Below are 61,334 nucleotides of genomic sequence, written 5' to 3'. Positions count from 1 at the left end.
CAGCAAGAAACTTTCTTTGAAGGAGATAAGGGCTGATCTGCCTGGAGCCAGGGAATAATCCCTTTTTTCTTGGGTTACTATTTACTTTGGATATGTCAGTTTGGGCCCTTAAAGGTGTGGACAGCATAAAGTGGTAAGTTTTGAAATGATTTTTGCATTTTATGTTAGAGAAAGGTACTTTTCAGGAAGCTGTTATTTTCTTTCTCTCTCTCTCTCTTTCTTTCTTTCTTCTTTTTACCTTTTTGAGATGGAGTCTCGCTCTGTCGCCCAGGCTGGAGTGAAATGGGGCAATCTCAGCTCGCTGCAACCTCCACCTCCCAGGTTCAAGCAATTCTCCTGTTTCAACCTCCTGAGTAGCTGGGATTACAGGCACGTGCTGCCATGCTTGGCTACTTTTTTTGTGTTTTTAGTAGAGACAGAGTTTCATCATGTTGGCCAGGCTGGTCTCGAACTCCTGACCTCAAGCAATCTGCCCGCCTCAGCCTCCCAAAGTGCTGAAATTACAGGCATGAGCCACCACACCTGGCCTTATTATTTCTTTAATAATGAGCGAGGTCTCTCTGATTCAACACTGAAAGTTTGAATTAGATCATAGAAATCTTTGTTTAAATATGTATATACATACTTATGTATACATTATATATGTATGCCTATGTGTGTATATATATCTATAACATGTCTATTCTATATCTATTATGTACAGATATGTAAAAAGTATAGCTTTAATTGGGAAAATTTGCATTGGATGAAGCACTTTAAAATTCTTCTCTCATGCCCCAGTGCTGTCAAGTTTTGCCTAGAGCAATGTACTGACTCGAGTTCTGCTGAATCCTGCCTAGAGAAACCACTTGTCGTTTCAAAGTTGCATTAATATTTCCATGCACTTTTTGAATATTTCCTTTTGGAAAGAGTAACTCCACCTGCTTCTTTTTTCCACATGTGTACATCAAAGGTGAAGCTGGGACATGTCCTCTTTCCTCTTAACCCCCTAGCTCAGGACCTAGTAAATACAGGAAATGGGGAGTGAGTTTCTCAAGTGCCTGGCTGTGTCCGAGATGCGGTGGTGGAACAGCAAGAGGAGCCTTGCCAGCCTGCAGGACTTGGGTGCTGCTAAGCCCTCCAGTTACCACGACTACAGCACTTTCCAACGGGTGAGGAGTTTTGATAAATGTCTGGTACGCATTTCTGCAAACAAAGCCATTTATTTTAGGCCAAAGCATTTGTAGCAAAATGTAGATAATATATCTAGAATGTGTCAAATGGAATGTCATTACATATTTTCGGATTGATTTCTTAGGCTGCACATTTATAAAGTAAAAGCCTTGTTATCTTAGATTTCTTAGCTTTGCCATTAACTGCAAACAAGATGTATGGACTAACTGTGGAGGCTGTCTCAGCAACCTGAGCCCATCTGGGAGAAATATTTTAGGTCATCACTGAAGGGAATCAGTGCCCTGAGGGTCCTTTCTCAATGCTCTAAGTTCTTGGGACAGCAAAAATGTTTTTGTTGGGCCACAGTTGCCACTAAGTGGTATCTATTATGTGATGAGCCAGAGACCTGGAAAACTATCCCCAATTCCTCTCCCCTTCACCCAAAAGAAAATACTGGTTCCTGAAATTCTCATTAAAAATGGAATCTTTTTGGTTGGGTTGGCATGGCTCTTGGAGGAAAGGCCAATCAGGCCAGGAGCGGTGGCTCACACCTGTAATCCCAGCACTTTGGGAGGCCGAGGCATGCGGATCACCTGAGGTCAGAAGTTTGAGACCAGCCTGGCCAACCATGGCCAACATGGTGAAACCCCATCTCTTCTAAAAATACAAAAATTAGCCAGAAGCAGTGGCGGGCACCTGTAATCCCAGCTACTTGGGAGACTGAGGCAGGAGAATTGCTTGAACCTGGGAGGCAGAAGTTGCAGTGAGCCAAGATTGTGCTGCTGCACTCCAGACTGGGTGACAGAAGGAGACTCCATTTCAAAAAAAGAAAGAAAGAGAGAGAGAAAGAGAGAAAGAGAGAAAGAAAGAGAAAGAAAGAGAGAAATAAAGAAGAAAAAGAAAGAAAGAAAAAGAAAGAAAGAAAAAGAAAGGAAAGAAAGAAAGAAGAAAGAAGAAAGAGAAGAAAGAAAGAGAGAAGAAAATAAGCCAATCAACCCAGGAGGACCAGCCCAAAGCTTGTGCTTGGGATTAACTTTTAGTAGGATTTATCTGTTTAGGGACTGGCTGGCGCCGGTGGCCTAGGGATTGGGGCACCACACATGAGAGTCAAACTTTTGAAGGAAGACAGGAGGAAAAGAGAGAGAGGTGCTGGACAGTGTTGCCCTGGGAAGGCCTGGAGAACTATGGGTACCAAAGGGGCAGCCTCTAAGCATGGAGATCTAGCGTATGTTAGCCACTTACCTCTGCAGAGGGCCAGCTCTTATCTGCCTCCAAGTGATTTCTGACATATTTCCAAGTGCAAAATAAAACATTCTTCTTTGAGAATGTTAATGAATGTTCCTGTATGTGTCCTAGGTTTTTATAAGACAAGGATGTTTTGGACATGTCCAAGCCCCCAGAACTGGCTGCACCCTGTGTGCCCTTCTCTCAGTGCAGCGACTTCTGGGCTAAGAATGGCCCCTGCCAGAGCATACTGTGCTGGGCGGTCACGGGGGGCAGAAACCGCTGGCCTCTCTTTTGACAACCCACAGGAAACGTTTGCACCTCCAGCACGTTCCGCTCAAAGTGCTCCATGGTAGCAACACCTGCGTGTGGTGCAGAGCTGTGGCTACGCTGCTTTATAACTCATCTTTCTCTCTGACCTCTGGGAGTCCAGTGAAAGACAAAAACTCTACTGCTGTTTATGTTCGGTAAGCAAACTTAAACGTTTAGAATTCCTTATTTGAACTATATTTAGAATTCAAATAGTCATTAGCAGGAGGAAGCATTTGCTTCTTAGGGATATATATTAGTGAAAATGTAATGAAGTTTTTATTTATAACTTGCATTAGTTATAAGTTGCCAAACATAATCAATTTACCCTGTTGAGAAATTAGAGTTGAGAGACTAACATGTTAAAGAAGGACAAACTGGGACGGGTGATATGGCTTACACCTGTAATCCCAGCACTTTGGGAAACTGAAGAGGGAGGATTGCTTGAGGCCAGGAGTTCGATCCTCCCTGGCCCGGGAAACATAGCGCAACCCTGTCTCCATAAAAAAGGAAAAAAAAGGAAAAAAGAAATTAAAGGACAAGTTACTTACATCATTGTTCCTGGTAGAATGACAACACAGATAATTTAGTTAAAACCTATCTTTAACCTTTTTGTGTATGTGATTAATCTGTGAGTCTCTGATTATAGCTGGTTGAATATTTCCCCCAAAATCATTGGTTTTGAGCATTAATAATAGGCCTCTATGTCGATGACAATTGTTATGACTTTATTCATGTGCAATAAAGCTTTTATAATAGATTATACAATTAACTTTCTACAGTTGAAATAAGTGAAATATAAATGGTTTCAGAGGGATCCAGTTGGAATTAAGTTAAAGCACATTGACTTCTTCCAGTTTAGGACCATGTAATAGTTTTGAATGCATTTTTCATTATTTGAAACCTTTTTCTTCTAGCATGTAGTAATGGTGGGAGAACTAAATGACCCTGAAAATTCTGGAAATGAGGAGAAACAGACTAAAGCCACAGGCAGCAGATGAATGAAGAGAGAGAAGAGTGCTTTAGGTAAGCCTCTGGTTAGACCTAACTTTAATAAGCTCTACTTGAGAAAGGGGGCACATGGCCTCTCCTGGGGTACTATGGCTTCATTCATGTCACCCTAAAATTGCATGCTTCCTCTGAGCATAGTGGTCTTAATTAGGATGGGAGGTTAAACAAAATAAGCAAAATTAACAAAGCATTTGTCCTTTTATGTAGCAATGTTCTAGAAAAATCTTAATGGATTTCATTAATTTAAATGTCACAACACAATTAACTTTGTTTTTCCATCTCTGCTGAGTGTGGGTGCATCCTAATTTTTCTTATAGTTATAAAAAGTGTTGACTATTTCATATACACAATTAGTATTGAAATTACCAGAACTGTGGATAAAAATGTCATCTCTTGTTTATCTTCTCCCACGGTTACTTGTGAATTGTGGAGTGTGATGTGTAGAGCTGTTCTGGGAGGTGGAATACAGGTAGGACCCCTAGTCAAGAAGCCTGCCTCACAGAGAGGGCGCCTTACTCTACATTAAATGTTCACAGTCCTTTGCTCACTGTCTAATTGAGAAGAATATTAGTACATCAGGTGCTCAATCCCAAGTAAATTTAAAAATGGGAAGTCTTACAACACTTTTGGAAGATACGTGGATGAGGCTTTTAGGTGACTTGTTAGTCGTTTTTTTTTTTTCTTGAGACAGAGTCTCACTCTGTCACTCAGGCTGGTGTGCAGTGATGTGTTCTCGGCTCACTGCAACCTCCACTTCCCGGGTTCAAGTGATTCTCCTGCCCCAGCTCCTGAATATGGGACTACAGGTGCACGCCACCACGCCCGGCTAATTTGTATTTTCAGTAGAGATGGGGTTTCACTATGTTGACCAGGCTGGCCTCAAACTCCTGACCTCAAGTGATCCACCTGCCTGGGCCTTCCAAAGTAAATCAGCTTTATGCATTTAACTTTAATCAGCAATTAACTTTAAATTGTGCCTGGCTGGATTTGTTAGTCTTAACTCCAAAACTTTATTCCAATTTTCCCAGAGGCACTATGGGCCCAGAGCCAGCATGGGCTAGAAAGTGAAACTTTGTAGCCACAGGCAGAGAGAGTGGAGAATGTTTCTTTTTTATTAAAAGGAGAAGAAGGCCAGTAGTGGTGGCTCACCCCTGTAATCCTAGCACTTTGGGAGGCCAAGGCAGGTGGATCACTTGAGGTCAGGAGTTCAAGACTAGACTGGTCAACATGGTGAAACCCTGTCTCTACTAAAAATACAAAATTAGCTGGGCATGGTGGCGGGCACCTGCAATCCCAGCTACTCAGGAGGCTGAGGCAGGAGAATTGCTTGAACTCGGGAGGCAGAGGTTGCAGTGAGCCGAGATTATGCACGTTGTACTTCAGTTTGGATGACACAGCAAGACTCCATCTCAAAAAATAAATAAACAAAAATAAATTAAGCTAAATTAAAGTTCATGTCTGTAATCCCAGCACTTTGGGAGGCCGAGGTGGGCGGATCACAACATCAAGAGATCGAGACCATCCTGGCCAATATGGTGAAACCCCATCTTTACTAAAAATACAAAAATTAGCTGGGTGTGGTGGTGCACGCCTGTAGCTCCAGCTACTTGGGAGGCTGAGGCAGGAGAATCGCTTGAACCCGGAAGGCAGAGGTTATAGTGAGCCAAAATGGCACCACTACATTCCAGCCTGGCAACAGAGCGAGCCTCCATCTCAAAAAATAAAATAAAAATTAATGAAATTTTTTTAAAAAAATGAAAAGAAAAAGTAAAACAAAATCCCAAGTCCCATTTGTATGAACATTTATATGAAAATTTTATCCAACCACAAAAACACATTTTTGTGTTAAATACATTTTGTGATAAAGGAAACTGAATATGGACTAGTGCTCAGATGATATCAGAGAATCATTAATATTCTTAGGAGGGATAATAGAATTGTCGTTATGAAGGAAAATGTTCTTCTTTTTAGGAGATACGTGCTGAAGGGCTAAAGTGTTATGTCTACAGTTTATCTTCCACATATATTGAAAACTTACACAGAGAAAAAAAGCAAATGTGGTAAATATTAGAAGTTGTTGAATTTAGATACTGGGTGTATGGGTAGTCATTGAGCTAGTAATTAAAGGTCTGTGAATCAGTTGGAATTGCTTCTGGCTACAAATAAAACTCAACTGACAAAGGTTTCAATTTTAAGAACCTTCAACCTTGGCTAAACAAGAATTGCATCAGTTGTCCATTTAGTGTTGGTGCAGCCACTCAGTGATGCCATTGAGACCCCATATTGATCTATCCATCTGTCTTGTCATTTTCAGCAGATTGGCTTCTGACACTGCCAATTCATGATTGCATGACAGCTGCTGCAGCTGTAGGCACTGTCACACTCACAGACAGGATGTGGGTGGGGAAGAGCAAAAGCAAACTCTCCTCTTGCACTTGCACCATTTATCAGAAAGCAGAGTCTTTCCCTGAAGGCCCCAGGAGACTTCTACTTATACCTCAGTGGCCAGAATGGTCCTATGCCAATCCTAGCTACAGGGGAGTCTAGGGAAGGAAATCACCATATGGAATTTATATCTACTGTGATTCATCCCCTTGGGTTACAGGTGCACTGTCACCCTGAACAAAAGTGGTGTTCTGTTAACAAAAAAAAAAAAAAAAAAAAGGAGAAAATGGCAGCTGTTTGTCATTGGCTAAATAAATGCCCTTTTTCTCTGGAAGGGAAATTGTTCTGTTTCACTAGATAACAGAAATGATTTTTAAATGAAACTAAAACTCCTTCCACATGACATCAGATTGATGTTTAACAGAAAGATAAATGGTACCCGAAAGGAGCTTTTAGGTTTCTTGTTTTTCTTTAGCTCAGTAAAAATAGAAAGTTTTTAGCCATCCGTGGAAGCTATTTTTTGCTTAACTTTTGATTTTGGTAATACATTTCAATATACAGTTTGCTTCCAACAATTGTTTTCATTGTGATAGACATTGTGAGGCAGAACCCAATATATATTTCTACTCATCATATTATTAGCTACCATTTGTTGAGTGTCCCTTATATGTAAGGCATTATAATAGGTGGTTACATCTTCTCTCATTTATGTAAGAGGATATGCCCAGCTGTTACAAAAAGCCCTAGATCAAGTCTGAGTCATCAGACTTAATAAAGAAGAAGAAAACGGAAAGTTTTCAACAACCATTCTAATTTCTACTTCATTCCCAGCCTGTGTGAGGCCACTATAATAAGATACTCTTGACATCTGGGCTCTTAAAAATGGAAACCCATTTATTGGTTAAAACAAAGAACAGTCATAACTAGAATTTCCTTCTGTTCCCTTCCCTATCCCTTGGCCCAAGGGTAGGGTTTCTTTTAGAAAGGAAGCAAGACACTCATTATAGAGTCTTAGCTCAGTAATAGCCACCTAACCATCACTGGGGACCACAGTCATGTGTCCTGGAAAGGCATAGAAGGCATGACCTATGCCCAGAAGGTCTCTGAGTGTGCAGAAGTCCCTCACCTTCAGGCCATTTGGTGATGATTTAGCATGTGGTGTGGATGACTGAGGTCCACCTTCTAACTCTAGTTGACTGCCAACAGATGCTGTGAAGTGCTGTGTTGTTTTCTGGAGTCGTAGCAAAGAGAAGTATAGGCTGACAGCACTCTTGGGCTACCCCATGGCTCTTGGTCATTTGTTGTCTCAAGTAAGCCTAGTTGAAGAGAAGTTCAACAGAGCCAAAGCTGGCAGAAAGGACCAAGAGGCTATAGACTGGTGGGTTGAGGTGAAGGTAGTGGGTACACCATTGGGAAACTAGATACTGGTTTTGGAAGGAAGAAACCATTCAGAAGGAGAAGGGCCAGAGGTACATATGAACATCCAGGTCAGGAGATGAAAGTTAGATCAACGTCTGGCAAATTAGCAGAGAGTAGACATAGACAGAGAGCAGAGCAACACCTGGATGCAATTTGTAGAGTTTCCTACTGCATTTCCTTCACTTAACAAAGATTTTGTTTAGTGTGTACTATGTGCCAGAAACTGTTCTAGGTACCAGGAATATAGTAGTGAACAAAACAGACAAAGATCCCTGCCTCTCATTCTCCTTGTAGTTATAACTTGTTTTTTCCACTTACATTCTAATGAGGAAAACAAATTATAAACAAGATCTGCACATAAATTATAAGTAAATTATGTAGTATGTTAGTGGTAAATAATAAGCAGAAACAGAAAGCAGCAAAAGGAGATAAAGGAGTGTAAAGATACTGTGCTTACAACACAGTAGCCACTAGCCTTGTGTGGCTGATGATATTTAAATTAAAGTTAAAAATTCTGCTTCCATGTGATACAAGCCACATTTCCAGTGGCCATCCTATTGGACAGTGAAGATAAAGTTTCATCATGCAGAAAGTTCTGTTGGTCAGTGCTTTTATAAAGGGTGCAATATTTAGGTGGGGTGGGTAGTGAAGGTCCTACTGCAATATAACTTTTAAATAAAGACCCAATGGAGTTGATGGGGTTGATGGGCTGATGGGCTGACTCATGAGCCTGTCTAGAGGAAGAGTATTCCAGACAGAGGGAATGGCAAATGCAGAAGTTCAGGAGATGGGAGTGAAGTCCATGTGGCTGGAGCATAGTGGATGGGGTAGAGTAGTAAAAGAGGAGGTCAGAGAAGTGAATGGAGGGAACAGATCCTGAGGCCCTTGTGGGCCTTTGTAAGGACTTTGTATTTTACCCTAAGTGAGATGAGAACCATTAGAGGTTTTGTGCAGAGGAGTTTCATGATCTGATTTAGATTTTAATAGAACCCCTCTGGCTGCTATGATGAGGATAGATTTAAAGTGGGCCAAGGCAGAGGTAGGGGATAAGTGAGGGGATATTGCAATAACCCTGGAAAGAGGTGACGGTGTCTAGGCTGGTAGCAGTGGTGGTGGTGGTGAAAAGTAATCAGATTCAGGTTATTCTTTTGAAGGCTCAGGCAACATGATGCCTGCCTGGGGTGTAGGGTTTAAAAGAGAGAACAGACGAAGGTTTTCTGGTCTGAGCAATAGGAAGGGTGGAGTTTTCACTCACTAAGATGGGGAAGACTGGGGGTGGAACCAGTTTGAATAGAATAAGATCAGGAGTTCCTTTTTGGACATGTTAAATGTGATATGCCTGCTCAGCATCCCATGGATGTTCAGCAAGTGGTGGTTGCTGGACTTAGAAATTTGGGACTTGTCAGCCTTGTGGTATTTTAAATCATGAGGCTGGTGATATCCTTAAAGGAGTGGGTTTAAATAGAAAATAGAACACGTGGTTGGGCTCATGCCTGTAATCCCAGCACTCCAGGAGGCCGAGGCAGGTGGATTGCTTGAGTCCAGGAGCTTGAGACCAACCTGGGCAACATGGTGAAACCCTGTCTCTACTAAAAATAAAAATAAAAATAAAAAAATAGCCAGACATGGCAGTGCGTGCCTGCAATCCCAGCTACTCAGGAGGTTGAGGTGGGAGAATCACCTGAGCCCGGGAGCTCAAGGCTGCAGTGAGCTGAGATTGCACCACTGTACCTCAGCCTCAGCAACCAGAGTGAGATGCTGTCCAGAAAGGGAAGGGGAGGAGAGGGGAGAGGAGAGGGTCCAAGACCAGATAGGAGGTTGGTAAAGGAGGCAATAGAAGGAGCAGCCAGTGTTAGAAAAGCCAGGAGAAGGGGGTGCATGAAGCCTAGTGAGGCAGGGTTCACAAAGGAGGAAGGGAGCAAGGTGTCCCATGCAGACATGAGCACTCAGAACTGACAGCTGGATTGAACCCTGTGGTGGGTAATTGATGACCTTGTGAGGAGTAGATATGTTGAGAGATGGGGGTGAAAGTTGTTCACAGTGGGTTCAAGGGAGAGTTGAAGCAAGAACAAATGATCCTTTCAAGATATAAAGGTGAGTAGAGAGCTGGTGTAGTAGCCAAGAGAAGAACAGCAAGACCAAGAGAAAGTTGTTGTTGCTGTTTTTGTTTTTTTGTTTTTCAAATGATCCTTATTGAAATATTTTCCATTGTGCATCTTAACTAGTTGGGCATTCCACAGCACCACCGTTGATGTCATCTATGATGTCATGAGGGTGGCGGCCATCAACATTGCAGCCCACAGACTCGAGAGTCCCCAGTATCTCTTTAATGATTCCAGAGAGTTCTCTGGCTAAAGATCAGTGCCACATGTGTCGAGCAATGTTGACGATCTCATCAAAAGTGATATTTCCACTGTGTTTAATATTTTTCTGTTTCTGTCTCTTGGCGGTTCCTTGAGGGCTTTGATGATCAGGGCAGAGGCAGAAGGCACCACCTCAATCTGGGCCTGTCTGTTCTGAATGGTCAGTTTCACTGTAATCCTCAGATCCTTTCAGTCACTGGTTGCTTTAGCAATGTTATCACCAACCTTTTTTGGAAACAGACCCAGGGGGCCGATCTTGGGGGCCAACACAGACGTGGCACCCACTTCACCCCCGGTGCACCTCAGGTATATGACTTTGATCTCGTTGGGGTAAAACTTTGGCAGCATGGCAGAGGCGGCTAGATTCAGGATGACCGAAGAAAGTTGCACCTTGGCCTCCTCCCAGCTGAAAGCCGAAAGCCTTGTTGCTGTTTTTTGAAGAGATGCTTGGATTAACAACTTGTTTGTAGGACCTAGTAAAGAGAAAGTTTGAGGACACACGAGCAGAGGAGAAGAAAGACTGGAGGGAAGAGAGATATGGGGAGGAACTGGCATGTGCCAGGAGCCTGGAGACAGGAGGGGAGGCAGAGCCCAGGGCCTGGGTGCAGGCAGAGGAGCAGGTGTGGGGATGAGAACTCAAGCAAGTCCTCTCCCATGGTTTTTAGATCGTTAGTGATACAGGAAACACAGTCATCAGTGCAGAGTGAGTGTGGGAAAGTTTTTAGGAGAGAAGAGAGGTCTTTTAGGGAAGTGGGAATGTCAATGGACAAGAGAAATGCAGTCCAATGGCAGCCCAGCCCAAAGACCAACTTGGTGCTGAGACTTTGAAGGGAGACTAGTCAGTGAGGGGAGATCTTCTCCTGGCCAGACCCTCTCCCAAGGCTGGGTGAGATGGAAGATCCTGACACATTCCAGAGAATTCCTGATGTGGCAGGCTAGCTCCCAAGAAGCTCTTTCCACCAGCGATGGGCCAGTGGCGTTGGCTTGAGCAGACTGTGGTTCCAGCACTTTAATGCAGTTTCTGTCACTGGAGGATTTGTCCAGTGCTGGGATGTGGAGTGAGAGCAAAACCCTGATGCCTCAGGGATGGCTGAAGTGCTGAAGCACACAGGGTGCACCTGGGGAGAGGCCACAGTGTTGGTGACCTCTGCGGGTGTGAATGACCCCAGGCACTTGTTTCAGTGTTGGGGTGGGTGGCTGGGTAATGCTTCTGTGTCAGGGGTTGACGTGTCCAGCGTTGATGTCCTTCCTTAGTGCCATATGCCAACCTTCAGGTTCCAGAGGGCCTTTTGAGTGACCTGCCATGGTTTCTCCATGACTAGCTTCTGGGGTGATGGGGTGGCACCTCACCCTGTCTAAGTTGAAACTCATCACACTGGGTTGTATTTCATGGTCTATTGTCTGTTATCCCTGGGCTGTAAGTGTAAGAACCCTCTCCAACTTTCTTACCACTTTATCCCCAGTGCCTGGCAAAATACCTGAATACATGAATACATACAAGAGGGCAGGTAGGAAGGAAGGATGGGAGGAAGGAAAAGGGAAGGAAGGAAAAAAGAAGGGAAAGGAAAGAAAGAAAGGAAAGGAGGAGGGGAGGAAGGAAGGGACGAGGGGAGGAAGGAAGGAAGGGCAGACATGGAATCCCTGCCACTATAGTAGGGCTATTCCAATGAGGATTGCAATCATGGATCTGAATCAGTGGTAGCTTCCATAGAGGATGTAGCAATGAGGTAGGGTAGAAGGTAGTGAGTGCCATAAAGAGGGCTTTCAACAGGGCTCTCTAAAACCAGGAAGACACATGTGAGATTGTAGGGCATAACCAGGAAGACTGGGATGCCAGTGCCTGGCCAGATGGGGGTCTGATCCACTCTCCTAAATGACCTCTCTTCTCTCCTGAAAACTTTCCCACACTCACTCTGCACTGATGACTGTGTTTCCTGTGGCACTAAAGATCTAAATCAGAACCCCATTTCTGACCCCCATTCTGATGGGCATCAGAAAGGTGAAAATAAGGAGTGATGGTCCGGATGGGCAAGAGGAAGCAGGAAAGGAGTCCTGGCGAGTAGCTGAGACAGGCCCTGGCCCCCAGCTCTGTGGGGAAGGTGTGGGGTGGGTGTGTTGAAAGGTTGGAGAGGAGGCCCCCTGCAGCTGGGAATCCACACAAGGCTGTATTAGTCCGTTTTCACACTGCTAATAAAGACATACCTGAGACTGGGAAGAAAAAGAGGTTTAATTGGACTTACTGTTCCACATGACTGGGGAGGCCTCAGAATCACGGTGGGAGGTGAAAGGCACGTCTTACATGGTGGCAGCAAGAGAAAAATGAGGAAGAAGCAAAAGCAGAAACCCCTAATAAACCCATGAGATCTTGTGAGACTTATTCACTACCATGAGAATAGCATGGGAAAGACTGGCCCCTCCATGATTCAATTACCTCCCCCTGGGTCCCTACCACAACACGTGGAAATTCTGGGAGATACAATTCGAGATTCGGATGGGGACACAGCCAAATCATATCAGGGCACAGCAGCTTTGGTGATCCACCGCTCCTTCCTGCTCCTCCCAGGTAAAGGGGAGTCTCTCTTCAGACTTGCTTCATCCCTTCCCTTTCTTATCCCTCTCCGAGTTTTGCACCTTACACCCCAACCTCTGGATTTTGTCTGCAGTTATCCTTTCTTTTTTCAACAGGCCTCTGTACCCACTGTTCTCCCAACCTGGAGAGCTGTTTCCACCCCTGATCCTCACTTGCTAGTTCAGTTCCTTCTTGGTCCTCAGATTTTGCCCTGGGGCGACTTCCTGCCATTTCTATATTCTCCCATTGCATTCTGGGCTACTTCCCTTATGGCACATATGTCAACAGAAATGCCTTATTTCTCTATTTCTAGACTTAAGGAAAGGGAAAGAGATGGATATTTCCCCAGCGGTCCCTCAGTGACAAATGAATGAAGACAACTTTGTCAAAAGAAAACAAAATCCCTGAGTATCCCCTAACTTGGTGCTTGTATTTTTATCCAGCACTGGTGTACTCTCCAAAAGCAAATTCATGCTAAACAGCATTTTAGTCTTTCTGGTTAGCTGGCAAAATTTGCTCCAAATAAATATGTATATATATTTATTATTTAACAATGCTTATGGTTTAAATACATGTGTTTTAGGAGCAACTTTGATCTACCTCATGAGTCCAAGTTTTTTAATTTTGTAAGTTGTGCCTTATGAATATGGGTAAGAGAGGAATCAAAATGAAGTTAATGTTTTGTCTTTGGATGGTTAAGAGAACTGCAATATTAAGGACATTAGGATGTCTCAAAATATTAGATGCAAAAATGTGTATTTTTTAAAAATATGTGTGAATTATCAAATATAGAACAAATAGAGGAAGATGGCTGGGTCTGGTGGCTCATTCCTGTAATCCCAGCACTTTGGGAGGCCAAGGCGGGAGGATCACTTGAGGTCAGGAGTTCAAGACCAGCCTGGCCAACATGGTGAAACCCCGTCTCTATTTTTTCTTTTTTTTTTGTTTGAGATGGAGTCTCGCTCTGTTACCCAGGTTAGAGTGCAGTGGCACTATCTCAGCTCACTGCAACCTCTGCCTCAAGCAATTTTCCTGCCTCAGCCTCCGGAATAGCTGGGACTACAGGTGCGTGCCAACAAAGCTGGCTAATGTTTTACATTTTTAGTAGAGACGGGTTTCACCGTATTAGCCAGGATGGCCTCAGTGTCCTGACCTCATGATCCGCCTGCCTCAGCCTCTCAAAGTGCTGGGACTACAGGTGTGAGCCAGCACACCTGGCCAACCCCATCTCTATTAAAAATACAAAAATTAGCTGGGCATGGTGGCACATGCCTGTAATCCCAGTTATTTAGGAATCTGAGGCAGGAGAATCATTTGAACCCAGGAGGTGGAGGTTGCAGCAAGCTGAGATCGTGCCATTGCCCTCCAGCCTGGGCAACAGAGTACTCCATCTTAAAAAAAAAAAAAAAAAAAAAAAGGCAGGCGCATAAAAACATATGTGTTGGAATAAATGTAATAAATAATTATAAAGGCTGAGTGTGGTTGCTCACACTTGTAATCCCAACACTTTGGGAGGCTGAGGTGGGAGTATTGCTTGAGCCCAGGAGACCACCCTGGGCAACATAGTGAGACCCCATCTTTACAAATTAAAAAAAACTAGCTAGGCATCATGGTGCATGCCTGTAGTCCCGGCTACTTGGGAGACTGAGGTGGGAGGATGTCTTGAGCCTGGGAAGTTGAGGCTGCAGTGAGCTATGATTGTACCATTGCACTCAGCCTGGGAGACAGAGTGAGATCCAGTCTCAACATAATAATGATAATAATTTGTATATTATTTTATAAAATTTTTATTTTATTATTATTATTGTAGGAATACTTTGAAGCCTAAGATGGTGGCATCTTCCTTTAGAGATAATTTTAACTAGCTCCCACCAGATGCATAGTGGACACTAGTCATTTTGTAACACTTTAATCCATGTTCAAGGTTTGAGATTCCCTGCCCATTCGGATGAGGTAGAACTGGACTACAAGTCCACGTGAGCATCAGTTTACTTCAGGTTTACCCTTACTTACATTTAAGATGTAATTACATGGGATCTCAGCTTAAAATGGGAACTGGTTTATCTTAGTCCCCATCTTTGGTAGCATGGACTTGCATAGTCTGTCTTTCTGAGGACAACGAACCTGCTGTTGTATTTCACAGCTGTTGCTTCAGAATCAGCAGATGTCCTCAGGGCACTGTGGGCTTTGTTCTTGGAGGTCTCATGTTCTTCTAAGTGTTTGTCTGATATTTTTTCATTAGCTTGTTGACTCTTTGGAGCTTTTAAGATTTTAACATATATTCTCTCTAGCTTTTAAAATTTATAACTATATTGCATAAAAACAAAGTTATAGATGTACTGCATAAACGTATAATTTGACATTCTGTCTTGTAATCCTGCATATTACATGTCCCTGGGGATAAATGCATCTTTCTGGATTTTAACTTGGATCCATCTTTTAGGTCAATGATGAAAACATGCTTTGCCTGCACTACTACTTTGCAGGGAGACCAAATGTGGCACTTTGCCATGTCTATCTTCCTGATAGAATTATATGGACATAATCTGCTTTTATCGGCGGTGTTTGGCTTAGTGGTGGCTGGATATGTATTAATATTTGGGGTCTTAATTGGTGATTGGATTGAAAAGAAACCAAGAAATAAAGGTAATACTCTTACCTGTGACATACATATTTATGTGGTACATTATGACTTCACTGGCTTTTTTGGTTTATTTAGTGAAATAAAATTCATAAATTGCTATGAACTGAATAGCAAAAGAGCATAAGTTAAAAACTCTAGACAAAGTTATACAGCTTTGTGTCATCATTCTCTGATTCTACATGTAAGATGTTTTAGATTTTTGCTAAGTATAGGTTTTTAATATCAAATTCCTGAAAAATGCTTTCTTTTTAATATTTTGGCATTACTTATGCATAATATGCTTGTGTTGTTTTTATTAGAAGCAATTTATTTGTGTAAATGATTTTTTTTGGTACTGGGTGATCTGTCTAAACTATTCATTAATATCTGGAGACTTATTTGTTTAAATGTAGATCTACTTTTAGCTTTTGGCCATACTATCTCTTTAAGCTTCTTTGTCCAATAAGAATGTAGGCTATATAAATGTAGGCTTCTCTGAAGCCACACCATTGAAAAGACTAGCTGATTGAAAATCTGGTGTGTGGTCTTTAGGCTAAATTGGTAACTTCAGTTACAAACTAAGTCCAGAAGAATGTAATGTAGCACTAGAACATTTTAAGTTTCTTGACTTACCTAGAATCCAGCTTTTCATATATTTGAGAATCCGTCTCTCAAATATGTTTTCATTCACTTGCGAAGTCCAGCTTTTTTCTCTTTTGGTTGCAAAAGCTTTGTCTTTAGTGAGTTCAAGAGTCTGCTCTTTGCCTCTTAAGCCCGTGATCACTGATGGAAATGCTAACCCTGGTTGCACAGGGATTAGGTCAAATGCAACTACTCTGCATTTTTTTTATTCTATTTTATTTTTTTGAGACAGGGTCTCGATCTGTCGCCCAGGCTGGAGTGCAGTGGCACGATCTTGGCTCACTGCAACCTCCACTTTCCAGGTTCAAGTGATTCTTGTGCTTCAGCCTCACGAGTAGCTGGAATTACAGGTGTGTGCCACCGCGCCTGGCTAATTTTTGTATTTTTAGGAGAGACAGGGTTTCGCCATGTTGGCCAGGCTTGTCTGGAACTCCTGACCTCAAGTGATCGGCCCGCCTTGGCCTCCCAAAGTGCTGGGATTACAGTTGTGAGCCACCGCACCCAGTCTGCTCTGCATTAAATGATGATATAGCTGTGAGCTGCCTGTTAAAACCGAGAGTAAAGATTGGGCTGGGTGTTTCCATTCACAGTTGCTTATGCCTCGCTCTTCACGCAGAACGCCTCCGTCACCACCTGTTGCACTGTCCTGATGCTTGTGCTCCCCTTCAAGAGGCAGATGGAACAAATCTGGGGTGGCTGGCTCACTGTGAGTGTCTCCCATGTCCCTGTGTCACAGACACAGGGTGTCACAGTCACCCTGAATGTCCACCAGTTAATGTTTTCTTTGTGGCCCAGCTCACTGATTTTGGATCAGGCTAATCTTTCCTCAGTGTCCTCCTCTCCCCTAATTTGTGAGTCTGAGCTGAAATCCCACTGACATGAAGGCAATAGAACAGCAGAATCTGTGTCTGCAAGGTACAAATTAGCGTCGGCTCTGGCTCTGATGGGGTGGGAGGAAGAAAATGCTTAGCATTAACACAATAGCACTGGGCTCCAAACCTACATTGAATCTTTTTCTCTCTAAGGTCTTTGTGTTCATCTAGATGTTCCTTGAGCTGTCAGATAAATAACTGTATGCACTGCAGTGGGGCGGGAAAATCTATTCTCGGGTTCCAAACTTCCTTTCCCCTCCTTCAGTAGGTGGCCTGCTGTGCACTGGTGACCACCCTAGTGGCCTTGGCAAACCTGGCTGGCATGGCACTGACCATCACCATTCAGAGGGACTGGATCGTGAGCTGACGGGTGACAACAGAGGCCGGCTGGTTGGTGAGTGGTACCGCCCTGGGTACTGATCCTCTGATCAGCTGAGAAGTAGAGAGCTGACAAGGCAATCAGGGCTCTGAGAGAGGCTGACAACAGGCTTTAAGAACATGTTATTTGGAGTCAACGAGACCTGGGTTTGAGTTTGAATTCAGCTAAAACCAGCTGTGCCTCTTACTAGATGCATACTCCAGGGCAAGTTACGTGATTTTCCTCAACTGTAGAATGAGGGAAATAAAGTCACATACACACACACACACACACACACACACACACACACACACACAGCTCAGCTGTGGGAAGGATTCTATGAGATACAGGATTTGGAAAGCACTTAACACTGTATCTGCATGTAGGAATCACCTAAGACATGATTGGTACTGTATTATCTAAAGAATATATAGGCTGGGCGCGGTGGCTCACGCCTCTAATCCCAACGCTTTGGGAGGCCAAGACGGGCAGACCATGAGATCAGGAGATCAAGACCATCCTGGCCAACATGGTGAAACCCTGTCTCTACTAAAAATACAAAAATTAATGGGGCGTGGGCACGCACCTGTAGTCCCAGCCACGCGGGAGGCTGAGGCAAGAGAATTGCTTGAACTCAGGAGGTGGAGGTTGCAGTGAGCCGAGATCGCGCCACTGCACTCCAGCCTGGCCAACAGAGCAAGACTGTCTCAAAAAAAAAAAAAAAAAAGAAAAGAAAAAGAATATATAGACTGTATTTTTAGGAGAGAAGGCTCTAAAAATGTATCACAGAGGTACCTTGGCAATTTTAGGCCTAGAAAATAAGTAAATTAAAAGATTTATTGGCCAGGCTTGGTGGCTCATGGCTGTAATCCTGGAATTTTGGGAGGCCAAGGTGGGAGGATGGCTTGAAGCCAGGAGTTCAAGGCCAGCCTGGGCAACATAGGGATACACTGTCTCTACAAAAGAAAAAAGAAGGTCATGTGTGGTGGCTCACATCTGTAATCCGAGCACTTTGGGAGGCTGAGGCAGGCGGATCATCTGAGGTCAGGAGTTTGAGAATAGCCTGACCACATGCAGAAACCCCATTTCTACTAAGAATACAAAATTAGCCAGGTGTGGTGGCACATGCCTGTTATCCCAGCTACTCGGGAGGCTGAGGTAGGAGAATTGCTTGAACCTGGGAGGTAGAGGTTGTGGTGAGCCAAGATCGCACCATTGCACTCCAGCCTAGGCAACAAGAGCAAAACTCTATCTAAAAAAAAAATATATATATATATATATTTCTTAATTCGGGCCAGTGATAAGCTTCCACTTTCAAAAAAAAAAAAAAATCTTCAAGTGTAACTGTGAATTGTCATTGATAATAAAGGTAAAAAAATATTTTTTTTAAATAATGGAGCTAAACGAAAGAATCTGGCATTTTTGCTTTTTCTCCCATTTGCAAAACTTGGATCATTCACATTGAGATATATACACATTGCCAACTTAAAGCTGAAGATCTCATCCTACTCTCTATTTGTGTGGGTGGTACTCTGCTAGAAAAGGTGTGTGATCATGGATGGCCAAGATAAAGGAAGCTATTAAAGAGGAGTCTATAGAAATCATGCCTTGCAAAGACTAGGAACCCTTTATAATCATGTTTTCTTTTAAACTACACTTATTTGGATGTACTCTGGCTTAAATAACAGCACCTAAAATAAAACAGCTATGTGGATAAAAGCCAAGTAACATGGTGTCCTCTGTCTCTGGGTGAAGAAAGTCTTCCTATTCTTTGTTAATTAAATTAAAAAAAAAAAGATAAAGCACAGAATTTATTACAATTAAAAAAATAATATTGTAAATATATCCTTCGATGATGATGGAATAGTGAAGCTAATAAGCTTCATAGTCACACTGCTTGGGTTGGATTCTCAGCTCAGCCATGTGCCCTCTCTGTGACTTTGAACAAGTAAAATCACCTCTCTGTGCCCCAGTTTCCTAACTTGTAAAAAGGAAACACTATTGACCTGTAAGAGTTGTTGCGAGGATTGAGATGAATAGATGTAGAAAGCTTGGAACTATTGCCTGGCACAGAGTAAGTGTTCAACTAATTCTGTCCTCTACCCTCCTCTTGTCACCTTGCTCCCCTGACAAACATGTTGGTTATAATAATGGCGTTAATACTACTATAGTTGTTAAGATAATGGGTTGTGTTGGGAAAGAGTGCTGAGATGGGAGTTAAAATAATTAGCTACAAGTAACACAGTCTCTCTGTTTCTCAGTTTATTTATCTGTTAATTGTCCAAGTTCCAATAGAATTGATCTTGAAGGTCTTTTCCTGGTTGCAAATCCTACGGCTAATCTATAGTTAAATCCAAAGGGATCTTTCTTGTTTTCACCATAATTACATGGCTAGCAAATCTAGTAAATGCATGATGTTAAATTCACCAGAAGGAAGGACTCACCCACTAAGTTGCAATGTTTCCTTCCTCTCACTTACAGGGATAAATGCAACAGTCCAGCAGAAGGACCAGATCATCAATATATTTGCTCCCCTGTCTGTGGGTCAAGTGATGACATGTACATCTCATGTGATCAGTTGTCGTTTCATTCTTGGATGGAACGTTGTTTCACTTCTTGTAGTTTCTATTTCTGTCCAGGGTTTATCAGCTAGTTCACCGATTGGCTATAAAACCCCAGCAACACACAGAGGGGCACTTCCTAGAAAGGCAACAGGAGGCTGTGAACATTCAAGGTAATGCAAACTCAGAGGGAGTTCCTGTTCTTTTCCTCTCCTTTATGTCAGTGTTTTTTTTCCAGAACTCTTCTTTCCAGAACTCTTGAAAGTTCTGATCATAATCTGATCATAATCTCAATATTTTATCTGCAAATGTGCCTAGAAACAGTGACAAATGAGAGGGCTCCAGCTTTGCCATTGGTCATGCAGTTCATAGGGCTGATCTTATTGGTGGGGCAGGCAGGGCTGCCTTATACATAGGTTGTGCCCTGTCTGGGGACTCCATTCAGAGAGACTGACACCACCATGGGACTGTGCAGTATACAACGTGCACAACCTATCCCACAGTCCTGGGGGCAATTACTCTTCCAATCTCACTTACGAACATCCTCCCCAAAGATACTAGAGAGGCAACTGTGTCAGAGTATGGGCTGCTCTTTGGTCAAGACAATATGATGATTGGTCATTCCTGTTATCAACAGTATTTTTTTTTAAATCAGAAATTCCCAAACAGTATGGTGGCAATAAAAGAAAGGGGGCTTTGCCAGTAGATATGACCTCAATCTCCCAAAGAAAGAGCCAGCACTGCATACTGGCTGTGTTGCCCATCTGCCTGGTACGGCACAGTCCAGGAATTGCTTCTGCTCTCAGTTTCTTTTTCTGTACTTCCTATAATTCATTCTCTTTTCTCTCAAGTTATTTTGCAGTTAAAGTCCACCAGATCTCATTACACAAATAAAATATATGTATTTGCAGAGACAGATAAATAGAGATACATATTTAGATGAGGGATGAATAGATAGATATGTAAGCAGATAGGTGAATAGATAGAGTAAGCTGTATCCTTCCCCTCTGCGGCTATTACCTGTGTGACCATGCAAAGTTAGTTTATTCACATTCTGTCTTACTATCTGTAAATTAAGGACCACAAAAGAAGTGATATCATACGGATGTTATGACAATTAAATAAGATAGTTTATGTAAAGCCCAATTTTACTCCCTGGCATATAGTAAAACTTAAGTCAATGTTAGCTATTTTTTTTCATTGTTGTTGTCATTGTGATCTTTTAAAAAATTGTTCTGGCAATACATTCATTTCTGCAATTAAGAGCTTAATCCTTCCCACACTTCTTGGTCTAGAATGGATCTGGCCCACCTGCCCCTTTCTTCTTCCTCCACAGTTCTATTTGGTTCCTCTAGTCCTTTGCAGGATTTGTCTTAATTTGCACTAAATACCCCTCACAATGGTGTGTGTGTGTGTGTGTGTATATAAAATACATATATATAATATACATATATATATATTTTTTTGAGACGGAGTCTCGCTCTATCGCCCAGGCTGCAGTACAGTGGCGTGATCTCGGCTCACTGCAACCTCCGCCTCCTGGGTTCAAGTGATTCTCCTGCCTCAGCCTCCCGAGTAGCTGGGATTACAGGCATGTGCCACCATGCCCGGTAACTTTTGTATTTTTAGTAGAGACGTGGTTTCACTGTGTTGGTCAGGCTGATCTCGAACTCCTGACCTTGTGATCCACCCGCCTCGGCCTCCCAAAGTGCTGGGATTATAGGCATGAGTCACCACACTCGGCGGTTATATATTTTTAATCTGCTTATAATTGTTGTTTATTTTATCCTGGAAGACTGAAAAGTATTTAGCTTTTTTCACATAAGTGTCTGTTTCTTCAGAAAAATAACTAAAGGAAATATCTATCACTATTTCCTGGAGCTCATGACTGAGTTCCAAGCATGTAGCATTTTGTCTTCTACAAAATGTGTCCTCCTCTTCCTCCTTCTTTCAGTGCCATCTTCCTGGCTTGACTGTGTTTTAGTTTGGGTTCTCTCAAGAGTAATCCCAGAGACAAAGATTTGGGGTGAAAATTAATCTATTAATATTTGGAAGGTGATTCCAGGAGGCATGGTGAGGGAATGGGAAGTAAGACAGAGAAGGGAGAAAAGCCAATAAAAGGTGTGTTAATATATAGGTTACTGCTGATGGCCACTGGGCTCAATCCTTTTGGGGACCTTTTGAGAAACCGTGTAGGATACACCTCAGAACTGTCCCACCAAGGCCCAAGGAAACTAGGATGTTTATCGACCAACTCTTGTCTGTTTTTGGTTGAGAGTTGTTCTCAGGGCAACTTACAGCTCACCCCTCATGTTCCTGTGGCTGGAGAGGGATCTTCAGGCAAAGAGACACAGGTGCTTAGGGTAGGAGGCCATCAGTGTACACAGGAATTGTCCAACAAAGAAGCAGATAACACTGGGGATGGGTTGAGGGGAGATGAACAGGCACGGACTTAAAGCTTGTTTGGATTTTATTTTGGGTGAAATGGACTGTTGGGTAATCAGTGATGGATTCATCTACAAGCCCAGGACTTTGGAAAAGCCAAAGGACCACAAGTTTAACCTTGAAGAACAGACCACAACCTCAGGTTTTCCTTTTCACTTTCTCTGCATGTGCCATGAGGGATGGGAAGCCTACTGCAGGCAGACGGTCTTCTTAGCTGGCTTGGGCTTAGTCTTCCTCTACATGACAGTTCTGGGGTCTGGCTGTATCATCACTGGCTATGCCTACACCCAAGAGGTTGGAGACTCCCTGCTTAGCATCCTCATGGCCCTTTCAACTTTCTCTGGCCTGATGGGCACCATTCTCTTCACCCAACTTAGGGGGCACTATGGCTTAGTCACAACCGGAGTCATATCTAGCCAGTTCCATTTAGGTTGTCTAACGCTGTGCATGTTTTCTGTCTTTGCTCCTGGAAATCCTTTTGATCTGGCTGTTTTGTCACTTCCATTAAGCAAAAATCCTTCAAACCATGAGTTGTTGGTCCAGTGGATGGACGAACAGTCCAGAGGAGTGGCTTGGTTCACGTTTCTTTCAAAGGGATAAACATGTGTCTGGTTCTCTTTTAGCAACTCATGGTAAGACTTGGGACACTCAGAGTCCTGCTGTTTGAAGGCCAACAGGACCCTGAGCATTCTGAGTCTTCCATCTCCATTATCTTCCTCTTCTCAGTTGTGATCCTGGCAAGAATCGGTGAACAGCCGATCATATGTAGCAAGGGATTCTGCAGCTTGCGATGTTGCTAAGTGCAATCTTAGAAGCATTTGATGGCCTTACCACTGTACTATTGTGTCTTCATCATTCATTCATGCAGAGCCTGTTATGTGACCGGAACTGTGTTAGACAGTGGGGATACAAGAGTTATTTGATCACACAGAGTGTTAGCACTATGGAGTTTACAGTCTGACCAATAAGTAAGTAGTTAACAATAGTCAACAACACAGAGTGACAGGAGCTTTGATAGGGAAGAGCAAAGCATTGGGGACACCTGGGAGGGATACCAAATGTGGCCTTGTGGGTTAGGGAAGCCTTCCTAGAAAGAGGCACAATTAAGAAATCCCTAAAGAGCAAGTTAGGCAGGTGACGGGGCAGACTGTTCCAGGCAAGCCAGAGGCAGTGGTGCAAAGGTGAACACTGGGAGATGCGGGGAAGTGAAAATAGTTATTTCCTGGGTGTCAAGCATGTAAATGCTACAGATGATGTCTACATTAAAGAACTATATTGACCTGAGTCCTTTTTCTGCAGAACTGGGATAAGGAGAGAGGAAAGAGAGCAGCTTGCGGGGGGAATGGCAAGTCTTTCCTTAGCTGCCTTGGGGAGGGTAGCGCAATTCTTCCCCAAGAACAGTGTGTCTAGCCTTGAGAGTCTACAAGGTACTTGGGTTAGGAGGCCATCAGTGTACACAGGAATTGTCCAACAAAGCAGATGAGACTGGGGATGGGTTGAGGGGAGATGGACAGGCACTGACTTGAAGCTTATCTGGATTTTAAACCTTGTACCTCCTAACCCTACCTTGCGTTAAAGCTTGTACCGCCTACCCCAAGTACCTGTCTTTGCTCCCGGTCTGCTCCAAATACTTGTTGTCTGAACTCTGCCATCAAGTATGTGTCGTTCATACTTGGCAGCAAGGACATATCTGGTTTTGCAAGTGCGTATATTAAAAACAAATATTTAAAAAATGTTGGTCATTTGATGCCTGCCAACTCCAAAAGTGACATGTTTGGGATCAATGGTGATGGTGATAGAAACCACTTAATAGCACACTGGCCCTAGTGATTAGACCTGCAGATTCCCAACCTGTGAAGAGACTGGGCCATGCTGTTTGACATGGAATCCCCACAATCAGGTTTCTGCCAAGAAAACATCATTTCTTTGAGCCTTTTCCTTCCTCCTCAATTCAAAGTCACCACCTGCAAAGCCCCTCTCTGAGGCCACAGCTCAGAGCCAGGGATTCCTCACCCCCAGGCTAGAAACAGGGTGGGGAGAGTGGAAACTGTGGCGGTGAGTGGTGGAAGTTGTAGATCAAAAACCCCCTCATTCACCAGCCCTTCCCACACCTCTTCCATGCACCACATTCTCTATCCCAGGCACTGAGTTGAAGCAAGGTCCCTGCCCTCCTAGAACTCAGAGCCGCACCTTCTAATCTCTGAGGCCACAGTGGGGTGGGACCATGGGGTTTGGGAAGGTGTTCCTGACTTCTGCTGTGGCGACCCAGAACCCCTTGGTCTACAGAAGCTTTGAAATACTGGGAGAGAGGAAATAAGAATGTTGTAGCCTCAATTAATGAGGTTAGAAAACCATGAGCTAGCCTGGGAGTCTCCTTCCTTTGATGGAATATGCATGTATGAGAAAAAAACTGTGCTCCTAATTCCAAATGATTTAAAAACCTATTCTTTCATGTAGAGATTATCTAGCCTCTAAAATACTTTAAGTTGGGTACCTGATGGGTAGATTATCCTTTATTGGGGTATTTGACTTGCACTTCTAGTCTTTAATTGCACAAAACTGAAGAACAGATTAGCCATTTAAAATTTGTGCAATTCACATTATATTACATTAAAGTATTTAGCTTAAAACGAAAAAATAAAAGTCCACTAGCAACTCCCGTTTACTAGGATAATTTGGCTCTTACTGACACAAAGGAAATGATCACATTTGGAAAACACCAAAGCTCACTGCAGTGCCTGCGATCCGGAAAAACATTCAGTATAAGAGACACTTGGCGTTTTCTCTATTGCAGTAAGTAATCTTTCTTTTTGTATCCAGAATGAGGATTCCAGAGTCATAGAAATCTTTTAATTTTTTGTTTTATGGTTTTACTCTGCAAGATATTTGGATTAATTTTTTTTTTTTTTTTTTTTGAGATGGCTTCTTGCTGTGTTACTCAGACTCTTCTCAAACTCCTGGGCTCAAGCAATCCTCCCACCTCAGCCTCCCTGGTGGCTGGGACTACAGGCATGTGCACAGTGCCCAGCAGAAACACAGTACACTCTCAACACTCATGAGGGATAAAGCTCAGGCCCCGGGGCCATACTGTCTGATGATGTTGGCAAGTTACCAAAACTCCATGTCACTATTTCCTTTTCCATAAGATGGGGATAAGAATAATAATGGTAGTTACTTATCAGGGAAATCAGAGGATACACTGAAACAATTTCCATAGGTAACATGTTTAGCACAGAACTTTCTCAGAGGAAAGACTTGTCCTCATTGTCATCATATTTTTGTTACAATTTTGGTGGCTTTCACAAGTGTTGCTGTGTGAGGTCTGGGGTGCAGGGTGGGTAGTAATGAGAGGTGATAATGTGTTAACATCCCTCACTCTCGCTGCCTCCTCGGCCTCGACATCCACTGTGGCGGCGCTTGAGGAGCCCTTCAACCCGCCACTGCACTGTGGGAGCACCTCTCTGGGCTGACCTAGGCCGGAGCGGGCTCCCTCTGCTTGCCGGGAGGTGTGGAAGAAGAGGCGCGGAGGGCAACCGGGGCTGCGTGCAGCGCTCACAGACTAGCGCCAGTTCTGGCGGGCGCGGGCTCAGCGGGCCCAGCACTCGGAGCAGCCAGCCGGCGCCGCCAGCCCAAGGCAATGAGGGGCTTAGCACCCGGGCCAGCAGCTGCGGAGGTTGCGCCGGGTCTCCCAGCACTGCTGGCCCCCATGTACCGCTCTCTCGCCGGGCCTCAGCCGCCTCCCCGCGGGGCAGGGTTCGGGACCTGCAGCCCGCCATGTCCCAGCCCTGCTCTCCGCCGTGGGCTCCCCCGCCGCCGAATGGGGACGCCGCTCCCTGCTCCGTGGCGCCCTAGCCATCGACTGCCCAAGGGCTGAGGAGTGCGGGCGCACAGCATGGGACTGGAGGGCAGCTCTGCCTGCAGCCCCGGTGTCGGATCCACTAGGTGAAGGCAGCTGGGCTCCTGAGTCTATTGGGACTTGGAGAACCTTTATGTCTAGCTAAGGGATTGTAAATACACCAATCAGCACCCTGTGTCTAGCTCAAGGTTTGTAAATACACCAGGATAATAACACTGCACCCTGACAGAGCGAGACTTTGTCCCCCCGCCCCCCCCCCCCCAAAAAAAAGCCAGGCATCGTGGTGGCACCTGTAAGTGTAGCTACTCGGGAGGCTGAGGCAGGAGAATGGTTTGAACCTGGGAGGTGGAGGTTGCAGTGAGCCAAGATCACGCCATTGCACTCCAGTCTGGGCGACAAGAGCAAAACTCCTTCTCAAAAAAAAAAAAAAAAAAAAAAGGCACAGTGCTGTAAATGATGAATCATTTCATTTGTTAGCATGGCTAACACTATTGGGCCTGGTGGCTGTGATGATGGATCCTCTCCCTGGGAGAGGTGGCTTGAGGCCTACCTTGGTATTCAGTGTGTATCACCAAGCAGGGGCTCATCTAGCTGCTTGCTCAGTAACTACTTATTTCCATTCTGATGGAAACTAAGTTACAGTACTTTGGCTACAGTAAGATTTGATGCATTGAGTCACTTTGCATTTTAAAATTGAACTGTAACTCTTTATGCCCTCAGTTTAGAAATAATTCTCAGTGCATCATTAACCCTGACTTCTTTGAGCGCTTCACATTATACCATGGCAGCATTTTACAAATACTTCCTAACTTTGTAAGCACTGCTTGCTAAGATCAAGTGGGAATTTTACAGGCGAACTCTGGGTCAGAGTCCAGAGTGAATCGAGGTCCTTCGCAGGCCAAGCCCCGAGAGACATGGAGGCCAGCCAGAGTGGTCAGGACAGCTGAGGAGGATGAAGGATGGGGGACCTGATCTAGACCTCCATGTGGTAGCCCCAGCAGGGTGGCTGGAGCAGCCTGGGAGGACAAAGGGACTGTCTGGTACTCTGCAAAGGCAGACACTGGAGGACACAGCACATTATCTCCAAATTATTCTTCAGAGCTAAGTGCAGGGATCAGGACAGAGGCAACCAGGAGGCCTTGGCAGGGCTGGAGGTGGATCTCAGGGAGAATCTAGAAGCTCAGCTGGCTGAGAAACCAATCAGGCAGGCAGAAGCTGGGAGTGGGTCCCTTGGGAGCAGGCACGAGAGCCCCAGGGGAGATGTTGTCATGTGAGGACTTGGTCATTGCCACAGCTCACTTCTGTCCTATTTGATGCCTGCACAGTAGGTTTGGAGCCTGCTTCTGAAGTGTAATCAAATAGCACCTCTTCATGTGGTTGAAGGGGGTTGGGGGCATGGGGAAAAAAGGAGGCCAGTTTTTCCCCTGCTAAACCAGGAAAGGAAGAGGAAACATCTAGAATTGGAACCAGATTGGAAGCTCAATCTTTTCTCTTTGTCTTAAACGTGTCTTAAACATTTTTGTAATGAAGTGGGGGCATAAATAAATACCTCTAAATGAAGTTAGAGTGCATCTGAGATAATGGTGATGGTGATTCATAAAAGATAAATATAATGTCACAAATTATGACAGTTACTACCATGTACAGATGTCCAGGTACAGGGCTACACATTTTAATAATACTGTCATAGAATCTTCCAATGAGATGGCACCTGAAATATTCGTATTTCACAGATGAGGAAACAGCAACAAAAAGGCGCCCAAGGCAACAGGGCTAGTCAATGCCAGAGCCAGAATTGTCACCAAGGTCTTCTGATTTCTATTCAGATTCATTCGTAGCCTACACTGCTGCCCTGCTGGCCTCTGGGCCTTTGCCCTCACTGTGACTCAGCTTCTTTGGGACAATGTTTCAGAAGTGGAGTGAGGGGCTGTGGACGGTGTGCAGTGCTCCCTGAACAATCTATGGACCTTGTATTAGTCTATTCTCACGCTAAGAAAGCCATACCTGTAATTTATAAAGAAAAGAGGTTTAGTAGACTCCCAGTTCTGTATGGCTGGGGAAGCCTCAGGAAACTTACAATCATGGTGGCAGGCACTCTTCACAGGGCTGCAGAAGAGAGAATAAGTGCCAGCAGGGGAAATGCCAGACACTTATAAAACCATCAGATCTCGTGAGAACTCACTATCATGAAAACAGCATGGGGGAAACTGCCCCCATGATTTAATCACTTCCCACGAGGTCCCCCCTCCAACACATGGGGATTACAATTCGGATTGTAATTCGAGATGAGATTCAGGTGGGGACACAGAACCAGATCATATCAGACCACATCCACTTCATCCTCATCATGCTGGCCCCACAGCCCCAGCAGTTTGGCATGCTGGTCTCATCTCCAAACTGTTTGTAACCATAGGGCATGAGATGTACTTTTTTTTATTTTTATGCAAGAAAGTATAAGATTAAAAATGTCCATGCAAATAAGACAATGAAAGGCATTTGGATGCCTTTAACCTAAGAAGTAGGCAGCACCTCTGGCTTCTCGGAGCTCAGGTAACACTGGCACCATCTCATACTGTTTTCAGTGATTTTCCTGTGTTGCTGCTGTGTGTCTACCTGGTGCTTTGCTACATTTGAGAGCAATTGTGTCATTGCCTTTTGCCAAAAGCATCAACTGCATTAAATGTATCTTGGGAGTGGTGGCGCTATCCAGAGTTTGAAAGGGGTCTGACTCCTGGCATACTCATTAGCCAAAGTCAGAGATTCCACCCCAGACATCTTGAAGGGGCTTGTTTTGCTTTTGCCAATATAATAACTCAATGTTTTCAGGTTCTTATTGTTCTTCAGGTTTTAAAATTAGTCAGTATTGGCTGGGTGCTATGCTCACGCCTGTAATCCTAACACTTTGGTAGACCCAGGTGGGAAATTCACTTTAGGCCAGGAGTTTGAGACAAGCCTGAACAACATAGCAAGAACCCATCTCTACAAATTTGTAAAAAATCAGTTGGGCATGTTGGCACGTGCCTGTAGTCTGAGCTACTCAGGAGGCTGAAGCAAGAGGATTGCCTGTGCTCAGAAGTTTAAGGCTGCAGTGAGCTACGATGGTGCCACTGCACTCCAGCCTGGGGAACAGAGTGAGATCTTATCTCTGAAAAAATTATATAAATAATTAAATAAATAAAATTAGTCAGAATATTCTGCTCAATGTTAAAATTAGAGAGGTGGAGTGTGGTCAATGATGTCTGGTCTCAATTCATTGGGTGTGGGATTTTGGTTCTTTTCCCAGTTTGTCCACCCTGAGGGGGACATATTTTTCCCCCGGCCCCAGTCCCTATTAAGAACAACTGCTTTTTTTTTTTTTTTTTTTGTCTTTCCTAAAATGCAGTCTCTTTTCTCTTTATTTCTTCAGTTTTAACTAATTTTATTCCTTTTCAGTTGCTTTCAGTGAATTTTAGCTGAGTCACCACAGATCATACTGATTTTTAAAATATGTTTTGTGACTGATTATAACATAGTATGCTCTTTTGAACCTATTGCCTTACCACTGTTTATTTCATTTCTTTTTCTTTTTTTTAAATTATACTTTAAGTTCTAGGGTACATGCACACAACATGCAAGTTTCTTACATATGTATACTTGTGCCATGTTGGTGTGCTGCACCCATCAACTCATCAGCACCCATCAACTCATCATTTACATCAGGTATAACTCCCAATGCCATCCCTCCCCCTCCCCCCTCCCCATAATAGGCCCTGGTGTATGATGTTCCCCTTCCAGAGTCCAAGTAATCTCATTGAAGAACAACTACTTAAGAGAAATGTGAAAACTAAGGGAATAATTCAATTACTGTTAAACACAAAAAGACAAAATGTCATTGTTAGTAGCAAGGAAACTACAAAAGGAGAATTTACACAGACCTGTTTTTTAGATCACAAAGTGAAGACAGGAAAAGGAGAATTTTATGGAACATTTTGCTTAACATAAGGTAATCTTTAAAAAGAGTGCTTTATATAAGGTAATATTTATGGTGCCACTTCCCACAGTCTCTCCCATTCCATTAAGAAAAAATAAAAATAATAAAACCAAAACCCTGAAAGACACTTTAGTACACACACAACTAGATCAGGGATCAAGAAACTAGAACTATCCTTCATATGGTTTTTCATTAAGGAAGTTGCATTTTGACGAAATGTAGCATACCGAATCCTTTTGCTCTTCATTTTTTTCTTACCTAAAAAAATTTGGGGTCAGGCATGGTGGTTCATACCTGGAATCCCAGCAGTTCGGGAGGCCGAGGTGGGTGGATCACTTGAGGTCAGGAGTTTGAGACCAGCCTGACCAACATGGTGAAACCCCGTCTCTACTAAAAGTACAAAAATTAGCCAGACATGGTGGTGCACATCTGTAATCCCAGCTATCGGAAGCCAGAAAAATTGCTTGGACCCAGGAGGTGGAGGTTGGAGTGAGCTGAGACCAACACTACACTCCAGCCTGGGTGACAGAGCAAGACTCTATCTCAAAAAAAAAAAAAAAAAAAAAATTTTACATTTATTCAGAGATGGGGTCTTGCCATGTTGCCCAGGTTGGTCTGAAACTCCTGAGTTCAAGCAATCTGCCCGCTTTGGCCTCCCAAAGTGCTGGGTGGGAGCCACTGTGTGAACCACTGCACCTGGCCTGCTCTTGATTATTTTAATGAACACACAGATGCTTGCAGAGTGGGCATAGCAGAGTGTTTGCTAAATACACTCTGAAGTCTCTCATTTAAAATCTCCAGAAGTCCTAGCAGCTTGAGTGTAGCATTTATGTCAAATCTAAGTAGTGCTGACTACCCCTGCACTTTCTGCCCTTCAAAAAATAGCTGCTTACCTGTAACTTTTGCATTTTCAAGTGCTAATTTTATTCTTTTCCCTGAAGGTCATATATGGTAAAACAGCAATACCTTTCTATCTACTGGATGGTGAATCAACTGTTTTAGATCAGTACTGTCCAACAGAAATATAATACACATCAGGTATCATTTAAAAATGTATTTCATTTAACTCAATATATTCAAAACATTTAATTTGTAATTAATGTAAAATTGAGATAGTTTACACTCCTGATGTTTTTCACCCTTCAGCACATGTCAACTTGGTCTAGCCACATTTTGGGTGCTCAGTAGCACATGTGAATTGTGGCTACCCCATTGGACTGCAGTTTTAGATTCTGATTCCCATAGTTCCATGTATTTCTCACTGAGAGGCCTATAAATTATACAGTGTGCTCTATTCTGCCTTAAAGAGTGGCAGTAACAGGGCAGGGCACTTGTCCAGCTGCAAAAATCAATGGTATGAGACTCCATTCCATCAGCTACAACAGTCGGCTCTGTTCCCGGAAACATACATCACACTGATTTGACCGGATTTTGTCTGTCTTTGAAACAGATTGGTGTGGAGCTGTCCTGGAGATGCAGATATCAATAGAGGATGATTCCGAGACAACTGGCCCCTTGCAGTGCAGATAAACTCCATTAGGGGGTCTTCTAGTCATGGTGGCATAATCCTGGATTGTGATTAATGACAATTTTATAACAAAATATTGCCATCAGAACTTTCCAGTTTATGAATACAAGGTACATTTGGGAAAGACAATCTTTTCTACTACAAAATAAAAGTAAGCCTTTCAAACACATCTCTGGCTATCTGTTCACAGAATCTGATCTGTGAACTCACCTCCCTGCTCCAGAGGCAGTCTCCACTTTCGGTAGATCCCCATTTAGTTATGCAGACATGTTCTGTGTTCCATTCCTTCCTTCAGAGTGGAGTATTTGAGATCATGAAGGAAAGAAAGCCGCCTCCTCGGCTTTAAGGAGCTTGGAATGCACATGACCCCTCCCCTCCTCCATTAGAAAATAATGGCAATTGCCTGATTACTAACTTGCCAGTTCTGGCTCTTTGCTCTTAGGAAGCTCAGAGTCAACTTGGCTGCAGCCTACAGCATGAGATCTAACGGCTTAGTTTTTTATTCTTGCCCTCTACTTGCTGAGCTTTTATCTGCTTCTAATTATTGTTGCTTGATATTTGTTATAAACCACCCTAAATTATTTTGGGAATGTTGGGGGGGGGCGCTAGATTTTTCAGCTTGCCCTAATAATTTAATCTTTCAGATATTGACCCAGACACGAAATGAAATGATTCCTTACAACAGCAGAAGTCAACCAAGGAACATTCTATTAAAACTGGCTCTGACTTACATACTGAAATGAGTCACACTGTGAAAGCTCCAGAAAGGTAAGAACTGTCTGTATCATGGGACTTGACACAACAAAACAGCAAATATTTGCCAAATTATACAATTAAATATCTAAGGCTTAAGGACCTTCAAAAAGACACATATTTTAGTCTGGAATATTCACTTGAACTACAAAGATTTGGCTACTTTAAGGAAACAATCTATTTGTATTCAAGTGCTTAGGAACACCACAGAGTAAGACAAAATGGGATATGGCCATTTTCGAAATCAAATTGTGACTCAGTCTACATGAACTGACATGTCATTGCCACAATTGTTACACTGGGTTTTACATCACTATCCGGGGAGGTTTGGTGACCAGTTCTTAAATAAGACTTTCTATTTTCAGTGAAATAACCATTAGCATAAAAATTCTGTTTCCAATCACAATTTCTTTTATAGTCATAATTAAAGATTCACATGCCCAAGTTCCTCACTTGGAAGCCCTCTTTGAAAACACTTCATTCAACTCCAGGTTTGCTTCTCTTCATGGCACTTGAGCACAAAAGAATGGTAGTTCAATAGTCCATTCCTGCTTTTAGCTCTGCTAAACACGTAGACATGCAATGTACTAAGGCAGGCACTACAGAACTGTGGTACAACTGCAACCACTCATCCCATTTTCCTGGGTGATGCTATGTTTAACCGAGGTTCTATATTGGACAACTCTACATTGCTAGGGTATAGGGTAAGGGGATTTGGTAGTGGGGGAGTGGCAGGGAAGGTATCAAACCTAGAATCATAAGGGACATCTGAAGAACTTTGCTCGTATGGGCAAGATGGCACAACTCTGTTCATGTCAGAAAATGCTCTTGGTCACCAGGGCAGGGCTCAACAGGCCCTGTGGTTAGACCTACCAAATAGAGAAAAGAACAATGACTCACAAGCTATACTTGAATCTATCCCTTTTAAGAAGCACCCTTGATTACTCCAAGGGAATGAGGACAAGGAATACAGACTGGCTCTTTTTAGCCAGCTTTTCAGTCAACCATGTGGCTTATGCAGCATCAACCCGTTTCAACCCAAGACCAATACTCAGCCTCATTTCTCAAATTTCTTGGTTAGCCAGTATTTGCTAAGGACATCTTAAGCTTTCTTGAAATGGAAAAGTCAATATGGAAAACAATGCTGCAGGGAAACCACAGTAGTATTTGGAGTGGCACATGGCAACAGATTTTCCATATCCCACTTTCTGCTATCTCATGCCCACTACAATGGACACATCACAGGTGAGACTTAAAATGCTGCTGTGAAGTGGATACATCAGTGTTGTTGCTATCCAGAAGGGAAACTTGCAGCACTGATGAGCGTGCCAATACACAACTGCCGTCTGGTCCTGCTTCTCAGGTATTGTGTGCATGAGTCACTTCTGTGATTTATGTCCCAAGAGTGATTTCGATGTATTTTTGCTTTTCCAACTTGGCAGTTCATGTAAATAGTGACCCCAAACCATCTTGCCATAGATTTCACTGGAAACACCATTGAAATGCCAAGGAGGGCTAAAGTCATGTTTATTGAAGTATGATTTTACATTCAGTAAAATTCATCCTGTTAAGGTTCAACAAATGCGTAGTCATACCATTATCAAGATGCAGAACTGCAGAATCACTCTAACAATTCCCTCCTGCCCTTTTGTAATCAACCCCTTTTTGATCCCAAAACTCATTGACCTGTTTTTCTGTCGAAAGTATCAAATTTCATCACTAAAACGATCTACAGTACTATAGAAAAATGTGTAAACACATAAAATACACAAACCAATTTTTTAAAAAGTGAGATACTTTAAAATTTCTTTAGCATACCAACAAAAAATGAAGGTAGCATTGCATTTTACTACAGATGTGCAGACATTCAAAGTCCACCACTGTCGTATATATGGCTCAACAGTAATATTTAAGAATATACTGGGTGGGCATGGTGGCTCACCCCCATAATTCCAGCACTTTGGGAGGCTGAGGCAGGCAGATTGCCTGAGGTCAGGAGTTCGAGACCAGCTTGGCCAACATGGCCATCTCTACAAAAATTAGCCTGTAATCCCAGCTACTTGGGAGGCTGAGGTGGGAGAATCGTCTGGACCCAGGAGGTGGAGGTTGCGGTGAGCTGAGATTGTGCCACTGCACTCCAGACTGGGCAACAGCGGGACTCCACCTCAAACAAAAATGTGTAAAAATACAAAATTAGCTGGGTGTGGTGACACACGCCTGTAATCCCAGCTACTCCGGTGGCTAAGGCAGGAGAATCTGGGAAGCGGGGGGGGGGGGGGGGGGGGGTGCAGTAAGCCAAGATTGCACCATTGCACTCCAGCCTGGGCAACAAGAGTGAAATTGTGTTTAAAATCTTTAGAGTTAAGTCATATCATTGTAGAGTATGTGAACCATGATTAAGCATGATGAAGGTATTGCTATTTGTTTTATTAACACTGTCAAATTACAGACCACAGCTGTTTCATAGAAAAACTACTTTAAATAATAGAATTGTCTTTGCAGGGGCCGAGGTGGGCGGATCATGAGGTCAGGAGACTGAAACCATCCTGGCTAACAAGGTGAAACCCAGTATCTACTAAAAATACCAAAAAAATAGCCGGGCATGGTTGCGGGCGCCTGTAGTCCCAGCTACTTGGGAGGCTGAGGCAGAAGAATGGTGTGAACCCAGGAGGTGGAGCTTGCAGTGAGCCAGGTCGCACCACTGCACTCCAGCCTGGGTGTCAAAGTGAGACTCCGTCTCAAAAAAAAAAAAAAAAAGAATTGAATTGCATAGAAAATTTCTACAGGATCCACTCAGCGATAAGGCAGTTTTGTGCCTCCAAACTGTCAGATAATATTCCTATAGATTGGGGCCATCTCAAAATTCACCCTTGCTACCGCTATGAAAGGGACCAAAAAAAAAAAAAGCAACCTGTGTTCTGTAGATACTAAAGGTTACATATTCAAATATATATCCTCTACTTGAAAAGCTTCACTGATTCTTTCAAGTGCCAGACCTGTAAAAGAAGTATCACAGGAGGTATTACTAAATAGCAAAATATAGTACTGTCTAGACTATGTTTACAAAAACTACAGGTAAATAAATAAAATCCCCCAATATCTTACACATTGTTGCTTTAGTAATGTTGTGACATCTAAATTTATGTTTTTACTCAAACTCCTGTTTTTCTCTTGGCTTAGTAGTATTATCCATTTACCAAGAGCTTTTTCCCCTTTTTACCAAAAGCATGATTTTAAAAGGGGGGGTGGTATGATTCCATTTAATAAATTCCTGCATACCAAGTTGGCCTCAGGTAAATCCTTTAATCCATCACAGCAGAAGCATATGAAATCAGATTAGAGTTCTCATCCTTGGCCAGGATTTCAATTCAACTATTAATAACTTAAACCAAATTCTTTCCACTTGGCCCATACCTTAAGTTCATCAGCATCTTGAAACTCCACCAAGCCTGGTTAAAAAAAGTGAAAGAGAATGTTAAGAATATCACGCAATTTTGTTTTTTAAGGAGTGGTCTTTATCGTGGCTATCCACTAGCTACCTTTAATGAGTAAATAAATTGCTATCTCTGTATATAATTCCTGTACAAAGCTACAACCTCCAAATTTCCTGATACTTGGGAGTCTTCTGTAGTTTCCAGCTAGGAGGAAAATGGTCAGGAGTCACTATCTTCCCATTGATGAGCATTGAATGCTATCCATGTTTGAAAAGAAACACTATCCCAACAATATTTGTCTAGGAAAAACTGAAACCTTCCAGATTTAAAAATCAAAGGAAGCACTACTAAACTCGCTTACCCTGAGGCTGACTTCAGGGGGCTGAGAAGTTTCTAGTCCTGGGCACTTGCTCAGTTTTCACAATCCTTAGACGCTAGCTCACACTGCTTCCTTGACATCTCTCTCACAGTTTAAACTGAATAGTTAAAAAATTGGCGGGCCGGGTACGCTGGCTCATGCCTGTATCTCAGGACTGTGAGAGGCCGAGATGGGCAGATCACCAGTTTAGGAGTTCGAGACCAGCCTGGCCAACATGGTGAAACCCGGTCTCTACTAAAAAAAAAAAAAAAAAAAGGTTGGGCATGGTAGTGGATGCCTGTAATCCCAGCCACTGAGGAGGCCAAGGTTGCAGTGAGACAAGATTGCACCATTGCACACCAGCCTGGGTGACAGAGCGAGACTCTGACTCAAAAAAATAAAAATAAAATGGGCTCAGTAAGAATCTCAACACCTAAAGCAATTGTAAAACAAAGCCTTAGCACTGCTATCTTCCTGTGCTGTCTGTAGGGCTCTTCGCCAGAGCTGGAGGTATTCCAGGGAGGGAAAATTGTCCATACTCTGGGTCTATCTGGAAAAAAGGTGCCTAGAACCTAGGCTGCAAATGTACAAGCTTTCCTCATTAAAGCATGGTAAAATGGGTCCCATTTGGTTTCATCAAAAAGGCAGCAAATCTTTCACAACTGAGGAAAACACGTGAACCATGAGCTTCACATTTCAACAGAACTGTGGTACCTGTGATAGCCACAAAGATTCATATGTTGACTCAAATGTAACTTTAGATCTTTATCAATTTTACTAAATTCGCAAAGTACCCTTTTATATGGCAATTTGTACCAGTAATGAACAATTAGTATGCTCACCGATGCTCAAGAGAGCCGCTCCAAAAACTTACATTGTCCCCCAGACAAACGTTGTCTAGGGGCAGCCTTGCTTATTTCTACACCTCAGTAGACATAAGTTCAACACCTTGTCCTGGTCCGAGTCAGAGCCCAGTAGTTCAGACTTTTCCCAGGACAGAAAACCAAGAAGGGCCTCCTCACACCCTGATTAAACGCTGGAAGCGGACCCTGTGCTGTTAACAACGCTCTGGCCACTCCTGAAAAAGCGGATCTTGGGGAGGAAACCGCAGGCTCTCTTCTTAGGGCTCACAGCATTCTACTGTAAACTCGCTGCAGGCGTCGGCTCCAGCAAGACTCGTCCGTTCATGCCTTTAAATTACCCGACTGCGGGCCAGTGGCAACTGAACGGCACTGGTGGCAGAGGGGGGTGGCTGCGCGAGTGAAGTGGCCTCCGTGTGTTTGCTAACCCCGCTATTATACTGCCCCGCTTGGAAACTTAAAGCACTTCAGACATCAGATGTCACTCACTTCCTAAATAGGCTTACGTCCGCGCGGCCACAGCCACTGGGCAGGCAGGAGCCTCGAGTGCGCCAAAAACCCAGAGACCGTCCGGGGCTCGGCGCCTCCGCCTGCGGTCGTAATTTGATCCTCAAAATGCAATCATTTAATTGAAAAAGGACTAAAAGCTGCCTGTAGGCCGGATCCGTGGACTGCAGGGACTCAGGCACTGGAGGCGACCGGCGCCTGGCAGCTTCTGCTAAGTGGGGGTGGGATCCTCGAGGAAAGGGGGCGGCCCCTTCAAGCGCACAAGGACACGGGCCGTCCTAACCCGGGACGCAGGGCCCAGGCGCCACGAGGACGCCCCCACCCCCGAGGGGCCCTAACGGAGGTTTCCCCGCGGCGCCGAGCCGAGGCCGAGGCGGGCACCGGGGCAGCGAGGGGTATGCACATTAAATACATTTATATGCGCGCCTACGAAGGGCACGGTGTAGCCCCGGAGCCACGTGGCCGGTTCCCGAGTCCAGAAGGTCGGAGCCCACTTACCCAGTCACGCGTCGCGGCCGAAAAGGGAGAGCACCCCGGAGATCAAGTTTAAAAGGGGCCTGGGCGGGGCGGCACCAACCAAAAAGTTGCCGGAAGGCCCCTCCCGGCCCAGCACGCGCCCCGCCCGCGGCGCCCGGAGGCCCTCGCGCGCCCCCTGCCGGCGGCCCGGGGCTTCCCCGCCTTGGGTCCCCCCACCCTACACGGGCCCCGGCTCCCACTTTGCCCCGGCCTCCGAGTCTGAGGAATCTGCCCCAAACTGTCGCTGGCTGTGATGTCTCTTTACCTCGTTGAAGGTCAGAGGAAGCTCCTGCCACTCAAATAATGTTCGGTGTCTCTGGTACCGCCTCCCCTCCCGTGCCTGGTGTTTCTTAAAGTCTTCAGCCACGCCCCTGGGTGCTTATTTCAAGACTCGTCTAATTATGTAGCAGAAGACTGGCTCCCGTTAAAAGATCTGGGCATTAGCGGAGGTCGGGGGTGCAAACTCATTGAAGAGGGGTTGAAGCACAGGGAGGACTCCTGGTGCCTGGAGTGCTGCATGCTTAGAATGATATCCACGGCCTGCAAATGTCTTGCCCCCAAAGCACGTCTGTGTCATTGGACTGTGAGGAGAAAGGGGAGAAGGTATTTTGACTGCAGTAAAATAAACAGGTCTATTGGCTGGATGCCTAAGCCACACTCCATACAGAACATGAGTGTTGTGGACTGAATTGTGTCCCCACTCCCAAAGACATATTGAAGACCTAACCTCCAGCACCTGTGAATGTGACCTAACGTGGGAACTGCGTCTTTAGAGATGTAGTCAAGAAGAGGTCACTGGGGTGGACCCTCCTAATTCAACATGAGTGATATCCTTATCACACAGACAGAAGCACACGAATATGTGGCGAGATAGGGGCAGATCAGAGTGATGCAGCTGTAAGCCCGGGAATGCAGTGGATTGCCGGCCACCACCAGAGAGAGGCTAGGAAGAGACAAGGAAGAACCCTCCCCTGCAGATTTCAGAGGGAGCTTGGTGTTTGCTTCTGCTGACACTTTGATTTTGGACTTCCAGCCACCAGAAATGTGAGATAAAACGTTTCTGTTGTTTCAAGTCACCGAGTGCTTTGTTAAGGCATCCCTAGGGAATTAATACAATGACTGTGGAGACTTTCCCTCTGCCGTTCTGTGTAAAATCTGGCCATAAAGACATTATTTGACTTCCCTTGTTTGACTGTAGGTCATAAGACCCCCATTCCAGAGGGAGTCCTGTCCCATACCCAGAAGGAAAGAGTGCATGTTCAGAGAGGCCAAGAAGAATCTAGACAGACAGGCCTTGCTGGGTTTTCTCCCTCTGTCTATTAGTCTTAGATCATACCCTTTTTGTTCAATCACATTTCTACATCACTGCCCATACTTTGTTGAACCTAGGCATAAAAATGGACAATTTCCCCTGTATCTTTGGGTCTTTATTTGAAGGCTCCCGGGTATGCACATTAAATACATTTATATGCTTTTTCTCCAATTAATCTGCCTTTTGCAAGTTGATTTTTTAGTGAACCTTAAGAGGGCAAAGGGAAAACTTTCCATGTTGGCTCCTACAGATTGCTCAGTGCAGCAAATACTTGTTGAGTACCTATTCTATGCCAGGTACTGTGATTGGTGTTGGAGGGTGTGAAGTTCAATGAGAAATTGCCCCTGCCCTAGATCAAGGAATATAAAATGAGATTCACCCACCGATAGAAGCCCATGAAGAGTGCCAAGGGCACAGCATAAAGCCACAAAGCCCAGCCTGCTAAGGCCACAGGAAAGGCTTCCAGAAGGAAGAGGTACCTAATAGTACAATGAGTGTAGCATGACCAGCAGGAAACTCATATACTGTATGAAATTTAGGAGAGCAAAGAAGCAAAGAGGCCAAGAAAGTTGCAGAAAAATCACAGGATAATAGAGTGCAGGGGACTTTAATAGGTCATCTAGGACTTTTCTCTGGTAGGTGGAGCTGGTCTTAGGGTGTTGTCATGCAGAGTTGTCATGATGATGCAATGTAGGCTCCATGACAACTCTGTTTCCTTCTCTACTGAATCCCCTGAATTCAGTGTAAATGCCTAGAATATATTTAGATAAGGGGGAAAAAAACTCCTTATCTAAATATCCTTATCAGAGAAAGAGATTATTCTCCCAAAGTAGTTCAATATTCATACCATAAAACTCTTCAAGGCTGATAATGGGACAGTAGTGGGGTTTTATCCCAAGCTGTGGCTTCCTTGGGTCACCTTGAGTGTGAATTTATTCCTGTATTCCCAGTACCTGGCCTAGGGCTTTGCACATTTTAAATGCTTGATAAAACCTACTGAATTTCCTTTTTTTTGCTGTCCATTTGACTTGTCTTTCACATATGTGGTGAACTACAGACATCCCTGACTTACAATGGTTTGATTTATGGTTTTTTGGTTTTGTTTTTGTTTTTTTTTTACTTTGTGATGGTGCAAAAGCAATATGTAGCTCAGTAGAAAGTGTGCTTCAAGTATCCATACAACCATTCTGTTTTTCACTTTCAGTACAGTGTTCAATAAATTACATGAGATATTCAAAACTTTATTCTAAAATAGGATTTGTGTTCAATTGTTTTGTCTAACAGCAGTGTAATGTAGGTGTCCTGAGCACATGTGAAGTAGACTAGGCTAATGGGATAATAGTAGACTGGGATGTTCAGTAGGTAGATGTATTAAATGCACTTTGAACTTACCATATTTTAAACTCACAGTGGGGTTATCAGAATGTAGGTCCATTATAAGCTGAGGAGCATCTGTGCTTGGAGAGTAGGAATCCCAGGGCATTGGGAGGCGTTGTGCACTTCCCTGGCTTGTTTTGCTGCTGTTGGTGGGGAGTCTTTTCCCCCAGTCCCATGCTTTTCTGTAGAGGAGCTTCTCCCAGACAATGGCCTGGGCCTTTTACTTATTCTTTCCTCATTCCTTTCCAGAGAAGGAAGGAATTTCAGTACAATTCTGTGCTAATGTGAATGCTGAAATCATGCAAACTGTCCTGTTGGCTTCCATCCTCTGCCTGTCCCCTGTTTTCAATGTGAACAGGTGCAGACTATTATTTTCTCTGATGGGACTAGGGGTAATGGGTGGGGTGAACTGTGCCCTGCCATTTTTGTGCTTTTTCGATGGTCAAAGTGGAATTAAAAAGAGTGTCTCTCCCAGCACTTTGGGAGGCCGAGGCGGGTGGATCACCTGAGGTCGGGAGTTTGAGACCAGCCTGACCAACATGGAGAAACCCCATCTCTACTAAAAATATAAAATTAGCTGGGTGTGGTGACCTATGCCTGTAGTCCCAGCTACTCGGGAGGCTGAGGCAGGATAATCACTTGAACCCGGGAAGCGGAGGCTGTGGTGAGCCAAGATCGCGCCATTGCACTCCAGCCTGGGCTACAAAAGTGAAACTCCGTCTCAAAAAAAAAAAAAAAAAAAAAAAAGTCTCTCTCATTAACCCTGCAATAACATAATCCTGGAAGCCACTGAGGGTTTTCTCAGCTCAGTGTATACTCAGTCAATTGGGGACATTATAAGTGTCACTGCCTTAACTTTTGTGCTGTTCTTTTTTTCTTGAGATAGGGTCTTGCTCTGTTGCCCAGGCTGGAGTGCAATGGCACAATCATAACTCACTGCAGCCTTGACCTCCTGGGCTCAAGCAATCCTCCTGCCTAAGCCTTCTAAGTAGCTGGGACTACAGGTGGCGTGACACCATGCCTGGCTGATTTTGTTTATTTTTTGTTTTTTGTAGAGACGTGGTCTCACTATGTTGCCCAAGCTAGTCTTGACTCCTGGGTTCAAGCAATCTTCCTGCCTTGGCCCCCCAAAACACTGAGATTACATGTGTGAGCCAACATGGCCTTCCACTTTTGTGCTTTTTGATGGTCAAAACGGTATTAAAAATAGTGTCTCTCGGTTAGGACAGTGGCTTACGTCTGTAATCTTAGCACTTTGGGAGATCGAGGTAGGTGGATCACATGAGGGGAAGAGTTCAAAACCAGGCTGGCCAACATAGTGAAACCTCATCTCTACTATAAGTACAAAAAAATTAGCCAGGCATGGTGGCGGGTGCCCGTAATTCCAGCTACTTGAGAGGCTGAGGCAGGAGAATCACTTGAACCCGGGAGGTGGATGGTGCAGTGAACCAAGATCGTGCCACTGCACAGCCTGGGTGACAGAGTGAGACTGTCTCAAGAAAAGAAAAAAAAAAGTCTCTCATTAACCCTGCAATAACATAATCCTGCATTTTACCCAGTTTAAATTTTTGGCCGTCACTTTTGTTGGCAGGTGACATCCACTGGCTCATCTTTCTTAAAAAAGAAACACATCTATTTGAAGGCTGCAGCTATGATGATTCACTCCCCTTTTCTTCCCTCACTGCCCAAAACCAGCATAAGGCAATGATGGCCCAAGGTCTAGACTGGGATGGGGAGTAGCGTGTCTCAGCTCTGAAGACACAATCCGAACAGTAATAAAGCTAGCACCTTAATTTCCATTCCATGTCTTATGTCTGGGTTGGTTCTGAATGTGAAAGGAAGGGAAAGTGCATTATTTTTCACCCTCCCCATATCCTACAGTTGCCTGATCCTCATCCCCAGGAGGATCTAAGACTCACATATTATCGATAGACTAACTTCAGACATTTGCTTTCATGAACGAATTGGCCCATTCATTTACTCTTGTGTCTGTGTGTAGTGCAGATTTTAGTGTGTTGTTGCAGTGTAGAGTCAGAATATAAAGCAACTACAGACATTATTTATGATTTAAATGATCACTCCAGTTGGGTAACATTTTAACTGGGGTCATTGGGCTGTTTGCCATGAGCAGGTCTCTGCCCAACAGCTTGCCTTTTCCAAGCAGCTGTAGGCTTGTTTTCAAGCCAAGAGAGAATGTCTGCCCTTGCTGAAGCATATTGGTTTCATCTGCTTCAATAAACCCATGTGGCTGATTTCAGCAATTAGAAGGTACACATGTGAGTATCCTGGAAGCCTTGGGATATGAGTGCTCTGATCCCCACGTGGGTACAAAATAGCCTTTTGTTTCTGATCCTCATATAGGTACAAAATAGCCTGTTTAACAAAATCCCGACATATTCGTTATTTCCAAACCTGAGCACTGTTGTTCACAATACTTCTAGAAAATACATGAATAGAGTATAAAACAGAATAAGTTAGATATTTAAATATATCAAATATATCACCTTAATTGATAAGAATGATGACATTTGTTGTAAAACAAAGAACATACAAACATTTTTAACTCCATATCCTTCTGCAATGAACCACTTATTTCTTTGTTTCTCCTTACAGCAAAACTCCTCAAAAGAGTTGTCTATATTTGTCTCTAATGCCTCTCTTCCATTCTCATCTGAATCCGGTTGTGGTGGGCAGCCTCTGAGATGGTTCCTAAAAATCCCCATCTCCTGCTATTCAGGCTCTTGTAGAATCCCTTCTCCTTGAGTCCAGGCTGCACAGCAGAAGTGATGGGGTGGCATCTTAGAAAAGATGCTAAGCATTGTAAGTCATTAGGGAATTGCAAACTGAAACAACACTCAGATACCACTACATACCTTCCAGAATGGCTGAAATTCAAAACACCAACTGTTCCAATGTAAGTGAGGATGTGGAGCAACAGGAACCCTCATTCATTGCTGGGAATGCAAAATGGTACAGGCACTTTGGAAGACAGTATGGTGGTTTCTTAGAAAACTAAACAAACTCTTACCATAAGATCCAGCAATTGTGGTCCTTGGTATTTACTCAAAGGAGTTGAAAACTTATGTTGACACAAGGTCTTGCATGTGAATGTTTGTATTAGCTTTATTCATAATTGCCAAAACTTGGAAGCAACCAAAATGTCCTTAAGTAGGTGAATGGATAAACTCTGGTACATCCAGACAATGGAATATTATTGAGTGCTAAAAACAAATGCTCTATCAAATCACAAAAAGACATGCAGGAGCCTTAAAGCCCTATTACTTGCCAGATATCGTGGCTCACACCTGTAATATCAGCACTTTGGGAGGCTGAGGCAGGAGGATCACTCAAGCCCAGGAGTCCAAGACCAGCCTAGGCAGCATGGCGAGACTCCATTTCTATAAAAAATTTAAAAATTAGCCCAGCATAGTGGTGGGTACCTGTGGTCCCAGCTACTTAGGAGACTGAGACAGGAGGATCACTTGAGCCCAGGAGGTTGAGGCTGCAGTGAACCAAAATTGCACCACTGCATTCCAGCCTGGGCAACAGAGTGAGATCCTGTCTCCAAAAACAAAAACAAAAAAACCCCAAAAAGGTCTGGTGCGGTGGCTCACACCTGTAATCCCAGCACTTTGGATGGCCGAGGTAGGTGGATCACTTGAGGTCAGGAGTTCAAGACCAGCCTGGCCAACATGATGAAACCCTGCCTCTACTAATAATACAAAAATTAGCTGGGTGTGGTGCTGCATGTCTGTAATCCCAGCTAATTAGGGAGGCTGAGGCACGAGAATAACTTGAACCAGGGAGGCAGAGGTTGCAGTGAGCTGAGACTACACCACTGCACTCCAACCTGGGTGACAGAGTGAAACTGTGTCTCCAAAGGGGAAAAAGAAAAAAAAAAAAAAGCCTACTACTAAGTGAAACAAGCCAATCTGGAAAGGCTACGTATTATGTAATTCCAACTAACATTTTGGAAAAGGTAAAGCTATGGAGATGGTGAAAAGATCAGTAGTTGCCAGGGGCTGGGGATAGGGAGGGATGAATAAGTGGAAAGGGGGATTTTTATTTTTTTATTTTATTTTTAGAGATGAGGTCTTGTCCTGTCACCTAGGCTGTAGTGCAGTGATGAGATCATAGCTCACACAGCCTCAGACTCCTGGGCTCAAGGATCCTCCTACCTCAGCCTCTCAAGTAGCTGAGATTACAGGTGCAAGCCACCACACCTAGCTGAAGAGAGAATTTTTAGAGCAGTAAAACTATTCTGTATGACACTATAAGGGTAGATACATGTCATTATATAGTTGTCAAAACCTGTAGAATGTGTAACACAGAGTGAACCCTGATGTAAACTATGGATTTGGGTTATCAGTGATGTGTCAGTGTTTCACCAACTGTAACAAATGCACCATGCTGGTGTGGGATATCATGGTAGGGGAGGCTGTGTGGAGGAGGGATGAGGGCATGTGGGAATTCCCCATTTTCTGCTCAATTTTGCTGTGAGCCTAAAACTGCTCTAAAAAATGAAGTCTTTAAAAAAAAAAAAAATGATGTGGGCTGGGTGTGATGTCTCATACCTGTAATCCCTGAGAGGCTGAGGCAGTAGGATTGCTTGAGGCCAGGAGTTCAAGACCAGCCTGGGCAACATAGTGAGAACTCTACAAAAAATTAGAAAATTAGCCAGGTGTGGTGGTACACACCTGTAGTCTTAGCTACTCAGGAGGCTGAGGCAGGAGGATCACTTGAGCCAGAAGCTGGAGGTTGCAGTGAGATGTGATTGTAGCACCGCACTCCAGTCTGGACAATAGAGCAAGACCCTGTCTCAAAAAAAAAAAAAAAAAAAATGGTGATGTGATGTCACTTCCAAGATTAGGTTGAAAAAGACTATAGCCTCCACCGTGAGCTGCCTCTCTTTCTCTTGTAGATTCCTTGCTCTAGGGCAGGGGTCCCCAACGCCCAGGCTGTGGACTGATATCAGTCCAAGGCCTGTTAGGAACCGGGCAGCACGGCAGGAGGCGAACGGTGGGTGAGTGAGCATTACCACCTGAGCTCTGCCTCCTGTCAGATCAGCCGTGGCATTCGATTTTCACAGGAGTGCTAACCCTATGATGAACTGCACATGTGAGGGATCTAGGTTGCACACTCCTTATGATAATCTAATGCCTAATAATCTGAAGTGGGACAGTTTCTTCACTACCTCCCCACCCCACCCCACCCCACCCCATGCCGAACCCCCGCGGGTCTGTGGAAAAATTGTCTTCCAAGAAACTGGTCCCTGGTGCAAAAAGAGTTTGGGTACCACTGCTCTAGGGGAAGCAAGCTGCCCCGTTGTGAGCTGCCTTATGGGGAGACCCACTTGGCATGGAATAGGTGTCTCAGGCCAGCAGCCAACAGGGATCTGAGGCCTGCCAAAAGCCACATGAGCAACTTGGAAGCAGATCCTTCCTGTCGAGCTTGAGACCACTCTCACCCCAGCCAACGTGAGGATCCTATCCTTGTGGAAGACCATAAGCCAAGCCACACCCAGATTCCTGACCAATAGAAGCTGGAAGATAATGAAAGTTTATTGCTTTCAGCTGTTAGTTTGGGGTAACTTGTTACACAGCAGTGGCTAAGTAATAAATCAGTCCACTACTCCATAAGAACAGCTCTTTTTGAGGGCAGCAGTGATTTTGGTCTTTGCCTTAGTGAACCTTCATCTCAGTTGTGTGATCACCCTCTCCTTGAAACACTCTTCATTTGGCTTCCTGGTCTCCACACCTTCTCTGTCTTTATCCAACCTCCTGCCTGCCTCTTTTCTGCCTCTATGACTGGGTCCTTTTCATTTTGCCCACCTTTTACTGCAGAGCTCTCCAGGGCTCAGTCCTCAGATCTCTGCTCTCCTTGATCTACTCCTGTCTAGGTGATGACTTCGTTTAGTCATACGGTGTGAAATGACATTTTTATTTGATGAATCTTCCATTTCTGTCACAGGCCTAGACTATTTCCTGACTTGCCGACTCATCTCTCCAACTGCCCACTCAACATTTGCACTTGGGTTTCTAAAAGGCATCTCAGAATTAACTTATCCAAAACTGAATTTTTGATTTTTCACCCTCAAAAACTGATCTTGCCACCAGTAACCCCACTGAATTAAATAGCTATTTCATTCTTTAGATGCCTGTGGCAGAAACCTGGGCAGCATCCCAGATTCCCCTCCTGCTCTTACACCTTATATCTGTCCAGTGCAGCAGTCCTAGTTCTACCTCTAAACCCCAAATCTGACCTCTTCTCAACCACCCTAGTCCAACTTTCCATGGTCTCCCTTCCTGATGATTTTAACAGCTCTCTAGCTGGTGCTTTGCTTCCATCTTTGCACCTGCAGGTCATTCTCCACACCACAGACAGAGTGAACTCTTAAAACGTAAGTGTGATCATGTTATTTCTCTGCCTAGAATTCTTGAGTGGCCTCTCATTTCTTTCAGTGTAAAGTCAAAGCCCTTTCAGCGGCTTACATGGCTGCACATGATGTGGACTCCATCTGCTGTCTGTCCTACCTCCTGACACTCTGTCCTTTTCACATGTGCTCCCTCTACACTGGCCTCCTTGTTATATTTTGAATGTAGCAAACATGCCTGCCTCTGGGTCTTAGCACTTGTTGTTCCTCTGCCCAGAATGCTCTTCCTCCAGGTTTCATTTTGGCCTGCATTGTCTCTTCCTTGAGGTCTCCAGTCATAAGCCACCTATTATGGCTGAATTGTGTTCCCCTAAAATGCATAGGTTGAAACCCTAACCCTCCATGTGACTGACTAGACGGTATTTGGAGATGCGGCCTTTAGGGAGGTTAGATGAGGTTTTGAGAGTGGGGCCCTAATGCAACAGGACTAGTGTCCTTATAAGAAGAGGAAGAGATACCAGAGGTCTTTCTCTCTCCCCGTGCACACATGAACAGAGGAAAGACCATGTGAGGCAGTGAGAGAAGGCAGCTGCCTGTACTCCAGGAAGAGAGGCCTCACCAGCAACCATCCCTGCTGGTACCTTGATCTTGGACTTTGAGCTTTCACAACTGTGAGAGAGTTTCTGTTATGTAAGCCCCCAGTCTGTGGTCCTTTGTTATGACAGCCCAAGTCGACTAAGACAGCATGTTAGAACTGCCTCGTATAAAGTGCCAACTCCCCTCATCTCACCCAACATGCCTGTCCCCCTTAATCTGCTTTTCTCTTCACAGTGCCCTAACTTCCCTTTCTTGTTTGTATGTTTGTTTTTGTTCCTCTTCCCTGAGTAGAACATCAGTACCATGAGGGCAGAGGCTTGTACTCACAGCACCTAGCACTGCATCTGGCGCAGCTTATGCCCCCACTTAAATGGTTAAGTGCCCATGATTGAACTGGGGAAAACTCCACTGTGCTACCATTGCTCCAAATTCTGCAGACAACTATAGGTGCCCAAGAGGAAGAAAGCAGTGTCCAAAAGTGAGCACCAGCCACAGTGGCCACCTAATTTATATAGTCTCACTTTTATCATTCCTAGAACCAATTCAGGATTGCATTTGGCTACACATAATAAAAATCTGACTACAGGGGCTTAACCAAATAGAGATCTCATTTTTCTCACACAACAGTTCAGAATTGGTGCAAAGGGACCCGGAATCTTTCCTCCTGTTCAGCCACCCTTAAGATATAGCTTTAGCCATTCTAATTAACTCCTCGTGGTCACACATCCTGCATTCTCATCTGTATTCTCAAGAAGACCAAGAAGGGCGAAGGGCAAAGGGCAAAGGTGAATGTCAACTGAGGTAGCCCTTTTAAAAACTGTTTTCCTAGAAGCCCTATTTGGTGATTCCCTTCACATCTCATTGGCCAGAACTGTGTTACATGTTCTCCTCTAGCTGAAAGTGATACTGAGAAATACATTAAAAAAAACAATGCCTGGTGCGGTGGCTCACGACTATAATTTCAGCACTTTGGGAGGCTTGAGGTGAGCGGATCACCTGAGGTCAAAAGTTCAAGACCAGCCTGGCCAACATGATGAAACCCCATCTCTACTAAAAATACAAATATTAGCTGGGCGTGGTGGCACATACCTGTAATCCTTGCTACTTGGCAGGCTGAAGCAGAAGAATTGCTTGAACCCGGGCGACGGAGGTTGCAGTAAGTATTCCAGCCTGGGCAACAAGAGCGAAACTCAGTCTCAAAACAACAACAAAACGCTAGGCATGTTACCACTGTAAATAAAAACAGAGTATTTTGTAGAAAAGACACCGTGGAGTATGAACAATTGGCTAGGTGTCCAACAGTGTGGGCCTCTTCCTGTTTTACAAGAAAAGCAATTTCCCCACTTTTCAGTTCCTGGAAGAGTATAAGCCAGCACCACGTTCCAAATATCTACTGTAATCTGGATGGAGTTGCAGGTAGTGAGAACAGTGTGTACAGAATTTCTGAGTGGACATGAGAAAGAGCTTCCCTGTGGCTGGATCACAGAGTGGGTGTGTGGGAGAATAATTGCAGGTGAAGCTTTGTTTGGTTCCTTTTTTTTTACATAATTGTTCACATCAACATTGCCAAGTTTAGATTTGAAGAGGGTAGGAATTGTGACTGCTTAATTTCTGCATAGAAAGCCCAGGCTGCCTGAGCCACATGCAGGCAGTTACTAACAATTGCCCCTCACAGAAATGGTAATAAATGACGTGAAGCCGCTTGGTTGCTTTGTCCTTTCTGATTAACACATATTTATGATCCACATGTGGGAGACTGGAAATAGCTGCCAGGCCCATCCAGATCTGTGCTGGGTAATTGAATGCAGAAGTGCCACAAATGGCGTCTCCTAAACTATGCTTTTTGCTTTAGAGAAATTATAATGAAAAGTGAATAATCCTTTTGTTCTCTCCAGAGAAGTATACAATGTGTATTTAGTTCCTAACCCGTGACATTCCTAAGCATCTGTGTGAGCATGACTTCCTGCCTTCCAGAAAAGCAACAGGGCCTGTTTAGGTTCCTTTTTCTTCCATCCTGTGTCCTTTCTCCTCTCCTTGCCAAATGTAGTCTTCAAGTTGAGGCAGCAGCGTCACAAATGCTGGCTTGAGAGCAGAGTTACTCTGTATTTTTCTGTTGCTGGTCTGCATTTCCTATTGAGCCCGTGTACTGCTGGATAGGGCTTGAGGTGCCTTGCAGGTCTCACACTTTAGTCCAGTCAAGTAATTTATTCAGATTCAATAATTTAAACAGGCGTTTGAGGTAAATGTTAAAGGCTTAGTCTTTCGGATTTCTGCTTCCCTTCCCTTCGCCTCTCCAGATGGCATCTGGTGCATGTGTGTGGGAGGGGGAGGGAGGTGCTTACGGCAGAGGAAGGGAAACAGGGTTACAGGGTTGATGCACATCCTCACTGGCCTCTGCTGGGGTCTGAACTGCCCTTGGGACAGTGACCACTGAGATGCAACTGTTCCCAGTCTTAAGTCTTCTCCGGAGGTTGCTGCTGAAACCTGAGACATGATCACAGGCTCTTGGGTTGGGCAGGCCTTGGGAATCTGCCCTGGACAACCCCAGTGTTGCCTGCTGTGGCCACTCTATCTTTAAAAAAGCTCCCTCTGGCCGGGTGCAGTGGCTCAGGCCTGTGATCCCATCACTTTGGGAGGCCAAGGCCGGCAGATCACTTGAGGTCGGGAGTTCGAAACTAGCCTGGACAACGTGGTGAAACCCAGTCTCTACTAAAGATACAAAATTTAGCTGGGCCTGGTAGCAGGCACCTGTAATCCCAGCTATTCGCAAGGCACAAGAATCGCTTGAACCCCAGAGGCGGAGGTTGCAGTGAGCTGAGACTCTGCCTCAAAAACAAACAAAAACTCCCTCCATTTTTCTTTCTTTCTTTCTTTCTTTCTTTCTTTCTTTCTTTCTTTCTTTCTTTCTTTCTTTCTTTCTTTCTTTTTCTTTCTTTCTTTCTTTCTCTTTCTTTCTTCTCTCTTTCTTTCCTTTCTTTCCTTCCTTCCTTCCTTCTTTCCTTCTTTCTTTTTCCTTCCTTCCTTTTCTCTACTTCCTTCTTCCCTTCCCTTCCCTTCCCTTCCCTTCCCTTCCCTTCCCTTCTCCTTCCTCCCTCCCTCCCTTCCTTCTCTCTCTCTCTCTCTCTTTTAGATGGAGTGACCCAGGCTGGAGTGCAGTGGAGTGATCTTGGCTCACTGCAACCTCCACTTCCTGGGTTCAAGTGATTCTTTTGACTCAGTTCCCCAAGTAGCTGGGACTACAGGTGTGTGCTACCACGCCCTGCTAACTTTTGTATTTTTAGTAGAGATGGGGTTTCACCACGTTGGCCAGGCTGGTCTTGAACTCCTGACCTCAAGTAATCTGCCCACCTCGGCCTCCCAAAGTGCTGGGATTACAGGCATAAGCCACCGCACCCGGCCCCCTCCATTACTTTCTATTTCCTTACCCTGCTTTCTTTATTACACTTATCTCTCTCCATCTATTTGTCTCTCAGTTAACTTCTGCTAAAAACTTAAGTACCTTTGAAGATTATCATTTCTGTTTAGAGGTCTTCTATACTCTAGAACAGTGGGGGAGTTATTTCCTTCTCTCTCTCTCTCCCTGTCTTTCTCCCCCGACCCCCTATCTACACCTATATGTATCTATATCTATGTCTGTATGTATCTATATTAATCAAAAACATGAACTCTAAAATTTAACTGCCTGGATTCAAATCCCCATTCTGTTACTTTTTAGCTCTGTATACTTGAACAAGTTGCTTAGTTTGCCTATGCCTTAATGTCCTTATTTGTAAAATAAGGATAATAGCAGTACCTGTTGTATAGGTTGTGATAAAGATAAAATGAGTAAATGTGTAGAAAGAGTTTAGGAAAGGGGCTGGCTCATGGAAAGCACCATGTAAGTATTTGCTGCTGGTATTATGATTGACTGCTTACTGTTACTATTATCCGCGATTAGAATACAAAGTCCACGGAAGCAGAAACTTTATCTTTTTTTATTGTTATATTTTCTAGTCTTTAAGCCATGCCTAACACATAGCAGGCACTTAATAACTACTGTATTGGTTGAGTGAATAAATAAATGAGTGTATTGAGAAACAAACAAAAAGAAAAACACAGTATGTTTCAAAAAAGATGACCACCCTTTCACACTCCCTCTAGTAAAAGTTCATGTTCCTCTCAAGGTTTTTTACTTCTGCTTAGGGCTCTCCTATCCCTAAACTAGTGAGAACTAGGTCTTAGGCTTTAAGGGATTTTTTTCTACCCTCAAACTACCCCACTGTAGGACCACCAAGCCCGTTGGGTGACCTGGTCCTGGGGAAAGCCTCACCTCCTAACTCTCAGAAGTTCCTTCCTTTTCCTTCTGTTACCTCTCAAGAATTCCTTCTCCTGCTCTGAGGACCCAGCATGTGGACGGTCGAGGGGTTAAATCTTTTTTTTTTTTTTGAGATGGAATTTCGCTCTTGTTGCCCAGGCTGGAGTGCAATGGCACAATCTCGACTCACTGCAACCTCCACCTCCTGGGTTCTAGCGATTCTCCTGCCTCAGCCTCCCGAGTAGCTGGGATTACAGGCATGCACCACCATACCCAGCTAATTTTGTATTTTTAGTAGAGACAGGGTTTCTCCATGTTGGTCAGGCTTGTCTCGAACTCCCGACCTCAGGTGATCCACCTGCCTTGGCCTCCCAAAGTGCTGGGATTACAGTCGTGAGCCACCGCTTCCGGCCCATGGGGTACATCTTCTATTGCCGGAGGGAAGGACTTAAAGAAGTCTTGCTTTCGCGCACGCGCGTGTGCGTGTGTGTGTGCGTGCGTGTGTGTGCGTGTGTGTGTGTGCGTGCGTGTGTGTGTGTGTGTGTGTAGTTAGGGAAGGCAGATGATAATGAGCAGCTCTCACCGTTTAAAAGCAGCCAGTTTCCCACATTCTGTATGACTTGAGAGAGAGCTGTCCTGTGCTAGCTCTCCCCTCCGCACTGTGGCGCTCATGACTGTCCTCTTCTGCCACGCTAGCGGCTGCTACTAGCTGGAGGCTTTCATTCTAATTTATCTGCCCAAATATGTCCCAGGTCACCCCACTAGTGGCAGGAGTCACTGCTCTTGGAAATGAGCTTCCCCCTTGATAAGAGGCTCTGAATTCAAAGCAATCGCTTTGAGTTTGAATCAGACTCGAAGCATGATGAATTCTAGTATGGCCTTTCCTCCATCTTTCTTCTTCTTCTGACTTTCCTCTCTCTGCCTCAGCACAGCACCCCACTTGCAGGATTAGATTCAAGACCTGACCAGGTGCGGTGGCTCACGACTGTAATCCCAGCACTTCGGAAGGCTGAGGCGGGTGCATCACTTGAGGTCAGGAGTTCCAGACCAGCCTGGCCAACATGGTGAAAACCTGTCTCTACTAAAAATACAAAATTAGCCAGGTGTGGTGGCACACACCTGTAATCCCAGTTACTTGGGAGGCTGAGGCAGGAGAATCTCTTGAGCCCAGGAGGTGGAGGTTGCAGTGAGCCAAGATTGTGCCACTGTATTCCCGTTTTGGCGACAGAGCCAGACTCTGTCTCAAAACAAAAACAAAAACAAACAAACAACAAAACAAAACAGAAAAATTTGCATTCAAGATTTGGCTACTTAGTTTGAATATAGAGAGTTATAATCAGCCCCCAGGGCAAGGAAGTGAGTCAGGCATGTAGCAGGAGAGGGATTGACTATTGTTTAACCCCACCCAAGTAAAGTGTTAGGGCTCCATCCCTTTGGGCATTAAGGCCCTTAGTGTTCAGGGATGCTGGGGTACCCAAAGATGAGTTCATATATGACAATTTGAATGGGCTCAGCAAAGTCTTGGGGTGTGGCTGTGTTTCCTTTTGCTGGAGAAACCACAGGCACCATGCAAGCCCCTATTGACAGAAAACCCTTCCCCCACAGCAAAGAAATGGTTAAATCAATTGTCCACCCAAGTGCTCCCAGTGGTGTACACTGCTCTGCGGATGTTGACTTCGTGTTTAGGTCTATCTGGCCAGAGAGGAAAATCCCTCTTCTCCTTGCCAGACCTTTTATTATTAATCACTTGGTTCAGTTGTTTTTTTTGCAAAATTCCTTAGAGTAGAGAGAAATGTGTAAGTGACATTGCAAAACATTTTATATTTGTGTTAGTGTTTATATTTTGTTATGTTTTGTTAGAGATAGGAACTCAGGTGGCAACGTACCCCTTGATGTGTATTGTAGGTGTTGGAAAGGTCAATAAAACCAGGGAAATAAAACTGAGAGCAATGGGGGAAAGAAGTCTTATTTTACACAGGGTGGTTGGGGAGGCCCCTCTGAGAGGCTGATATTTATGAGGAAATCTGAAGGAGATGAGGGGCTGAGCCATGGGAAGAGCATTCCAGACAGGGAATGAAAATGCAAAAGCCCCGGCCGGGTGTGGTGGCTCATGCCTGTAAATCCCAGCACTTTGGGAGGCTGAGGCCGGTGGATCATCTGAGGTCAGGAGTTCAAGATCAGCCTGGCGAACATGGTGAAACTGCGTCTCTACTAAAAATAAAAAATTAGCCAGGTGTGGTGGCATGCGCCTATAGTCCCAGCTACTTGGGAGGCCGAGGCAGGAGAATCACTTGAACCCAGGAGGCAGAGGTTGCAGTGAGCCGAGACTGCGCCACTGCACTCTAGCCTGGGCGACAGAGTGAGACTCCATCTCAAAAAAAAAAAAAAAGAAAAAAAAAAAAAGAAAATGCAAAAGGCCCGAGGTGGGAGCCTGAGTTTTGGGGTCATCAGGAAGGTGGGAACATGACCTCTTGGCATGAACCCCACAGGCTGATGCTTCTCAGCAGGCCCTTTGATGTGCATGGCCTGCATTCCTGGCACCACCTCTGACCTCCTCCTGCCCCTCCCTCATCCCTTCCCCAGGTCTCCTAGGAGCAGGGGATGAGATCACCTCTTTCTCTTCTTTCCTATCCCAGGCTCCAGTCCTTTGGTGTTAGCTCTGTGCCCTGCTCACGACTTCCTCCCTGGGCCTCATATTTTAATTCATAAACCACTTATGAAAAATTTTTAAAAAGCTTAAGTGGACTGTTTCCACTTCTTTTCATTTCAGTGATAATAATTTTGCTTCTGTTGGAAGCAAAGCAGATGTCTCCACCTGACTGTAGTCACATACAAGGCAGCTGGGTGGGGGAAGAAATAAAGAAAAGAGCTTACTTCGTTGGTTTTTCACCCTCCACCCACTTAGTCCCTGGAGATCTGCTTATATACTTTCAATCCCACAAAATTGTCTTCCAGTATTGTGACTTGTGACTTCCTAATTTCCAAAAGCAGTGGTTTTGTTCTCAGTACTCATCTTAAATAATTTATCTGCAAAACCTGGCACTGTGGCCACATAGTGCTTCCAGGAACTAACTTCTGTTACCGGTGGAGGGTACCCAGGTTCTTGGTATTTTGAACAAAGAATTGGACAAAATGCACAAACAAAGCAAGGAAAAAATGAAGCAACAAAAGCAGAGACTTATTGAAAAACTGAAGTACACTCCACAGGGTGGGAGTGGAACTGAGCATAGGGGCTCAAGAGCCCCTTTACAGCATTTTCTTGGGTTTAAATACCCTCTAGAAGTTTCCCATTGGTTACTTGGTGTACACCCTATGTAAATGAAGTAATGGCTCGCAATCAGAGCAACCAATCAGAGACTGAAGTGAAGTTACAAAGGTTACACCCTATGCAAGCATCTGATTGTGGAAAGCAACCAATCAGAGGCTGAAGTGAAATTACAAAGTTACTTTTTCTTTATCTGTTGTTTTTTTTTTTTTTTTTTTTTTTGAGATGGAGTTTCGCTCTTGTTGCCCAGGCTGGAGTACAATGCACAATCTCAGCTCACCACAACCTCTGCCTCCTGGGTTCAAGTGATTCTCCTGCTTCAGCCTCTCGAGCAGCTGGGATTACAGGCGTGTGCCACCACATCTGGCTAATTTTGTATTTTTAGTAGAGACGGGTTTCTTCATGTTGGTAGGCTGGTCTCAAACTCCTGACCTCAGGTGATCTGCCCACCCTCAGCGCCCACCTTTTTTTTTTTTTTTTTTTTTTTTGAGATGAAATCTCAGTTTGTCACCCAGGCTGGAGTGTAGTTGCATGATCTCTGCTCACTGCAACCTCTGCCTCCTGGGTTCAAGTGATTCTCCTGCCCCAGCCTCCTGAGTAGCTGTGATTACAGGCATGCATTACCATGCCTGGGTCATTTTCGTATTTTTCGTAGAGACAGGTTTTCATCATATTAATTAGCCTGGTCTCAAACTCCTGACCTCAGGTAATCCGCCCGCCTCGGCTCCCAAAGTGTTGGGATTACAGGCCTAAAATTGCTTCCTGATGTGTCCAGCAGAATGATTTTCCTACTAAATGAACTACCACAAAGGGGTCAACTTGTTGGATGGGTTCGTTATTATTACTATTGTTATTATCCTTTTAAGGCAGAATGGCTACCACATGCAAGTATTTTATTTACCATTATTACTGTGTAGCACACCTTCTGATAGTCACTAGTGACTGGATTAGAAAACAGAAGGGCCCAGAAAGCCATATTATTTGTAAAACAAAAATAATATGGACTAGCGTGCAGCTCTTTTTGATGCTCCTTAAACTGAAATAGAATCTGTCATGAGATAAATCCTGTGACTTCTGTGATTCTACACACAGGATTATGATACAACCTCTAGGTGAAAATCATACTTGCCACATTTTTTATTTGCACAGTGGATTCAACTCAAATAAACAACTGTTATAGGTATCATCTCATTGAACACTCAACCTAATTGGGAAGTAACCAGGTGGTTAATCCCAGTGTCGTAGGTGAGGGAACCAAGACTAGGAGGCTAAGTGACATGCTCAATGTCAAACAAGTAGCAAGCAGCTGGACTAGGAGGATAAAATTGGGTGCCCCTGATTCCCTGGCCACTGCTCTTGTTAGAGTTTTTATTGTGGTTACATAACTGGGTCCACAGACAACTCTTAACTATGGAGTCAAAGATGGGACATACAATGATGGACACTGTCACCAATTTTCAGTTCTAAGAAAATCTGAAATAGTTTGCCTTGTTAGAGGATAAATTTAAAAAATTATTTATTAAAGGTGCAACAGTACTGTGCGTCTATAAAAAAAGGAGGCTATGTGTTGATATGGAATAATCACCAAGAAATATTTATAGTACATTTTATTTTGATACTTCAAGACTCAGGAAATTTCAAAAATAGTACAGAGAGTCCTTGTGTGTCCTTCACTCTGCTTCCCCAAATGATAACATTATACATAACCATGATACATTGTCCAAGCCAGGAAATTAACATGGTGCAATACTATTCATTCAAATAAAGACTTTATTTGGGTTTCTCAAAATATTTTTAAATAAAAAGGAAAGGTGTTATACTGAGTGTATAGTTTGCATCCTATTTGTTTATTTTAAAAGAGAGGGGAAGGATGTGTGTGTATTTATTTCCATATGCCTAGAATATCTCTGGAGGGATATATAAGAAACTAGACACTTTACCTCCAGGGAGACCAGTGCAGCAAGTTGCAGAAAGGTAGAGAGAATTTTGCCTGTATATTCTTTTGTACCAACCCATCTATTTTAAAAAAAGTGAATGTTGAATTTTCATAGCATAATTTAAAAAAGTGAATGAGGACACTTTTCACGTATTCATGCAAAATAATCTGTAAGTTATATTTTTGAGTGAAAAATGCAAGGTAAATAAGTGTCTATTCATCTCACTTACAAAGGAGGAGGGAAGAATTTATGTGCATCTTTATTTCCATAGGCATAGTTATCTCTGGAAGGATATGTAAGAAACTGTTAACATTGGTTTGCCTCCAGGGAGCAAAATAGGCAGCAGGGGACCAAAGTGGGAGGGAGACCTTTCACTATTTATTGTACTTTTTCAATTTAGGCTATGTGAACTTATTTCCTTTTCAGCAAAATAAAGAAAACTGAAAAAATTAAATCCAAAAAATGCTTTCACTTTGTAATTTCTTTCCCTCTAAAATATTCAGCAGCTTTCCAGCTACTCTCTGGCTCAGTTCCAAATTTCTTAACTTGACATTTTGTTTCTTTTTATAATTCGATCTCATTATTTCCTGACTGGAGCTTTCTGTTCCACTTAAAGTGTTTGACTCTCTGTCTTTTTTCTCATAATGGTTCACTTTGTGACATTTCTTCTCTTCCTCTTCTCTAGCCATCAGAAATCATCCCTGGCTCACCTCTGTGAAGTTTTCCCTGAACTCTTCAGCCTTTTGTGACTTGCCTCTCTCCTAAATTCCTGTAATATGTATTGTCTGCCTGACACTGGGCCCTAATCCTATGCTTTCTAGACTTATCAGGGGAATGTGCGCTCTGTCCCCAAAGAAGATTACCATATCCTCACCGGCAGTGGCTGGGTGTGACAGTTTTCTGAAATTCCCTTTTCCTCACAGAGACTTACACTTGGTTGATGTCCCAGTGAACCTTTTTGACGAATCTTTATAGAAATTTTATTTCATACATATGCTTGCCTAGTGTGCTTAAGAGTTCCAGGCTGTATCCTGGCAATAAGAAATTGTTTGTCTGCTCAAAAACACCCTAGCAGAAAAAAGAGGACACAGTTAAGAGTTAAAACTCAATAAAGCACATGGTGTTTTGAATATTGATATATTTTAAAATCTAACACTTCAGAAAAACAAGATGCATGATAAAAATTTTCCCTCTTTTTTATTTGGCTCCTCTATTTGGCTGCATTTTGGAGACTAGGTCCTGTTTTCCTGGTAACCATGGCAAATTAATTAGCTTTTCTGAAATGTTATCAACTGGTTCTCAAGGTCTTCATGTGAAGTAAATGGCAGAATTGAATTCAAATCTTTGCAGGTCTTATCTTAGATCCATGTGACTTCTGAGTTTGTGTTCTTTTCTTCAAGGCAAAAAATATTTGTTGGGTTTCCTCCACTACATAGCACTGTGTTAATATCTAATGGAGATCAAATATAAAATACAGTCTTTGAGCACTATATGCCATTATTCTTATATTGCATATTCCATTTTCTTTCCTTGCCCCATATTATGGCTGTATGTAGTACATACATGTTATGGTGTATGTAGCAGGTGCAGTCAGTTCCCAGGTAGCCTTAAGATGAGAGAAAAATCTTTTGAAAAAGACTGATCTTGAAAATTGCAATAGTAAAAAGCAGGAAGCAAACAACAAACAATAATAGTCATAGCTTACATTTGATTAGGTCTTTACTTAGCTAGATATATTTCAGGCATATTATCTCTTTGTATATAATAAATGATGGAGGTGGGCGCTATGATTTCCCTGTTTTGCAGATGAGAAAAGGGAGAGGCTAAGCAATTTGACTGTGATCACACAGCTAAGTTATAGAGCTGGGAGTCAAATGCAAATCTTTTGGACCCTGGGTCCCTGTGCTGAATCTTGACTTTATGTGATTGTTTTTCCAAAGATTAGTCATATGGGCCAGTAACTTCTTAATATACTTGTCTTCATCTCTAACTAGATGGTAAAATATTTAAATGAGGACTGTGACTCATTTTCTTGTTTCTCCACACATAATAATCCATAGCACAGAAAGCTGAACATCCTTAGTACTTACTTTTCCAAAATAAATAAATTCATAAAGACAATTATGGCTTATAAACATGGTGTTAATAAGTCTATGATATTCATATCCCAAATTCAACAAGCCGGTTGGGTGCTGTGGCTCACTCCTATAATCCCAGCACTTTGGGAGGCTGAGGTGGGGAGATTGCTTAAGGTCAGGCTTTTGAGACTAGCCTGGATAACACAGTGAGATCCTGTCTCTACAAAAACATTTAAAAAATTAGCCAGATGTGGTGGTGCATGCCCATTGTCATAGCTGCTCAAGAGACTGAGGAAGGAGGATCTGTTAAGCCCAGGAGTTGGAGGTTGCAACGAGTGTAGTCATGCCAGTGCACTTCAGCCTGGGCGACAGAGTGAGATCTTATCTCTCTCTCTCTCTCTCTCACACACACACACACACACACACACACACACATACACACACAAAACAAGCCAACTATGTGCCAGGCAGCATGATGTGGTACAAACAGCATGTGTTTTGGGGGACTAGAGATGATGGTCCTGGCACAGGGAGGTGCTCAATACATGGACTGTTTATTAATGCATTTATATTTTCTGATTTAATTCTTCTCATTCATAATCCTATTAGGTAGTGTATTAGTCAGCTTGGGCTGCCATAACAGAATACCACAGACTGGGTGGCTGAAACAGCAGAAATTTATTTTCTCACTGTTCTGGAGGTGTGAAGTCCAAGTTCAAGGTACCAGCAGAGCTGGTTTCTGGTGAGGACTCTCTTGCTGGCTTGTAGACGGCTGCCTTCTCATTGTGTCCTCACATGGCCTTTTCTCTGTGCACGTGTGGAAAGAGAAATATTTTCCTATTGGATTAGGGCCCTACTCTCATGACCTCATTTAACTGAAATTACCTATTTAAAGCCCTTAGCTCCAAATACTGTCACGTTGTGGGGGTGGGTGTTAGAGCTTCAATATATAAATTTTGGAGGGATACAATTCAGTCTATAACAGGTAGTTACTCTTCCCATTTTGTAGATGTGGAAATAGATATTCAAAGGAGTGGTTTCTTTTCTTCTGTGAAGCCTGTCTGTGCAGTCAGAAATATCCAGCCATATTTCTCCAGGTTTCTTTTTTCCTTACCACCTAAAGAGTTCAACTATTTTATCCTCTCTAGAAGTGTTTTTTGTTGTTGTTGTTGTTATTTTTTTTGTTTGTTTTGTTTTGTTTTTTTGAGACAGTCTCACTTTGTCGCCAAGACTGGAGTGCAATGGCACGATCTTGGCTCACTGCAACCTCTGCCTCCTGGGTTCAAGCAGTTCTCCCTGCCTCAGCCTCCTGAGTAGCTGGGATTACAGGCACCTGCCACTATGCCTGGCTAATTTTTGTATTTATTTATTTATTTATTTTTTGTAGTAAAGATGGGGTTTTGCTGTGTTGGCCAGGTTGGTCTTGAACTCCTGACCTCAGGTGATCCACCTGCCTTGGCCTCCCAAAGTGCTGGAATTGCAGGTGGGAGCCTCTGTGCCCAGCCGTATTTTTTACAACAATACAACAGAACTGGTAGCATCATTTCCTTGGATAGTGCTAGTGAAATCCTGACAGTTGATTCCCCACCTGGGTTTCTCACCTTGATGCCTTCACCTCTCTTCTGTTATTTTATAATTAGCAGAGACCATGGGGTTATAATGTACTTAATTACATATTCAATACTTGATGTACTAGTAGAGAAATTCTACTTTTCTCTACATCAAAACAAACAGGAATTGGCTGGGCATGGTGGCTCACACCTGTAATCCCAGCACTTTGGGAGGCCGAGGTGGGCAGATCACCTGTGGTCAGGAGTTCAAGACTAGCCTTGCCAACATGGTGAAACCCCATCTCTACTAAAAATACAAAAATTAGCAGGCGTGGTGGTGTGTGCCTTAATCCCAGATGCTCGGGAGGCTGAGGCAGGAGAATAGCTAGAACCTGGGAGGTGGAGGTTGCAGTGAGCCCAGATCACGCCACTGCACTCCAGCCTGGGTGAGATTCTGTCTCAAAAACAAAAAACAAAAAACAAAACCAAAAAAACTCCCAAGAATGATGTCACAGCCAGACTTACCAACTTTGGAACATAGCCGGGGAATGAAAGGTTGCTCAGCATATAGCAAATTCTAGGGTGGAATTATCTTGCTGCCCAGAAAGCACATTATTCTCTATCCTTGTGCTTTGATATCACTATAACTCAGTATTCTCTACCCATGGTGGATTCTATTGCTTCACGTCTTCTCGTCTATCTGTCGAACTAGCTTCAGTCAAACGTATTTCTTTCTATCTTGAGTACAAATCTCACTTAGAGTGGATCTGATTGGTTCAGGTAGTCAGAACCCACCCCTTAGGTTCCCAGCCAGCTTTTGGTCTAATCATATGTGC

General features: G+C 43.8%; 2 long non-coding RNA genes, 1 other non-coding gene and 1 pseudogene across 6 annotated transcripts; 1 reads left to right on the top strand and 3 right to left on the bottom strand.

Moving 5' to 3' along the window:
* Positions 1-2,065: 2,065 nt before the first annotated feature.
* Positions 2,066-17,454, top strand: LOC110742849. Its single transcript, XR_002521025.2, has 3 exons — positions 2,066-2,843; positions 3,603-3,711; positions 16,835-17,454. It is a non-coding gene; the product is annotated as an uncharacterized LOC110742849 (long non-coding RNA).
* LOC116274520 lies at positions 9,702-10,226 on the bottom strand (annotated as a pseudogene).
* Positions 17,455-30,798: 13,344 nt separating the features above from the next.
* On the bottom strand, positions 30,799-37,808 carry LOC103882981. 4 transcript variants are annotated; one of them, XR_644998.4, is made up of 5 exons: positions 37,698-37,808; positions 35,455-35,489; positions 34,952-35,036; positions 32,790-32,909; positions 30,799-31,327 (listed from the first exon to the last, which is right to left on the bottom strand). It is a non-coding gene; the product is annotated as an uncharacterized LOC103882981 (long non-coding RNA). The 4 variants fall into 4 exon arrangements; XR_644997.4 differs by lacking the exon at positions 32,790-32,909 and having other exon boundaries at positions 37,698-37,797; XR_002521026.2 differs by lacking the exons at positions 32,790-32,909; positions 34,952-35,036 and having other exon boundaries at positions 37,698-37,791.
* On the bottom strand, positions 35,325-35,398 carry LOC116274790. The gene has a single exon (XR_004183564.1). It is a non-coding gene; the product is annotated as a small nucleolar RNA SNORD93 (small nucleolar RNA).
* Positions 37,809-61,334: the final 23,526 nt, after the last annotated feature.

Source organism: Papio anubis, chromosome 4 (assembly GCF_008728515.1).
Source record: "Papio anubis isolate 15944 chromosome 4, Panubis1.0, whole genome shotgun sequence".
Taxonomy (NCBI): domain Eukaryota; kingdom Metazoa; phylum Chordata; class Mammalia; order Primates; family Cercopithecidae; genus Papio; species Papio anubis.
This window is presented reverse-complemented; position numbering and strand designations above follow the sequence as displayed.